The following is a 72,089-nucleotide window of genomic DNA, read 5'->3' on the forward strand; positions in this document are numbered from 1 at the left end:
CGAACCCCGTACAAATGGCGCCAGATCTTGAGGGCGAACACCACCGCCCCCAACTCTAGATCGTGGGTGGGATACCTCATCTCATGAGGCTTCAACTGCCTCGATGCGTACACTATCACGTGCCCTCTCTGCATCAGTACCGCACCCATGCCCGTAATAGATGCATCGCAATAAATCATAAAATCCTCCATTCCCTCCGGAAGGGCCAACACGGGAGCCTCGCACAATCTCTGGCGAAGGGTTTCAAATGACGTCTGTTGCTCGGGACCCCAAGTAAACGCAACGCCCTTCCGGGTCAACCTTGTGAGAGGGACGAAAATCTTGGATAAATCTCTGATAAATCTCCGATAGTATCCGGCCAGTCCCAGAAAACTCCTGATCTTGGTGGGGGATCTCGGAACCTCCCATCTCATAACTGCCTCAATCTTGGCCGGATCGACCAAAATACCATTCTGGTTAACGAGGTGTCCCAGAAACTTGGCATAGAGCCTCTCTAATCTCAGTATACCCAGAATCTCTCTCAGATATTTCTCATGCTGCTCTCTGGACCTCGAATACACCAAAATATCGTCGATGAACACAATCACCGAATGATCCAACATGGGCCTACACACCCGGTCGTTGCCGTTGCGTTGGTGAGTCCGAAAGGCATCACCACGAAATCGTAGTGCCCATAACGAGTCCTAAAATCCGTCTTCTGGATATCCTCCTCGCGGACTCTCATCTGATGATATCCAGACCTCAAATCGATCTTGGAAAACCAAGATGCACCCTGCAACTGATCGAACAGATCTTCGATCCTCGGAAGTGGATAACGGTTCTTGACCGTGAGCTTGTTCAACTCCCGGTAATCAATGCACATCCGGTGTGAACCATCCTTTTTCTTGACAAAAAGGATCGGTGCTCCCCATGGCGAGCTACTTGTTTGGATGAATCCCTTCCCCAACAGCTCCTGAAGCTATGAGGATAACTCCTGCATCTCCGGTGGCGTAAGACGATAAGGGGCCTTGGCAATAGGCGCCGCTCCTAGAACCAAATCGATCCTAAACTCCACCTGCCTCTCGGGAGGCACACCAGGTAACTCCTCAGGAAAAACATCCGGAAACTCACTCACTATCGGAACCTCAGCAATAGAACTCAGTCTCTCAGCAGCAACTCGTGCATCCATCACATACGCTACAAAACCCCTACAACCCTGCTGTAGACGCTGTCTCGCCCTGGCGGCCGAACAAAATGCCGACCAAGATCGGGTACCCTCACCATATACTGTAAGCACTCCCCCACTAGGGTCTCTTATGGTCACCAACTGACGATCACCGCTCCAAATCGACTCAACCAGTCCATGCCCACAATAACACAGACATCCCCCATCGCAATCGGTACTAGATCTATCGGGAACTCAACACCGAAAATCTCAAGTATACATCCCTGAATCACATCAGTAGCAAAAACCGCGCGCTCGTCGGCTATGGAAACTCACAGAGGTCTACTCAACGCCTCCCGTCGGATGCTGATGTGACGGCTAAATGCTAACGACACGAAAGATCGACTCGCACCCAAGTCAAATAACACTAAAGCAGGTACATTACTCACAAGAAAAGTACCTACGCATATCACAATATAAGTACAACGTATCTCAACAATAGAATAAGTAAAAGAATACATACCAGCCACAACATCAGGTGCTGCGCGGACCTCCTCCGCTGTCAGCTGGAAGGCTCTCCCGCTAGCCCTCGGTACCTCAGCCTTTGCTGGCCGACTCTTAGTAGCTTGTGCAGTAGCAGGGGCAGGTCCATGTGCTGATCCCTGTAACAACTGCGGGCACTCGGCCTTTCGGTGGCCAGTATGGTTGCAGTGAAAACAGACCATGAACCCCTTGGGGCAATCCTTGGCTATATGCCCCTCCTTGCTACATTTGTAGCAAGCGCCTGCTTGACAGATCCCCTCATGTCCCTTGCCGCACTTCCCACAAGTGCGGCCCTTCTGGCCTCCAGATCACAAATCAGCGGGCTTTGCCCGCTTGGCTGCCGGCTGAGACTATGCTGGTCGCCTATCCCTCCTCTGAGACTCCACCTCTTCCCTGGCCTGAGTCTCTAGCTCAATCTCCCTCTTCCGGGAATTTGCCTGGAGCTCAGCAAATGTCCGGTATGACGAGTTTGCCACAAAATCACGAATATCCCTCCTCAATATGCTCAAGTACCGACTCATATGTGCCTGCTCGGTAGACACGTGCCCAGGGCAAAACAACGCCCTCTCATGAAACATCCTCATAATCACCGTCACAGACTCAGTCCCCTGCTTAAGGGACAAGAACTCCTGGGCCAACCGTTCCCTCTCCATCGGGGGAACATACTCGTCTCGAAACATCATGGTGAACCTCTCCCAAGTCACCGCGGTAAGCTCTGCAGGAGTGAAATCAGCTGTCACAAACTTCCACCAGTCCTTCGCTCCCAAGCGAAGTTGGTTCAGCGCGAACCGTACCCTCAAATGCTCCGGACAGGAACAAGTGTAGAAACATCCCTCGATATCAGAGATCCATCTCATCGCAGCAATCGGATCCTGAGTCTCATCAAACTCTGGTGGCTTCGTGTTGCTGAACTCCCGGTACAGCAACGAGTCACCTCCCTGTGGCCTGGCAGTCGCGACAGCTGCAGTGGTTACAGAGGTAGCCGCCTCGGTAAGAGCAGCATATCTCTCATCAAACGTCTCAATCAGGGTGGTCTTAATAGACCCAAACATCTCTGGTATCTCTGCTCGAATGGTTGCGGCCACCTCCTCGTGGATCATCTTGCGAATCTCCTCGTCACTAGTACCACTGGTACCACTGCCTCCTTGGTTGTGGCGCGTACCCACCATTATGTCTCTGAAACACAACATAAAATCATCAGAGACTCGCTCAAGTATACTCACACTCGATCACTCGCCCCTACTTTCTCCTTAGCATCCTAAGGATTCTTACTTGGACTGCTCACCGACCCGGTGTTTTCAGTAGTACGGGCCCAATACTACCTTCCACACCGCATCTGTGTTCACCCCAAGTTTTCCTCCTGGGATTCCAGTTTGCAAGTACTTTATACATCGACAACGTCAACTACTCTCGTAGTAAATCTATCGTAAGCTCTCTTCTGCTACATACTTGCACTCAAGCAAACCACAAATAGCAGAACCCCTAGGCTAAGGCATCACAAATCAGGCCACTCTAGTCCTAAATCATAAAATACCTATCCTATCTCTAGCATGCATACCATATCTCATATCATCTCATAATACATAAAATAAGGGTATTTTGGGAAATCACCGTTCGGGCGCTGGCTGATTGTACACACTGCTCGTCTCCGCTTTTTCTTAAAATCTCTTACTCATTTTAGAAAAATCATTTCCTTTTGAAAACTTTTTCTCAAATCCCCAGTTTGAGTCTAGGCATACCCGAAGGTGTATCCGAATCCCTCAAACCAAGGCTCTGATACCAACTTGTAACGACATGAAATTTCAAACAAAACTTTTCATTTTCAATTTCATGAAACACACATTATATTTTTTAAAACACCAAGTATCAGTTAACAAAGTTTTCAAAACAATATGTCAAATCCAGGATCCATATGATAACTCTATCTCAAATGTGTGCGTGTGTACAATCATGTCGGTGCCTTCCCGCGGTCCTCTGAAGTACCTGAAACACATATCACATAAAACAGTAAGCACGCATGCTTAGTGAGTCCCCCAAAATATACACAAAAAGGAGCCCTAATCTCCCCTCACACTCAATTACACTATTTGTTGATCTCTCTTACACTCTTAGCCCCTTAAATTGGTAAAAGACCATTTTACCCCTCCCTGACTTTTACTACTTATTTGACCAGATCTTACATTCAACCGAAGTCACACTCTAGTCAACAGTCCAAAATTGACCAGACTCGTCGAGTCCCATCGTTTCTCAGTAACCTCAGGAAGGTCCAGCTCGTCGAGTTAACCCCTAACTCATCGAGTTAGAGCGCAATTCAACGTATTGGGACAAACCCTAAGCTACTCACCGAGTCGGCTCATCAACTCGGCGAGTCTATTAAGACTCATCTTGCATTCAGACGATTTTAAGGCAGAACATTTCCTCAAACTCCATATCCTCAAGGCTCAAATATCACGTAAAGTCATAGACTTTACGTCCATGCATGGCATTTTGGGCAAGAAATGCCAAGATCATGCCTTAACAAAGGTTTTTCTCACAAGGACTTCACCAAATCAGAATAAAGCTTGAACCTTTAGATGTTAAGGGTCTCCTACAGTCCAGATCTGGAGTTCAAGCTTCCTCATGAACCCCAAACCTTTCAAGTCCCAAAATATACACAAAAAGGAGCCATAATCTCCCAAAAATGTCATCTACTTAATCAGAAGGAAATGTTCGAACTTGATACCTTTAACAGAAGCTCCTGGACGAGTAATAGCAGATCCAATGCCCCTCCTTTACTCCTTGCTTGAAAACTCTATTCTCCCTTCCACAAATGCACCAAAGATCTCAAAGTTACCTCTCTCTCTCTCTCTCTCTCACTCTATGAGCTCCAAGGTCGTTTAGGGTTTCTCAGGGAAGTGTGGCCGCCAAAGGGAGGCTATAAGTGCCTTTATATAGGCCACATGCCCGCTAAATTAGGGTTTCCCTCAACAGTGCTGACTCGGCGAGTCGGCTCACAGACTCGTCCAGTCCATTCATTAATACACGTCACAAGTCACGACCCTACTCGACGAGTTGAGGCGTCAACTCGTCGAGTCTCTCCAAGATTCTCAAATTAAATAATGAAAATAATATACCTGGAAAACCGGATGTTACATTTACAGGTCTGAACCTTTTTCTTCAAATCTAGGTTGTAGATGTACTTTGTTTACATATATGAACCTTTTTCTTCAGATGTAGGCTGCAGATGTACTTTGTTTATAGATCTGAGCCTTTTTTGTAGATCTAGGCTGTAGATGTGCTTTGTTTACAAATCTGAACCTTTTTCTTCAGATCTGGACAGCAGATGTATTTTTGTTTTCCGATCTGAACTTTTTTCTTCAAATCTAAAGCTATAGATGTATTTTATATCTATAAGAATGTTGGGTAGAACATGGGTAGATAAATGATGAGGTTTGAAAGATGATATAAATGAATATTGGTAGCTGCACCACAACCTGTAGATGATTTTGAAACGCGATATACTCTAAACATCCTAGTAGATGCGCCTATAGGAAAATATCGGCAGTTGCGCCTAATAGAGAACATCATAATCCTGGGAGCTACGCCTAATAGATGATATTGGCAGTTGCGTCTAGTTGAGAACAACGCAATCCTGGCAGCTATGCCTAATAGATGACATTATCAGTAATGGACTTCGCGCGTATTCCGTAGGATAAATCTTAGGAATGAATGAATGAAGGATAGCTGATTCTTAGGGTAGATCCTTAAGAATAAAGAAGATAATGGGGATGGGTAATCGGGTTAATTGTTTGATGTTTAATCATAATAACTATATTATTGTGGGGTGAAAACCCTATGTACTCACTAGGTTTTCCAACCTGACCCACTCAGTTTATTTGTATCACAGATGTCGATATAAAGTTGCACTACACTGAGAGATTAAAGTGATGTAGATCACTAGTTGTAACGCCCGCAGATCCGGGCTAGTCAATTTAGAGACGATGAGCATCAAAAATGAGTTTTTGATGGAAGATTATTTAGAAGGATTAATCTTAACCAAGTTTTAGTATATGTTACAAGGGTTCCGTACGTATAAAGAACGCCAAAATCCGAGTTATAACGAAGAAATTATGGCCCGTCGAAGTTTTACGGCAAAACCGACACGGCACCGGGAGACGTAAATAGTGAATTTACGGTAGAAGACTTTTTAGCCTTAGTGATCTAAACAAAATTTGTATTATACGTTAAACCGAGAACATACAAAAAACGAACGCCCAAATCTGACTTCGTATGAGGAAGTTATGAATTTTCTAAGATTTGGCATAGCAGTGCACGACCCGAAACTCGAATTTTAGTTCGAGCGGCTTTTGGCCTACGCGACCTAAATTAGAGTTGAAGATCTCATTAATAGGAACTCAACGGTAAAAAGACAGACGAAAACGGAGTCCGTATGTAGAAGTTATGAATTTTACGCGGACATTTAACAATATAATCTCCTCCTACTGTTAAATTTAAGCTCGGTCAAGAATTAGCCGGCGGAGTCTAAATGAAAGTTTTAGATCTTGTTTTTACCTACACATGGATATAAAGAATGTCGAGAGTAGAGCTCGTATTTTAAATATATGGACGAAACTTGGTCCCTACTCTTCGAGCGTGATAAATTCGATACAGTTTTGTAAATGTGAGATAGAATGAGAATTAGCTGACGGCGTCTAAATGAAAGTTGTATTACTCGTAAATACCAATGCGTGGATATAAATAACGTCAAAAATGGAGTTCGTATGAACGAGTTACAAATTATAATAGCATATTTACGTATTAAAATAAAGTATAAATCATATATACGTACACATATATATACAAATGTATATATCATTAGAAAGGTATCGACGATGCGGTTATTATAAGACTAGTATTGAGTACTTTCGACATTAGTTTAGTACAAATATCATTAAATATATTTAAAATAGTATTATGAAGGAGTGTTTAGTCGTTTATATAACTATAAGGTCATTAAGAAATTATGGAGGGTAGTTTTTGTAAATTCAATTACTATAAATCAGAGGCTTGAGTTCTCAGATTTCTTGCACCATTATCTTGATTCAAGAGTCTTTCTCTTCTTATCCCCCGAGCATTTCGGTCCCTCGTGATTCGACTTCTCTTTCTGTAGTTTTAGTATAGTAAGGTGAGCACTGAAGCGCTGCACGAATCTTTCTTAGAAAGATTCAGCGACGAAGTTCTGCCCCTGCAGAGCCCGACTCCTAGCTAAAACCCTCCTGTAAGTAAGTTATGATTACCCTATTTTAAATATAGTTTATATTTAAAATTAGTATTGTTATTATGAACTTATAATAAATATTTAAGCTATTATTATGACTTATATAAGTGTCGTTATAATATCTTTTTAACTACTCATAATATCTTTTTAACTACTCGCGGTACGGGGAATCTGGTTTAAAGGGCCGCATAGGGTTGTTGGATTTCAGAAGTGCTATATGCCAAAATGGTCCTGCCCTCCGGTGTTTTATGTCTGGCCGCTGTCTGTACATAGTGGTTGGAAAGTATTGTTTAAACGCTTATATAATAATAATAATAATAATAATAATAATAATAATAATAATAATAATAATTAGTCACGGTAAATATTAGACTAAAATCTAGTGGTAATAATACTAGGTTTCGTCGAAGGAAATTATTTTAAAGTAAACGAAACGCTGTCCGAGTACCGAGTCACCACCTTATCAAGTGAGTGCATAGTTACTTTCATCTTACACATAGATATGAAGTATTTTATATAAAGTACGTGCTATGTGTACATATTATCTGTATACTTGCTATCTATGCAGGATGAACGATTTTATACAAGTTTTATATGATTTAAACTGTATATGTATTTATATCTATATAATATGTTGGGTAAAACATGGGTAGATGAAATATGAGTTGGATGATGAGTTGAGAGGTGATATAGACCATGAGGTAAGGGTGAGAGGTGGACGATGTGAGAAGCCTTGTTCCCAAATGTTGGCCCCGTCATCTAGCAGAGTATGGATGGCAACCGCAGACTATTCTAGACAGTCCAGTGGTACACTAGCAGGCTCGCAACCTGTAGGTGTTGTGAACGATGTGTTCACCCGGTGTACTCTAAACCCTGGCAATCATGCAGACTTGGTGCCTAAACCTTGGCGATCATGCAGACTTGGTGCCAAAACCCTGGCGACTATGCGGACTTAGTGCCTGTTGTATAAACCCTGGTGACTATGCAGACTTAGTGCCTAAACCCTGGCGACTATGCGGACTTAGTGCCTGTTGTATAAATCCTGGTGAGTATGCAGACTTAGTTCCTAAACCCCGATGACGATGGACTTCATGCTGATTCCTTAGAATGATCCTTAGGAATGAATGAACGAGGAATAGTTGATTCTTAGGGTAGATCATTAAGAGTAAAGAAGATAATGGGGATGGGTAATTGGATTGATTGTTTGATGTTTAAACATAATAATTATATTATTGTGGGTTGAAAACCCTATGTACTCACCAGGTTTCCCAACCTGACCCACTCCAGCTTATTTCTATCACAGGTGTTGATATGAAGCTACTTTACAATGAGAGATTTAAAAGAGATGTAGATCACTAGTGTAAATGAATGTAAGTTCTGTTTATGCTTATGCTTCTATATTGACGATGACATTCAAATGTTTTGAAAATGAATAAAAATACATTTCTTTGGAAATGCTTTGATAACGTATTTATCATGTTTTTCTGGGAACAAATTCCGCAACATTTTTTTATTAAAAGAGGTACTCTGATTTTTATAAAGCATAAACAAAATCGGTCTTTTCTGGCCGTGAAAATGGGGATGTCACAGTTGGTATCAGAGCATTAGTTTAAGCGAACTAGGAATAAGGATTTATTTCTAGACTTAAACTTAGATTGCTAAGCGATGGTCGTGAGGAGTGTGTCTAATAAATTTAGGTAATACACTTGAATAAACACAAGCACTAGCTTATTTGGGGGAAAATGCCTAACATGCTTTTATGTGCTAAATGATTTGTGATGTTTTATGCTATTGTTTGATCGGATCTATGGTCTGTTGCCGACCGGATCTAGAAATTTTATGTGTTCAGATTTCTAAACGTTTAATTACGGTGTTAGAACTGGGATGTAACTTTTCAGAGTAATAAGGAGGAATACGCGTCTAAATCTTCCTCTATCTATATTCTCGTCTCGATACACCGAACGCCCGCTTTGGTGTATAGAATGTCATGATAAGGACTCATAGCAGACTGAGCAAATGGAGGAAATGAGAAGGCTTACGATAGTGAATGATACCTATCAGAAGATATTTTAATAGTGATATCTTGCCTTTAAAATGCATCTAATAAATAATATGTCTATTACCGGAGAAGTGCACTTTCGATTAGCAGAAAGAAAGATTTTTGGTATAATAATGAAGTTATCCCATCGTCTGACGTTTCCATCACCAACCGAGTGAAGCAGAATTGATGATTGAAGTTACGCATGGAAGAAGTCCTAGTAGTGTCTAGGGAAAATGTTATGATTGATTGGACACATTTTTATGTGTTAAAATTGTTTTTGTGATAGCAACTTGGAAAGATGCGAGACAATACTTGGGACGAGTATGAGTAGGTGTGAATGGTAGTAGAGGCCTATACTACCGGAAGCACAGGACTCACACTTGGATCAGGGAAAGTCACAAGGTTACTAAGGAGCTAGTAATTGATCTCATTTTATTCAAGTATGTCGTTACCATTGTTTCGGTAATGACTAAGAAGATGATTGTTATTCCGACCCTAGTGGTCATATCAAATTGAGTCCGACTACGCTGAGTATGTTATGTGGTTTAGAGAATCAAGTTCGATGTAGCATCTGACTTAAGACAGAAGATTGAAATAAAAAGCGATCAGTAGAGGTATCGCGAAAAGTTGCTTTTAGCTAGAAATGCTACCTTTTAAGATGAGATTGGAACATGAACGAAAGTATAGTCTGTTCTGGAAGACTCTAAGAGACCTGAGTCTAAGCGTTGCAACATACGATGATAGGTCATTAGAATATGACACATCGTTCCATTGTAGTAATAATAAAAAAAAACTTATCTTAAGTTCGTATCCAGTGAGGATCGATATTGTGACTTGAAGGTCATAATTTGGAGTCTAACGTGAGATAGGGAGCAAGTGCAAGATCGAGCACCGCCTGCAGTCGAGAAGTCCAAGAATTAGATACTCATTCGAAGGAACATAGAAGTTACGATTATTACCTAGGATAAAGAGATAACGCACGGAGTCATTATACAGCCTTGTTTCGTTTATGATTCCGGGACGTAATCATCCTAAGGGGGAGATAACTGTAACGCCCGCAGATCCGGGCTAGTCAATTTAGAGACGATGAGCATCAAAAATGAGTTTTTGATGGAAGATTATTTAGAAGGATTAATCTTAACCAAGTTTTAGTATATGTTACAAGGGTTCCGTACGTATAAAGAACGCCGAAATCCGAGTTATAACGAAGAAATTATGGCCCGTCGAAGTTTTACGGCAAAACCGACACGGCACCGGGAGACATAAATAGTGAATTTACGGTAGAAGACTTTTTAGCCTTAGTGATCTAAACAAAATTTGTATTATACGTTAAACCGAGAACATACAAAAAAAGAACGCCCAAATCTGACTTCGTATGAGGAAGTTATGAATTTTCTAAGATTTGGCATAGCAGTGCACGAGCCGAAACTCGAATTTTAGTTCGAGCGGTTTTTGGCCTACGCGACCTAAATTAGAGTTGAAGATCTCATTAATAGGAACTCAACGGTAAAAAGACAGACGAAAACGGAGTCCGTATGTAGAAGTTATGAATTTTACGCGGACATTTAACAATATAATCTCCTCCTACTGTTAAATTTAAGCTCGGTCAAGAATTAGCCGGCGGAGTCTAAATGAAAGTTTTAGATCTTGTTTTTACCTACACATGGATATAAAGAATGTCGAGAGTAGAGCTCGTATTTTAAATATATGGACGAAACTTGGTCCTTACTCTTCGAGCGTGATAAATTCGATACAGTTTTGTAAATCTGAGATAGAATGAGAATTAGCTGACGGCGTCTAAATGAAAGTTGTATTACTCGTAAATACCAATGCGTGGATATAAATAACGTCAAAAATGGAGTTCGTATGAACGAGTTACAAATTATAATAGCATATTTACGTATTAAAATAAAGTATAAATCATATATACGTACACATATATATACAAATGTATATATCATTAGAAAGGTATCGACGATGCGGTTATTATAAGACTAGTATTGAGTACTTCTGACATTAGTTTAGTACAAATATCATTAAATATATTTAAAATAGTATTATGAAGGAGTGTTTAGTCGTTTATATAACTATAAGGTCATTAAGAAATTATGGAGGGTAGTTTTTGTAAATTCAATTACTATAAATCAGAGGCTTGAGTTCTCAGATTTCTTGCACCATTATCTTGATTCAAGAGTCTTTCTCTTCTTATCCCCCGAGCATTTCGGTCCCTCGTGATTCGACTTCTCTTTCTGTAGTTTTAGTATAGTAAGGTGAGCGCTGAAGCGCTGCACGAATCTTTCTTAGAAAGATTCAGCGACGAAGTTCTGCCCCTGCAGAGCCGGACTCCTAGCTAAAACCCTCTTGTAAGTAAGTTATGCTTACCCTATTTTAAATATAGTTTATATTTAAAATTAGTATTGTTATTATGAACTTATAATAAATATTTGAGCTATTATTATGACTTATATAAGTGTCGTTATAATATATTTTAAACTACTCGCGGTACAGGGAATCTGGTTTAAAGGGCCGCATAGGGTTGTTGGATTTCAGAAGTGTTATATGCCAAAATGGTCGTACCCTCCGGTGTTTTATGTCTGGCCCCTGTCTGTACATAGTGATTGGAAAGTATTGTTTAAACGCTTATATAATAATAATAATAATAATAATAATAAGACTAATAATTAGTCACCGTAAATATTAGACTAAAATCTAGTGGTGAGTATGCAGACTTAGTTCCTAAACCCCGGTGACGATGGACTTCGTGCCGATTCCTTAGGATGATCCTTAGGAATGAATGAACGAGGAATAGTTGATTCTTAGGGTAAATCCTTAGGAGTAAAGAAAATAATGGGGATGGGTAATTGGATTGATTGTTTGATGTTTAAACATAATAATTATATTATTGCGGGTTGAAAACCCTATGTACTCACCAGGTTTCCCAACCTGACCCACTCCAGCTTATTTCTATCACAGGTGTCGATATGAAACTACTTTACACTGAGAGATTTAAAAGAGATGTAGATCACTAGTGTAAATGAATGTAAGTTCTGTTTATAGAACCAAGACTTAGTTTGAGTTCTCTACCAATTCCTTAGTTTGAGTTTTTGAAAGAGATGTAGATCACTAGTGTAAATGAATGTAAGTTCTGTTTATAGAATTTTTCTTTTTGAAAATTCTCTACCAATTCCTTAGTTTGAGTTCAGACACACTTAAAAGTGTGCCTGAATCCCTCAAACCAAGGCTCTGATACCAACTTGAAACATCCCAAAAACATAGTCTGAAAATTTCTTTTGAATACATTGCTAAAACCATCAGATTCAAATATTATATAAGAATCCATAAACCGTACGTCTCAAAATGTCATAAAACATGTCTCACAACAACTGAAGTCAAGATCATATCAAATATCAGAGTCTAACTCCCAGGCTAGAACTGTGGTGTGTGCCATGCCATCATCCCGAGATCTTCCCTTTGCTAGCTGAAGTACCTGAAACCAAAACTGAAACTGTAAGCACAAAGCTTAGTGAGCTCCCCCAAACTACCACATACCATACAATAACATATAAAGCACATACTGGGCCTCGCCCACTGCATCGGACCGAAGTCCGGAACTGACTAGGGCCTTGCCCTCTGCATCGGACCGAAGTCCGGAACTGACTAGGTCCTTGTCCTCTGCATCGGAGCGAAGTCCGGAAACTGCATTGAACCGAAGTCCGGAACTAACCAGGGCCTTGCCCTCTGCATCAGACCGAAGTCCGGAACTAACCACGGCCTTGCCCTCTGCATCGGACCGAAGTCCGGAAACTGACTGAACATAGCATAGCATAATCATAACTACTAGCATAAACACATATACTGCATACTGCATCAGACCGAAGTCTGGAACACATAACACAAGACATGCTTGAATCACAAAGACCTCAAGCACACTGAACTACTGCATCGTACCGAAGTCCGAAACTATTACTATCTAAACGGGCCGACATTGTGGCCGTAGACCCGTTCCTACTGGAAAGGAAACTCACCTCGTAAGGCTGGCTACTGAAGTGCTGCTCGGGAACTGTCTGACTGCTGCTCCGGTAACTCTCCGGCTAAAATTCCCAAAAGACACTTAATTAGACACTGGTAACTAATCTTAGGGTGAAATGACTATTTTACCCTCTGATCAAAATCAACAATCCGTTGACCTGACTCGCCGAGTTAGGCCGTCAACTCGTCGAGTCCCTATCTTTCCTTCTACTCCCTTTCCCGGCTCTACTCGTCGAGTTTAGCGAAAACTCGACGAGTTCACCTTCTATAATAGCCTCGAGTCAACCTTTATCTGACTCACCGAGTTGTATGAACAACTCGTCGAGTTCTCCTTCATCATATGAACACGTCCAGTCTATGACTCGCTGAGTTGTACGAACAACTCGTCGAGTCTGTTCTTGTGGGAAGAAGATTGTCTTGGACTCGCCGAGTCAGGGCGTAGACTCGTCGAGTCCCTCTACACTCAGACTCATGCCATAACTCACTGAGTCTTTACCCACTTGCTAAACAGACTCGATTCTACTGAACAAGGCATCTAAGACTCGCGTCCTAATTCGCCGAGTCCCTTACATGAAGATTCTATTCAGTCGATTCTAAACAATTTCAGTGCATCCAATTCATAGATCTAGGCTTCTGGGACAATCTGGACACGTAAAGTTGCCAACTTTACGTGTATTTATGATGCAATGAAGCAATAACACTCGAACTTGGCTATAATGGAGGTTACTTGTCTAGAACAAGGCCATGGCTGCCAAAAGGTGGCCTTCTTGAGCTCCTGGAACCCAAGAGAGGCCAGATCTGAGATATGGCTTGATTACAAAGCTTCATCACTAGGGATTTGGGGTTTTTGAGCTCAAAACCATCAATTTGGGGACAAACTAGGTCTAGCAATATAATAACCAAGATGAAAGGTTTATTACCAGAAGGGATGGCCAAAGAGAAGTATAATTTGGATCTACTTCTTCTTCCTCGAGTTCTTCTACCTTCTCATTCTCCTTCTTGCCCAACAATGCACCAAAATTCCTTCACAAAGTCAAAAATAACTCACACACACTTCAAGGAGGCTAGGGTTTCGGGAATGAGTCTCTGAGAGGTGAAGTAGGCTGGTTAGGGGCTATAATGGGGTTTAAATGGGGTACACTCCCTAAAATTAGGGCTTCGTCCAGACTGGCGGACTCACCGAGTCCGGAATTGACTCGTCGAGTCGTCACGCCAACTCCACGTGCAAACCCGCTGCTACTCGATGAGTTAGGGCCACTGACTCGTCGAGTAGCTTCTAAAATAAGAAGAAAATAATGATTTAAATGCATACCAGGAACGGGGCGTTACAACTCTCCCCCACTTATCTCAGACTTCGTCCTCGAAGTTTGCTACTGCTGAATCTGAAAATAACTCCGGATAATGATCCTTCATCTCCTCCTCGGTCTCCCATGTCCACTCCGAACCCTTCCGGTGCTGCCACTGCACCTTCACTAGCTGAACCACCTTGTTCCTCAAGGTCTTTGTCTTCCGATCCAAGATCGTAACTGGTCTCTCAATGTAATTCAGGCTACTGTTAACCTGAATGTCCTCCAATGGTACGACTGCTGACTCATCCACCAAACACTTCCGCAACTGAGACACATGGAAAGTGTTGTGGATCTGGCTAAGCTCTGCCGGAAGAGCTAACCGATAAGCGACCCGACCCACCCGGGCCAAAACCCTAAAGGGACCAATGAACCTAGGGCCTAGCTTGCCCCTCTTCCGGAAACTGATAACACCCTTCCAGGGTGACACTTTCAGGAGGACCATATCACCCATCTGAAACTCCAGGTCCGAACGCCTCTTGTCGGCGTAACTTTTCTGCCGACTCTGCGCAGTCTGCAGTCTGCTACGAACCTGCTGGATCAACTCTATGGTCTTGAGCACCACATCAGTACTCCCGATAACTCTCTGACCGACCTCGCCCCAACAAATCGGGGTCCTACACTTCCTCCCGTAGAGCATATCGAAGGGAGGACGGTCAATGCTGGAGTGGTAACTGTTGTTATACGAAAATTCCGCTAACGGAAGATACGTATCCCAACTGCCACCGAAGTCTAGGACGCATGCTCGAAGCATGTCCTCGAGAGTCTGAATCGTCCTCTCGCTCTGCCCGTCCGTCTGAGGGTGGAAAGCAGTGTTGAAGTGAAGACGAGTCCCCATCTCGTCATGAAACCGCTTCCAAAACCTGGAAGTGAACCGGACGTCTCGATCTGATACTACTGATATAGGCACTCCATGTCGTGCCACCACCTCGCGCACGTAAATATCGGCTAGCTTCTCAGCCGATATGCTCTACTGAATCGGTATGAAATGCGCGCTCTTGGTCAGTCGATCCACTATGAACCAAATCGAATCAACTCCACGTGCGGTCCTGGGAAGCTTAGTGATGAAATCCATCGTGATATCCTCCCATTTCCACATGGGAATGTCTAACGGCTGCATCTTGCCGTGGGGTCTCTGATGCTCCGCCTTGACCTTCCTGCAGGCGAGGCATCTCTCCACGTACCAAGCTACGTCCCGCTTCATGCAGGGCCACCAATAATCGGGTCGAAGATCTCTATACATCTTCGTCGCTCCTGGGTGGATGGAGAACAGAGACTTATGGGCCTCATCCATCAGCACCTGCGCACTCCTCCCCAGTACGGTACCCAAACTCTCCCATGAAGGGTCAACAATCCTCGACTGTCATAGTCAAAGGAAACTACTCGACCCACAATCCTCTCACACTTTTGCCTCTCCTCCTTCAGGCCCTCAACCTGTGCCTCCCTAATCTGCTCCAACAATGGAGTAGCCACTGTCATCCTCGGACATATATCCCTGATCGGGGCTGCTACCGCCTTGCGGCTCAGGGCGTCGGCCACAACGTTGGCCTTTCCCGGATGATAAAGGATCTCACAGTCATAATCCTTTACCACGTCTAACCATCGACACTGCCTCATGTTCAGATTCGGCTGATCCATGAGGTACCTCAAACTTTTGTGATCCGTGTAAATGGTACAACGGACCCCATAAAGGTAATGTCTCCAAATCTTGAGGGCGAACACCACTGCCCCCAACTCTAAATCGTATGTCGGATAGTTAGCCTCGTGAGGCTTCAACTGTTTAGAGGCGTAAGCTATCACATGGCCTCGCTGCATCAAAACCGCCCCCATACCTGTGATCGAAGCGTCACAGTAGACTACAAAATCCTCTACTCCCTCTGGCAGGGTAAGAATCGGCGCCTCGCACAATCTCTGTCTGAGGGTCTCAAATGTTGCTTGCTGCTCAGGCCCCCAGCGAAACACTACCGACTTCTTGGTCAGTTGGGTGAGCGGAACTGCTATCTTGGAGAAATCCTAGATGAATCTCCTGTAGTACCCTGCCAGTCCTAGGAAGCTCCGAATCTCAGATGGAGACCTCGGGACCTCCTACTGCATCACGGCCTCTATCTTGGCTAGATCTACTAGTATACCCTTCTGGTTGACGAGGTGTTCAAGGAACTGCACCTCGCGCAACCAGAACTCACACTTGGAGAACTTTGCGAAAAGTCTCTCCCTCCTCAAGGTCTCAAGCACCTCCCTCAAGTGCTCCTCATGCTGCTCCTGAGTCTTGGAATAAACCAAGATGTCATCAATGAACACTATCACTGACCGATCCAGCATCGGTCTGCATACGCGGTTCATGAGATCCATGAACGCGGCTGGAGCGTTGGTGAGCCCGAACGGCATCACCACGAACTCGTAATGACCATAGCGGGTCCTAAAAGCGGTCTTCTGCACATCCTCATCCCTGATCCGCATCTGGTGATATCCTGACCGTAGATCAATCTTGGAGAACCAAGATGCTCCCTGAAGCTGGTCAAACAAATCGTCTATCCTCGGGAGTGGGTAACGGTTCTTCACCGTTACCTTGTTCAGCTCCCGGTAATCTATGCACATACGGTGCGACCCATCCTTCTTCCTCACGAACAGGATCGGGGATCCCCATGGTGAACTACTTGGCCTGATGAAACCCTTGTCTAGCAGCTCCTGCAGCTGTGTAGACAACTCCTGCATCTTTGGAGGAGCCAGCCGATATGGTGCCTTGGCTATCAGAGCCGCACCCGGAACCAGGTCAATCCGAAACTCGACCTGTCTTTCCGGAGGTATCCCAGGAAAGTCCTCTAGGAATACGTCCGGGTACTCTCGCACTACTGGTACGTCGTCAACTGTCGCCTTACCCTTCTCTCGGGCATCTATAACATAGGCGATGTACCCTGTGCAACCCTGCTGAACGTAGTGCCTCGCTCTCGCTGCTGAACAAAGAACTGGTCCGCGTTGTGGCCTCTCGCCCTGAATCACTAACTCTCTCCCACTGGGAGTGCGAACCCTCACTAACTGCAGCTCACAATCAATCACTGCCCCATTGGGGCTCAGCCAATCCATACCCACTATAACCTTATTCCCTCTCAGGGGAATAGGAACCAAGTCCACTGAAAACTGCTCATCAAATAACTGCAGCGAACACCCCCTATGCACTCTCGCGACCCTGACGGTCCTGTCATCAGCTATCTCAACCTCGAGTGGACAATTCAGCTCCCCCGGAGCTCTACTAAACCTCTTGCTAGGCGCAAGTGAAACAAATGATCGGGTGGCCCCCGAATCAAACAATATTGTAGCTGAAATGCCGTTCACTAAGAACGACCCTATACGAAAACATATACCTATGAGAAACAATCAATATCAAATAAAGGACAAGAGGGAAAATACATACCCGTCACCACATCAGGAGTCGATCGCGCCTCCTCTGCTGTCATCTGGAAAACTCTACTCTTCGCCACTGGCGCCTCACCCCGGCCCTGACGGCCATCTGTAATCCTCAATGTAGCAGGGGCAGGTGCCGCCACCTTCCCTGCTGCCGCCAAACTCGGACACTGGGACTTTTTATTTTCCCTCTGATTGCAATGGAAGCAAATCAGATCAGATGTTGCGGTAACGGTGGGAGTAGCTGTACAATCTCTACTCATATGCCCAGTCCGGCCGCACTTGTAGCAACCGGGACTCCCTGCCTTGCACGCCCCATCGTGCAATCTCCCACACTTGCCACACCAACTGTGGCTCTACTGTCCTCTAGATCTGTGATCCGATACCTTGGGCATTTTGCCCGAACTCCCTGTGCCAGACGCCGCCTCTGGCTTCCTCTTCTTCTCCATCTCCAAATCTATCTCTCTCTCTCGAGCCCCCACAATCATGTCATCCAGCGTTTTACAGCTAGACCGGCTCACAAACTGGCGGATATCACTCCGCAACATCTCATGATAACGGGCCTTCTTCATTTCCTCATCAGCTGCGTACTGAGGAACGAGAAGAGCCCTCTCTCTGAACTTGGCGGTAATCTCCGCCACTGTCTCTATAGTCTGGGTGAGATCCTGAAACTCCCTAGCTAACTGTTGCACCTCAATGACTGGTGCAAACTCGGCTCTGAACCTGGTAGTAAAATCAGGCCAAGTCATCTCATCAAGTGTTGCGTCATCCCCGATGACATGCCCGATCTCCTCCCACCAATCTCGTGCCCTGTCCTTCAGGAGACAGGATGCTAGTCCGACCTTGTCCCCCTTGGGACATCTGCTGGTGCGGAATGTGTTGGCGACATCTGCCAACCACCTAGTACTAGCTATGGGGTCCCGCACCCCATGATAGTCTGGAGCTCCACAAGCTCTGAACTCCCTGAACGTCAATGTGCGCGATCCCATCATGGCCGCTATCTCAGAACGAAACGCGCCCAGCTTCTCATCCAGAAGCTCTAGGATACCCTCCTTGACCGATCCGAAAATCACAGGAGTATGGTCTAGTATGCTGCGTGTGACCTCTGAAGAGATGAACTCTCTGGTCTGCTCATCCAAATGCTCGGCTCCCGATCCTGAACCTGATCCCTCTCCGGCACCTGAACTGCCGACTGCTGGTCTAGGGCATAAAACCACCATTCTGAAACGCACAATGATAATCATCATAAACACTGATATATCTCGAGGGATCGCTACCACTACAAGTTTCCTGGTCTCATCTCAGCCTTCCTTGACTCGAGTACGGATCCTCTCCTTTCAGTAGTACGGGCCCATACTACCTTCCACATCTATCCGTACTTTCCTCAAGTACTACCTCGACTCCACCAAGTCCCTTCTACTACTACTGCTGATCTCATGCTACTCTCATCCTAGGCTTGCCCTAGGGTAATCACCAACCCACTCCCCGCCATCAGCTGCATAAGAAGTTCCTTCTTTCTTCCCCTAACTAGCTCGCGAATACTACTACATATTACTCAGACTAGATAATTCTTCGAATGAGAGATCCTACCCTACAACGGTTGGAATCAAACAAGAGCTGCGAAATAGGGCTAGACCTAACCTTCTGAAATTATTTAGTCCTTGCAATATGTAACTTAACATATTCATTTACTAGTTAGTAAAAAACAACTAGAACTCCTAAAAGCACAAAGCAAGCAGCATTCGGGCGTTGAGTACACATACTCAAGCATATACTACTCTGGCTATCATACTGACTAATCTGTACTAGCATGCATCTCTCAATAAGCTGGTACACATATAATAGGCACATAAGGCATCCTTCCTAGATCCTTAGTCCTAAACTAGCATGCAATTCTCATAAGCTGATAAACATAACATAAACTTGTATGGGTAATTTGGGAGTACTTACTTGAGCTCGGCTGATTGCATGCACACACCTTTTTTTCTCTTTTCAAAGTTCTTTTCTAAAACGGATTCCTTTTATAAAAATAATTTTTCTTTTTGAAAATTCTCTACCAATTCCTTAGTTTGAGTTCAGACACACTCAAAAGTGTGCCCGAATCCCTCAAATCAAGGCTCTGATACCAACTTGAAACATCCCAAAAACACAGTCTGAAAATTTCTTTTGAATACATTGCTAAAACCATCAGATTCAAATATTATATAAGAATCCATAAAGCGTACGTCTCAAAATGTCATAAAACATGTCTCATAACAACTGAAGTCAAGATCATATCAAATATCAGAGTCTAACTCCCATGCTAGAACTGTGGTGTGTGCCATGCTAGAACTGTGGGGAGCTCTTCCCTTTGCTAGCTGAAGTACCTGAAACCAAAACTGAAACTGTAAGCACAAAGCTTAGTGAGCTCCCCCAAACTACCACATACCATACAATAACATATAAAGCACATACTAGGCCTCGCCCACTGCATCGAACCGAAGTCCGGAACTAACTAGGGCCTTGCCCTCTGCATCGGACCGAAGTCCGGAACTGACTAGGGCCTTGCCCTCTGCATCGGACCGATGTCCAGAAACTGCATCGGACCGAAGTCCAGAACTAACCAGGGCCTTGCCCTCTGCATCGGACCGAAGTCCGGAAACTGCATCGGACCGAAGTTCGGAACTAACCAGGGCCTTGCCCTCTGCATCGGACCGAAGTCCGGAAACTGACTGAACATAGTATAGCATAATCATAACTACTAGCATAAACACATATACTGCATACTGCATCGGACCGAAGTCTGGAACACATAACACAAGACATGCTTGAATCACAAAGACCTCAAGCACACTGAACTACTGCATCGGACCGAAGTCCGGAACACATAACACAAGACATGCTTGAATCACAAAGACCTCAAGTACACTGAACTACTGCATCGTACCGAAGTCCAGAACTACTGCTAACTAAACGGGTCGGCATTGTGGTCGTAGACCCATTCCTACTGGAAAGGAAACTCACCTCGTAAGGCTGGCTACTGAAGTGCTGCTCGGGAACTGTCTGACTGCTGCTCCGGTAACTCTCCGGCTAAAATTCCCAAAAGACACTTAATCAGACACTGGTAACTAATCTTAGGGTGAAATGACTATTTTACCCTCTGATCAAAATCAACAATTTGTTGACCTGACTCGCCGAGTTGGGCCGTCAACTCGTCGAGTCCCTATCTTTCCTTCTACTCCCTTTCCCGGCTCTACTCGTCGAGTTTAGCGAAGACTCGACGAGTTCACCTTCTATAATAGCCTCGAGTCAACCTTTATCTGACTCGCCGAGTTGTATGAACAACTCGCCGAGTTGTATGAACAACTCATCGAGTTCTCCTTCATCATATGAACACGTCCAGTCTATGACTCGCCGAGTTGTATGAACAACTTGTCGAGTCTGTTCTTGTCGGAAGAAGATTGTCTGGGACTCGCTGAGTCAGGGCGTAGACTCGTCGAGTCCCTCTACACTCAGACTCATGACATAACTCACTGAGTCTTTACCCACTCGCTAAACAGACTCGCTTCTACTGAACAGGGCATCTAAGACTCGCGTCCTGACTCGCCGAGTCCGAAGAACGACTCGCCGAGTCCCTTACATGCAGATTCTATTCAGTCGATTCTAAACAATTTCAGTGCATCCAATTCATAGATCTAGGCTTCTGGGACAATCTGGACACGTAAAGTTGCCAACTTTACGTGTATTTATGATGCAATGAAGCATTAACACTCTAACTTGGCTATAATGGAGGTTACTTGTCTAGAACAAGGCCATGGCTGCCAAAAGGTGGCCTTCTTGAGCTCCTGGAACCCAAGAGAGGCCAGATCTGAGATATGGCTTGATTACAAAGCTTCATCACTAGGGATTTGGGGTTTTTGAGCTCAAAACCATCAATTTGGGGACAAACTAGGTCTAGCAATATAATAACCAAGATGAAAGCTTTATTACCAGAAGGGATGGCCAAAGAGAAGTATAATCTGGATCTACTTCTTCTTCCTCGAGTTCTTCTACCTTCTCATTCTTCTTCTTGCCCAACAATGCACCAAAATTCCTTCACAAAGGCAAAAATCACTCACACACACTTCAAGGAGGCTAGGGTTTCGGGAATGAGTCTCTGAGAGGTGAAGGAGGCTGGTTAGGGGCTATAATGGGGTTTAAATAGGGTACACTCCCTAAAATTAGGGCTTCGTCCAGACTGGCGGACTCGCCGAGTCCGGAATTGACTCGTCGAGTCGCCACGCCAACTCCATGTGCAAACCCACTGCTACTCGACGAGTTAGGGCCACTGACTCGTCGAGTAGCTTCTAAAATAAGAAGAAAATAATGATTTAAATGCATACCAGGAACGGGGCGTTACAGCTTTGATAACATATTTATCTTGTTTTTCTGGGAACAAAAATTCCGCAACACTTTTCTTTAAAAGTATACCCTGATTTTGAAAATGAATCATAAACAAATCGGTCTTTTCTGGCCGTGAAGAATGGGGATGTCACAGTTAGTATATTCCGGACTAAGGTCCGATGTCGGGCAGTGCCCGATGTAGGTTTATATGTTTCCGGACTTCGGTCCGATGTCGGGGAAAGCCCGAGGAATGTTTGTATGCTTGATGTCTTCGTGATTCTTGCATGTGCTTGTTTTATGTGTTTCCGAACTTTGATCTGATGTCGGGGTAAGCCCGAGGAATGCTTATATGTTTATGTTATATGTTTCTGGATTTCGGTCCGATGTCGGGCGGGGCCCGAGGAATGTTTATATGTTTATGTTATGTGATTATGTTATATGTATTTGTTGATATGTTTATATGTATACCGGATTTCGGTCCGATGCCGGGCGGGGCCCGATGTAGCGGGCAAGGCCCATGTTATGTTATTATGTGATTATGTGATTACGTGATTATGTATATGGTATGTGGTAGTTTTGGGAGACTCACTAAGCTTCGTGCTTACACTTTTCAGTTTTGGTTTTAGGTACTTGTGGTAAAAAGGGGAAGAGCTTGGGATTATTGCAGTGTACACACCATTTGTTTAGCCTGTGATATTTATACTCTGATATATTTGACAGATGTTTATGATATTTTGAGATACACGACTTATGATTTTTATGTGATATTTGATAACTATGGTTTCTTAGCGATTTAAAATGAAATTTTTGGCCCGTATTTTTGGGATGTTTCATAGTCACTTAACTTCTAGATTTGTGCTCATTTAATCGCCTAACTTTTAAAATTGTGCTCCTTTAGTCATTAAACTTTTGAAAAAATTTAAAATTTTAGTGACTAAATGAACACAATTTTAAAAGTTAGGTGACTAAATGTGACCAAACCAAAAGTTAAGTGACCAAATGAGCACAAAGCCAAAGGTTTGGTGATCTTTTAAAACTTAAAAAGATTTAAGTGACCAAATGAGTATAAAACCAAAAGTTAAGTGACCAAAAATGACCTAAATCCTATTATATAACTGTCAATAGAAGTTGAATTTACTTCCTCCTGTCGATATGGGATGAAACCCTTATAATCTATTTGGAAAAATAAAACTAGAAAATGTAAATGGCAGGTTTCAAACCTTGATCTTGAGGTTTAATGGCAAGCGTGTTAGCCACCTGAACGCTTTTTATGTTCTAAACATGTGAAACTTGTTTATAATATATACGTAAAATATATACATTTATAAAAAATTATAAAATCGGTTCGGTTCGGTTTCTTTCGGTTTTAACACGAAAACCGACCTAAACTGAAATTTTCGGTTTTTGAAAAATCCAAATCCAAACCATCGGTTTTTGTTACGGTTTCGGTTTTTCGGTTTCGATTTTGTCGGTTTTAGGGTTTCCGGGTTCGGTTTTGCTCACCCCTAATCAAATCTAGAAAATTACTAAACTAAAAATCTTCTTTAGTAAGCAAGCTTCGCTACGTGATTGTGTTTCACTTACGATAACCTTATTATATATATATATATATATATATATATATATATATATATATATATATATATATATATATATATATATATATATATATATATATATATATATATATATATTTGAAGAATGTTCAATAGAGAATCATTATTGAACCATAATTAACAAGGAACCAATGAACCAATCGTGAGCGTCAGAAATCATAATAATCAACAGCCAAGGAAATAAATGTACACTTGTACATTAGACGCACACACACCGGATTATAACAAAAAAACTCACCTCTTTTTTGCGTTTAAATTTTTTTTAGGCCACATTTTTTATCGAAAAAAACCCGAATATACCCTTGTTCACGATTTTTTGTCCTTTTTCTATAGAGATCTATGTTGATATATAAAAAACGATTTTTTTTTCGAAAAAAACCCATTTCATTTTGTTTATTTTTTCAATATTTAAGTTTATTTTTATCAAAAAAAAAACTAATTGTACCAAAAATATTAATTTTTTGTACTCTATTAATAAACACCAACACCGATTAAAAAAAACTCAATCAGTGCAGATTTACACTGTGAATCTACATTGTAAATATTTCAATTCGTAACATTCACACTGTGAAAAAACTCGATCAGTTCAGATTCACACTATGAATCTAAACTGTAAATATTTCAATTTGTAACATTCACAATGTGAATTTGATTTACCATTTCAACTCTTTGATCATTCGCAAATTAACTTAGTGAAATTTACATATGAATCAAAATGTATTCCATAAGTTACTATTATTGACACTGTGAATCTAAGTTACTATTATTCACACTGTGAATCTGAGCAGGTTAATAATGTGAATCTGAACTGAAATTTCGATTTGTTTTTTTTTTTTAACATCAATATGAATCTATGTTTAAAGAGTACCAAAAAATATGAATTTTGATATATTTATTAATTTTTTTCTACAAAAAAAATAGACCTTAACTTTTCAACAAACAGAAAATGAAGTGGGTTTTTTGAAAAAAAAAAATTCATTTTTATATATCAATATGGATCTCTATGGAAAGAGGACGGAAAATCATGAACAATGGTATATTCGGGTTTTTTTATTTTATATAAAAATAAAAAAACATGGCTTAAAAAAATTAAACTAAAAAAAGGAAGTGAGTTTTGTTATAATATGGTACATTTGCGTCGATTGTAAAAAGTCTACAACCCTTCATTTTGCCGTTGATCACTTTAAATTTCGACGTTTTGCATTGGTTCCTTGGTTCCTTGATTAATAATGGTTTCTATTGAACTATATATATATATATATATATATATATATATATATATATATATATATATATATATATATATATATATATATATATATATATATATATATATAGAGAGAGAGAGAGAGAGAGAGAGAAAGAGAGAGAGAGAGAGAGATAGGTTCAGGTTTCTATTGAACTTTTCCATATATATATATATATATATATATATATATATATATATATATATATATATATATATATATAGAGAGAGAGAGAGAGAGAGAGATAGGTTCAGGTATTTTAACTAAGTATTGTGTTATTGTATGCATAAATGTGGGCCAATCAAAATTAAATAAAAAATTAAGTAATTAAATAAATAAATAAGGGTAATTTAGTCATTTGTTTAATAACTTCCAAAAGTAATCCCTATAATCATGGTATCTCTCCAGTTTAAATCTCGTTCCCCTCTTTATCTAAAAACCGATTCTGAAAACCCTAAATTGAACAAATCGACACCAGCGACCCTTTGTGGGGCTGCCCTTCATCGTCTTCTTCATAGAGCGGTACCATGCCCAAGCGCGATTTCTGCGTTTTTTTTAATAAGAACCGATTTCTGCAAAGGGCATTTCCGGGACATTTCGATCGATCGCAAGGGGGGATGAGAAAGCGACTTCGGTCATCGTCTTGTCATCATCAGGTCAAAAGAACATCGATTAAAGGAGGTCATGTGGTGGTGAAAACTGAGCAACGATTAGGGAAAAGGATTTCGGCCCTCCGACGACATATTCTGGAATACGACCAAGCATAACCTTTTCCCTCTCATCAAATTCACAAGTTGTTGCTGTCGGGGTATTCATAATGTATGCCCAAACACTTCCAATTTCAAATTATAATCTCAATCCCACAAAAACCTCATCTTCGTTTCGCTGCTTAAACCCTAACCCACCTTCAACCCAATTTGTTAAATTTCAATCCTTTTCGAATTATAGATTTGGGTTATGTAATTCAACCACAAGGATATCTGATTCATCAAACAATATGAGGAGGCTCGTTGGATTAGGTGGGATTACATGTGAAGAAGCGTCACTTGGGAAAGATGATAAGAAAGATAATGACGATGGATTTTATATAAGGAGGTGTCTGGAGCTTGCTAGAAAAGCTATTGGGCATACCAGCCCTAATCCCATGGTTGGTTGTGTTACTGTTAAAGATGTGAAAATCATTGGTGAAGGATTTCATCCCAAAGCTGGGCAACCTCATGCTGAGGTACTTACTTCAATATTGCCTTTTCTGCTTCGAACTTTCATATATATGATATATGTATGACTCTATTTTTTTTTATTCCATTTCACAGGTTTTTGCTTTAAGGGATGCTGGGGAATTGGCAGAGAACTCAACTGTATATGTGAGTTTAGAACCATGTAATCACTTTGGAAGAACTCCTCCATGTTCTGAAGCACTAATCAAAGCAAAAGTGAAAAAAATAGTGGTGGGAATGGTTGATCCGAATCCAATTGTAACCTCAAGGGGCGTTGCTAAATTACAAGATGCGGGAATTGATGTAACAGTTGGTGTTGAAGAAGAACTCTGCAAAAAGTTTAATGAGGCATGGATACATCAAATGAAAATTAGGTACCATTTTGTTACCTTAAGGTAAGTTTTATTTTGATGTCATTAAGTGTTGTATGGATAAGTGATGAATACCCCGACAACAACTGTTAACAATTTGGTAAATTCGAATTCTATACAGATTGATACTGTGAAGGGTAATTTAGGTATTAACAAATCAGATGTTGATCCTAGGAATAAAAAGGAGAAAGAGATTGATGGTAATGTAGTGTTGTCTGGTGGTGAAAATAAGAAAAACAATAAAAATAGATTTGATGTTTTAGGATCGATTGAAGAGGATCTTTTTGAAAAAATGGATGAGGATTTTGTGACTGCTGGGCAGGGTATTTCAGGCATTCCCGGTGATACTGTAATGGATCCTTGTATTTCAGATCAGATGCTTGCTATTTCTAATCTGAATAGTGAGAAGTATGGGGCTGGTAACAGTACAGTGGGTGTTATGCCTCAAGCTTTTGAGAAGTGTGGGGCTAAAATGCTTCAACTGAATGGTGAGAAGTGTGGTGCTAAAATGCTTCAACTGAATGGTATTTCTTCGTTTATAGTATTCTATCAGAAAATAATGTTTTTTATGATAATCATGAACATATTCTGTTAGAATTCCCCAAATTAATATAATTATTGGTAAATGAATTCCAATTCTATCGGAATGGAATCACGAATTCCAATCATGTTGGAAAGGAATATAGATATTTTTTCACTAATTTATTCATTGGATTTGTTTCTACAGAAGATGATGCTTGAAGAACGGACCACGAAATTTGAACGACGCCTCTTAGCAACATTATTCTTTTAGAATGTATTAGTGTCTTTGTTAGATTTTGATGTTTTTTTTCCAGATTTGAAAGTTTTTTAAGTTTTATTCTTTAACAATAAATGTAATTCTTAGCAATTGTTACATGTATTCTATAAGAATTTATGTAATTGTTGTTTTAATTCTTCAGTTGATGGTTCGAGAATTTTGTTATTCTACAAGAAATTTTTAAAGTCATGATCAAGAAATATGTTCAAGAATATTTTTATTATTTTATGGTTCAAGAATATTTTTATTTTTGAACATACTCAAACATATTCTGTCAGAATGTCCGAATTAAAAACCTTATAATTCGTAAAATCGGATTTTTAAAATTAATAGAGTCTATGATCCCTTAAAATATGCAAATTTCCTTTATAAAATCTATATTAATTGACTAAAATGTCATTCTAGTTAAATTAGATGATATTTTTCAATTATATTTAATTAAATAATATGTATTAGTCACTTTCTTAAGATAAGTAAAATGATTGGCCCACATTTATGTATACAATAACACAATAATTACTTTGAATAGAATAACCTAAGCCCCTCTCTCTCTCTCTCTCTCTATATATATATATATATATATATATATATATATATATATATATATATATATAACTTAATAAGCATTTAGCCACAAATGCTGAATTTTAAGAGGTACAAGGCTTTATGCAATATTTACAATCACTTTATGCATTCCAGGAAAAATAGATCTTATCGTCAATTGAAAAAAGTCAAAGTTGAACCACCATTTCCTCAATTTCAGCAAATTGAATTGGTCAAAACCAATTAAATCAGTAAGATCCACCATATATAGCATCTTCGTCTTCTTCAATAGTTGGTACACTAATTTCCAGCCACCATCACTACCATATTCCTCATAAACCCCACCTAAACACCACCACCATCGTTGTTGTCTGCTTGTACACACTTTACCAAATAATGGACGATGTCAACACATATCTATATAATCTCGCTTCCTTCCCTTAGAGGGGCGGGTGTGGGCAACGCCCGTATGGCGTTATCCGATGTGGCAGCGCCATAACGACGCCGTAACGGGGGAACACCTCCCCCTCCCATTATTACACGTTATGTTATCTCGCGCGATGGTGGTAACGTATGTTAACGCGTAGAAAATCGAACGTTTACAAAATCAAACCGTTTAAAAACGGTAACTTTAATAAAAAAAATTTACTAATTACATTTTCATTATTATATATACCTCATTCTTTTTACTACACATATTTCTCTATATCTATCTCTATTTCTATATCACTCAAAACACAAGCACAAAAATCAACCAACTATGGATGAATTTGATCCGGCCCATCCGTACAACGATGATAACGACAAAGACGATTTGTTCGTGAGTATGATGTACCGGTATTACACAGACAACCTACTACAGCCAGATCCAGCTCCACTACTCACGCGACGTGCGGCGTTAAATAGAGATCGTGAGGAAGGGCATAGACGGCTAGTTAACGATTACTTTGCGGAAAATTGTGTCTACCAGCCAAGCGATTTCAAAAGAAGATTTCGTTTGCAAAAAAATGTCTTTGAAAGGATAGCCAACGCTATGGAAGCAAGGTATCGTTTGATTCAACTTTTATAATTTACAAAATGTCACTTTTAGTTAAAATAAATACAATTTTTACATGTTTAATATTTATTTAGGTATGAATTTTTCCAAATGAGATATGATGCTAGAGGCAAACGAGGCTTCACAGGGTTGCAAAAATGTGTTGCTGCAATTAAACTTATGGCAATGGGGGAGTCGCCCGATTCTGTTGACGATTATACGAGAATGTCTGAGAGGACCGCACGAGAAAGTTTGTATTTATTGGCAAGAGGTGTTGTCGAAACCTTTGGTGACCAATACTTGCGCAAACCTTCGTTGCATGATATGCAACAACTATATGCGGCGCATGAAGAAAGACATGGTTTTCCGGGTATGCTTGGGAGCATTGATTGCACACACTGGAAATGGAGAAATTGCCCCGTGGCGTGGAAAGGCCAGTATTCGAGCGGTCATCATGGAGCACCTTCGTTGGTATTAGAGGCTGTTGCTTCACAAGATTTATGGATTTGACATGCTTTTTCGGGGTTGCGGGGTCTAACAACGACATCAACGTTCTCGATCAATCACCAATATTTGATGATCTTTTGTCAGGAAAAGCCCCGGATGCTCCTTTCACAGTGAATGGAAATGAATATAAGTTTGGGTATTACCTTACAGACGGAATATATCCACCATATTCCACGTTTGTGAAGGCGTTTCGACACCCAATAGATCCAAGGGACACATATTTCAAGAGACGACAAGAAGGAGCTCGTAAGGACGTTGAACGTGCTTTTGGGGTTTTGAAATCAAAATGGCACATAGTTGAACATGCGGCGAGACCTTATGAGTTAGATACTCTACGATATATCATGTATGCATGTATCATAATGCATAACATGGTTGTCGAAGATAAAGGACACAATATTGCAACGTATTCGCATACGGAGCCAAGACATGTGCAATTTCAACCAGGGACATCGGAATATTTACATAGAGTGGTTGATATTCAAGATCAGCGAAAACACAAGCAACTCCGTGAAGACTTGGCGGATAACATCTATGTTGGTCACGAAGATGAAGATGAATAGTTTTAGGCCAAAAAATGTAGGGTTTTTTTTGGCTTTTTAGATTTTTAAATGTTTTTGTGTTTTGTTGTAATTTTTTTAAAGTTGTTTTTAATTTAAGTTTTATTAAAATTTTATTTTTACTTTTCAAATATAAATAAATAAAAAAACAAATTCGAAATATAGAAAAAAAACATCAAAAAAAATAAAATAAAAAATAAAATAGAAAATAATTGGTGTTATCACATGTTATTAGATGTTACCTATTTCCACATTGGGTGTTATAACACCAAATTATGACTAGGATGATGAGGTGGACAATTTGGGTGTGATAACATGTAATAATATGTTGCCCGCACCTAGTGTTTAACCAACCTTATGACTCCATCATTCTCTACAAAACATAATCACCCTCCACTGCCATGACCACTCAGTGTCGTCGTCATCATAGATATCAACCTTCGTTCTCTGCACCACCTTCCTTGGTTGCTTCACTTTTGGTCCCTGATGGACTGCATTTCATTATCCAACCCTGTAAATCTACATCTAATTCTTCACACTATTTCTTTAGTAACCTCAATCCCCCATTTCAAACACCGCCACAAGCCCTAAAATGAGTCTCGCAAGATTCCAAAACCCAACAAGCTTTCTTTATGGCACCGACTCGAGGTATTAAGTGAACCAAAAACGAATTTATGTTGCTAATTTACTAGCTACTAATAGTAGATGTTTACATCTAAAAATATCGCTCAAGACAAGGTTTTGGTCAAAAACTTCTCTTTTATTACTTAGAATGATTTTAGTCTCAAAATAAACAATTATGGGATTTTCTTTATTGATGATCATCCCAGGTCCTTTTATCACAAGGAGACTACATTATTAGTAGTTATGATAATATCAGTTTGTTCCAGAATATATTTTTGTTTTTGGGGTTTGAAAAAGGATGGTGGTGGAGCTTCATGTGTGGCCTAATAACTATCGATTTAATTATGTGTTTGTGTGTGTTTTTTGTGTTTACAAGTCCCAATCTCTGCACCTATATTTGGAATCTCGCCTTCCTTCCCCCACTACAAGGCCAAGCGATAAACACATCAAGGTTGCTCTGATTTGATGAAGATGGAAAAAATGGTCCATTCTCACAATCAACCCTAAATCTATATGTATTCAAGCTCATGTTTTTATTTTTTTCATTTGTAGTTCTATCTCTCTTTCAATCTCACATAACGTTGTCGATCATTAGGGTTTATATCGCCTCCCTCCTAGATTACATCAAGGTATGTTATCCTTACAAATTTCATCGATGAGTCTTTTATATGTTTTTAATGGAAGATCTCAGAGGCGTTTCAATTTTGAATTGAGCGCCTTCTCAAGTTGATTTTGTTTATGGGTAAATACAAGTTTATTTGTGCATTTCAAGGGCAATACAGATCCAAGTGTGTGGTTTCAACAGGAAGCAAGTCAGAATCTCCCTTTAGAATGTGTAACAAGAATGTGAGAAGTTACAGGCTATAGATGGAACCAAATTTTTTATGTTGAGCTCTAGTAAGAAAGAAATGGAAATTTGATTTTTTTTTGAAAAAACCATGCTTGATTTATGTTGAACAGGTGAGTGTCAACATTCAAACTTGAGTGTACATTTCCTCATCACACTACCAACATCAGAAACCACACCAACCTTGTCGACCACTCACTTCCGTCTCCACTGTGTATGTGTTTAAATATCGATGGAGCTATATTCTCCCCCTTTCTCATGTTGTTCGTTTAATTTAGATCTCCTATTTCTAGAACCCTAACTATATTGTTGGCGAGTTCGGTGAAGAAGATCACACAATCTGAGTTTTCAAATTCCAAGGAAACCATGCAGTTCATCTAAAAGGGTTTAGTTTTTTCTTTACTTCTCTCCTTCTATATATTGTCACAACAAATAAAACAGGAAAAAGACGAACCTCACATAGTCCCTTGGATTTGAAGATGACGCCTAAAGGTTTTGGTTACTGGAAGCATCAATAAAGGTGAAAATTCATTCGATGTTTATTTATTAGAAGCTACGTTTTGGTTAGATTCATTTTTCATCAACACTAGAATAACTCCCACCACCGCCTTCATCAACCTACGTTCTGCAACCCCACCGATGCTCTGTTTTGTCTGTCTCTCTATCTCATCTTTCTCATTATGTTTGAATCCAAAGTTTAAAAATTTGTAACCATTTGTTTTTTGATTTTGCAATTTTGAACAGGTTGGTTATACTCTTCTATCTCTAGAAAGACCACCACAACACCACCGCTCACTATCTTCGTCTCTCACTGTCATTGAACGCCAACTCGATTCAGATGATTCAAGTATGTATCTAGATATTGTGTTCGATTTTTTGTTTTGTGTGAGTATTTGTTTATTTGTGTGTATTTGTATGTATTTTTGGGTGTATTTGTGCATTTGCGTGAATGTATATCTACTTGTAAATCATCCTATTTTTGTATGTCTACAAATAGTTCTTAAATAAGGTGAACAAATACATTTAAGGTTTGGTTTGAGGTTCTAAAAATTTTGAGATTTTCATATATGTATTCTATCTGAGTGTTTTACCAGCCACATGGGAAGGGCATGGGAGTGTTTTACCAACCACATGGGAAGGACATGGGATGCATGGTGTGATGAACTACAAAGTAAAAGCTAGCATACACATGTGTGATTCAAATATGTCAGATTGATTTGAGTTCAATAGAATTATATATTTTGGTGAGTATGTTTTTAATCACTGTACTTTTTTCATCAATTATATAAATACATTATTCTGTTCAAAGTAATGGTTCTTGATTATAGTATAATGTCATGTTTGGTTTTCGTTTATTATAGATTGCTGATTTTTTTATTATTATTATAGATTGCTACTCCTAGGTTATGTTATGCGAAGATGAAAAAGAGTGAAACCGGGCAGTTTTGTGTAATACTATCCACAACAATGAGTTGAAATAATTGTAATATTTTCAAAGCATCGTACTTTCAAATACCAAAAGAAATTGAAACTAGAACAATTTGGTGCTATTTATAACTTTTATCCCCTTTTGGGTCAAATGCAAGAACTAGCAATGTACTTTGCAATGTTCAGTTGTTTATAAAAAAGTTTTAAAAACATTTTTTTTTATTATTTTCCTATTAAAGCATCCCACTTCAAAAGTACAATGCTATAGTTGGGTATTCTTAGAATAAAACCACCCAATTATAGCATTGCAACTTCAATGTATAATGCTTTAATAATTTTTTTTAAATAAAAAAACCCTTGATTCTTTTAATAACATGACACTTAATGGAACCCATAAATTCTTACAGTCTCATTGCCTTAATGAGATAGTAGTGCATATTGTTTTTTTATTATTATTTTCTTTCCTTTTTATCCGGTTAGAAATTATATTATTTTATTTGCTTTTACATCCAGTTGCAATGAGTTTTGGTTCTCATGAAAGGAGTTTTTTCCTGTACCCAAGAAACATGGTGCAACAATGAGATACATATGTTATTCTTAGAACCCAAGGGATGTCATTATGATGTACAGTGTTGTACACTAATTGGGCATTTTTTATATTTTATGATAAAAGCAGTGGCCATTTTTTATGTTTTATGATAAAACGATAGATATTAATTATCTTCTACATGTTAATATGATAATTGTAATTCTTTGTTCGTTTAGTATGCATTTATTGGGAATGGAAAGTCTTTTTTATAGAATAATTTTGTAAAAAATCAAGTTATATCTATTTGTCTGTCAATTGTATTTTTTATCAATATTTCCAGATAATCGTGTATTTCAAATGATGATATCTAAGATAATTGTTGGCAATATTACTTAAAAAAATTTAAACATCACCATTTTTAGAACTTCTAACTATTAATTTTCTAATTCGTTGCATATTATACAATGTGTTAAAAACAATCTTAATAGTATTTATATAATTTTTTGTGATTTACAAGCAAACTTTTTAATACATAAAAGAGAAATTAAATATTTTCTTTTTTATTTTTTCCTACCCATTCTTCTACCACTATGATCACAAGTGTAATATAAGTTTATTAATTTTTTTAAATATGACAAGTGTCACAATTAAAGAAACCTACATAGATTCGTTGATTCCTACCTCCATACACTCTTTGGAATATATGTTTCCGAAATGAAAATAATCATCGAAAAAAAACTTATAGTCGAAATGAAACCAATCACAATTAAAAAAAACACTGCTCGTTGTATTGTATTGTGCGGGTTACAACTATTTGTTGCCGCAAAACCGACCGATAGCAATATGTATTTGCCTTTCATTTCTTCAAATATAACATGTTTTCGAATGGTCCTTGTATAATTAAGTATACGTTGTTTTGAGTTTATATTTTTTTAGTTACTATGATCCGATGATTTAAAGTTCACAAAGATGTTATTGAAAATTTTAACACATAAATGGTACCAGTGGCTTCCTAGATTCTTAGTTTTCCACCCGAAAAGAAACTAATTGTTGAAGCAAAGTATTCGCCGTCCGCCGCATTGAAATTAATCATTGTCTGCTGAAAATATAGTTATGTAAATTCAATCCATATCACCTGGTTTCATTGTGGTTTGGTATACATTAAAGAAATCGTTGAGCTCACACTAATATTTGGTCCTGTGGTCCAAAAAAATGTTAAAGAAACTAAAGTTTGGTGATACTTGCCAATACATTAAAGTAATTATTGTCCGCCGAAAAGAAATTAATTGCCGAAACATACATGATTCTGAATAGATATATTTGTCAAAAATAATTTATTCTCACTTGTCGCTTGGCACAGGTAAACGACTAGTATATATATATATATATATATATATATATATATATATATATATATATATATATATATATATATATATATATATATATATATATATATATATATATATAGAAAAGTTCAATAGAGAACCATTATTAATCAAGGAACCAATGAACCAATCCAAAGTGTCGGAATTTAAAGCGATCAACGGCAAAAGGAATGATTGTAAAATTTTATAATTGACGCACATGTACCGGATTATAACAAAACTCACTTCCTTTTTTTCATTTAAAATTTTTTTTAGGCCAAGTTTTTTATCGAAAAAAAACCGAATATACCGTTGCTCACGATTTTTCATCCTCTTTCCATAGAGATCCATGATAATATATAAAAAGCGAACTTTTTTTTAGAAAAAAATCCACTTAATTTTCTTAGTTTTTTCAATATTTAAGTTTATTTTTATAAAAAAAAAAACTAATTATACCAAAAATATTAATTTCTGTACTCTATTAATAAACATCAACACCGATTAAAAAAAAAACCTGGAACAGTGTAGATTCACACTGTGAATCTAAACTGTAAATATTTCAATTTTTAACATTCATAATATGAAAAATCTCGAACAGTTCAGATTCACATTGTGAATCTGAATTACTATTATGCACACTGTGAATCTGAGAAGGTTCACAAAAAAAAGCCTCGATCAGTGTAGATTCATACTGTGAATCTAAACTGTAAATATTTCAAATTTTAACATTCACAATGTGAAAAAACTCCAATCAGTTCAGATTCACACTGTGAAACTGACTTATTATTATGCACACTGTGAATCTGAGGAAGTTCATAATGTAAATCTGAACAGGTTTACAATATGAATCTGAACTGGTTCACAATGTGAATCTGAACTGAAATATCGTGTTTTTTTTAAACATAAATATGAATCTATGTTTAAAAAGTACAAAAAATATGAATTTTGATATATTTATAAAATTTTTTCTATAAAAAATAGACCTTAACTTTTTTCATCAAAGAAAATGAAGTGAGTTTTTTTTTCGAAAAAAAAAGTTCGTTTTTTATATATCATCATGGATCTCTATGGAAAGAGGACGAAAAATTGTAAACAACGGTATATTCGGTTTTTTTTCTGATAAAAAACATGGCCTAAAAAAAATTTTAAACGAAAAAAAGTGGTGAGTTTTTTTTTGTAAAGGGTGAATTTTTTGGTATAATCCGGTTTGTGTGCGTTCAATTTAAAAGTGTACATCTATTTTCTTGGCCGTTGATCGTTATGATTTCCGACGCTCACGATTGTCGATTGGTTCTTTGGTTCCTTGGTTAATGATGGTTCTATATTGAACCTCACCCTATATATATACATATACACACACACACACATATATATATATATATATATATATATATATATATATATATATATATATATAGAGAGAGAGAGAGAGAGAGAGAGAGAGGTAGGTTCAAATGTGGATTGACATCTATTGTGTGGACGTGTGTACAATGCTATTCTGCGAGAATGACAAAGAAAATATGTTGTTTGGTAATGTGAATGCGTTCAATCTTACATAACTATTGTCATTATTACGCATTTTCACTAATTAAATCGTCTATAAGGTTATTATAGACTTTTTTTTATTATTATTCTCATTCTGTCAGAATGTTGTCAGAATATTTATTGAGTCGTATTCTGTAAGAATGAAAATAAGTAAAAAACGATGCGTGAGAACAAAAATAAATAATAATTAGTGAGAATTCAATATACCATTTTCTATTATTTTTGTTGTTTTGTTTTTTATTAATTTGTATAATAGATGTGGGTCCATCACCCTCACCCTTACCCCGACCTCCCTCCACTCTCACCTTCTCTTGAAGGACTATCGACATTCCCATACAACCTATCGATCTTCATCATCTCATAGAAATCCAATACATTAAACCACCAAAAAAATCTGGAACGGATACAAATTATCCAATCGATCAAAATCAGAAAAAAATCAATATTTTAAACATGTATTGAAATCAAACCTAAATTCAAATCCTTTAATAAAAATATAAGGCTAAGAACAAGAGGAATCCCTGAACCAAAAGTTCCGATGAAACCTTCTATCAATAAACTTTTGAATCATTTGAATCGACATTACAAATAAATAAAAAACCTAATGAACTAAAACATAAAGAATGTGAGTCTGAGCGTTAACTGTAAAAAAGAAGGTGAACATACAAAATTCGTCACACACTATATCGTGTACGATTCAACTTTCCTCGAATTCGGTTTTTGGATTCTAGCCTTTATACAAGTGCCACCTTTCCTCTGAATACAATCGTCGGACAACATCTTCAGAATGTTTGAAAGGGTTTCTGCGCCATCTGGCGGTGGGTTTCTGGAGAATGGGGAAGGGGTAAGCGATATCGTGCAGGTTTTGATCAGAAGAGGTTGTCAACGACGATTTGAAGGCTTTGGTTGGCAGCTACGACGATTTTAGTTGAATAGGGGAGGTGGCACCGGAGAGAGATGAGAAAAGGGAGGGGGAACTGAGAAGGATGTTCACCTGAGGAGGATGTTCGTCTGGTGACGGCATAGCAGGCGACATATGTCGGTGGCGGTAAAAGGGGACACAAATGTCGGTGGAATTTCAGGGAAGACGTTTGGCTCTTAACTGAGAGAACGTCGGGTGAGTTAGGTGCTGTTTGTTTTTCCAAAGTGAAACTGTCTGAAGTCTGCGGACCACCTCTGCAGCAGAAGAGGTGGACCAAAGTGCTGCAGACTGTAATGAGAAGCATGTTTGTTTTTTTAACGGCTGCAGATATTAAAAAATTTAAAATAAAATAATTTAATAAACCGAAAATAGTTTTTTAATACCAAAAATTTAATAATTGTAGTCTTAAAACATTGAAATAAAATTCAAACAACCAAATTAGTCTTACAATAACATTTTTAAATAAAATTCATACAACCAAACTTTAATAATTTTCATTCCATATTTTGCATCAATTGTTCGGCAATTTCATCTCTTAACTGGGTCATATATTCACGGTCCGCTGCAGTACCATGTGTTGGAATCTCATCTTCATCATTATCAACGACTGCATTGTTATTCCGAACCGAGACATTTGGTTCATCATATCGTGCAAAAAACTCATCACGTAGTCCCTCTCTTCTTATAAAATTATGAAGCGCAAAGCATGCTAGGGTAATGTTTCGTTGTGTAACCAATGAGAATGGTGCCATCCTCTTCAATATAGGGAATCGTGCTTTCAAGACACCAAAAGCACGCTCAATGACATTCCGAAGTTTTGCGTGTGCATGGTTAAATTTTTCTTTATTCGTTAATGCACGTCTTCGACGGAAATCTCCAAGCCAATACCTCACATTACGGTACGGTGCCATAAAACCTCAAATGTTTGCATAAGCGGCATCACAAAGATAATATTTATCTGTAAAAAAATAAAAAAAAAAGTCATTTATTTTTTCAAGCTAAGATAAAACTATTTAAATAACCATAAATTTACCTGGTGGTGGAAGCGGGAATGGTGCATGTGGATTTGCTAATGCTTCTGATAAAATTCTAGAATTGTGTGCTATCCCTTCCCAACCGGCCACAACAAACGTAAACATCATGTTGAAGTCACATGTATCAAAGTGCCATCAATCGCCTTTTCCCCTACTTCTATATAAATCCCGTTTGTTTGCAGGGACAACCAGGTAAACATCATGTTGAAGTCACATGTATCAAAGTGCCATCAAAGTGCCATCAATCGCCTTTTCCCCTACTTCTATATCAAAGTGCCATCAATCGCCAATACGTTTTGGTAACAATCGCCTTTTCCCCTACTTCTATATAAATCCCGTTTGGTAACAATCGCCTTTTCCCCTACTTCTATATAAATCCCGTTTGTTTGGCACTATAATGTCATGTGCGAAAAGCAACATTTTGTCCAACACTTCATGAAAAAACTTATGAATTGTTTGCTTTGAGTGTTGAAATCTCCGCTTGATAATCACATAACGTTGTTTATGACCGATCATCATAAAAAACATAGCCATCTTCTCCTCAACCGACACATGTTTGCTATCCTTTAACGCGTAGTTTACTCTAAAATGAGCACATAGCCGGACAAATGATTCACGGGACATGCGTAGCACTTCAACACATTGTAGAGGATTACGGTGAAGTAACTCTAACGTAAATTCATGTCCCGTCATTTCCGAATCGTTGTCCCGCACTCGTTTTACACCCCTTTTCCAAAAGTAGCGGACGTACAAGTACATTAGAATTATGAGTAGTATCTTTTTGTCGTGATCCATTAGGAACCTATTAATCAACACAAGTACCAAATAAAAAAACATAAAACTCAAGTACCAAATAAAAAAATATAAAACTCAAGTACCAAATAACATAACCAAATAACCAAAATATATAATCACATAGTTCAAGTTCCAAATAAAAAAATATAAAACTCAAGTACCAAATAACATAACCAAATAACCAAAATACATAATCACATAGTTCAAGTTCCAAATACTGCAAATAACATTCAAGTACCAAATAACCACATACTGTAAATAACATCCAAGTACCAAATAACCAAAAAACATAACCGCATAGTTCTAACACATGCAATTAAAACCTAAACAATTCAAATATGTAAACTTAATGGACAATCTTTCCATCCTTCAATACTCCTAAACTTGTAGCTGTCATCTCGATCCATCCTCTTAATATTTGTGGATCATTAGGCAAATTTACCCACATCTCTCTCATATTCATGGTCCCTCCAAAAATATGATAAGCAGCAAATCGTAGAGGGTCTACCGGGCCTAACTCGAGTAACTCTAGCTTCTCTAAACATTGGGGAATTGTTGGCCCTTGAGTCAAATGCCGTAGAGCTTTCTGCATCTCCAATGCTAAATCATCAGCAGTAATAGAAGCTTTAAGGGAGGCACTAGAAGGTGGCTCAGGTGAGGCACTAGCAGCTCGAGGTCTAGGAGTTAAGGGTTTAGCTCTTTTGTTGGGGTTACCAGAAGGTGAAGCAGCAGAAGGTGAAGCAGCAGAAGGTGGTGGCTGAGTAGTATGATTGGAAAAGATATCATCCTCATCTATGTTAACAGAAGAGGTGTCCATAAGTTGTAGTGGTGCGACATGGAAAGAAGATGATCCATGTCCCGATGGTGTTTGGGATGTGGCATAGCTGAGATTACCAGAGGCACTATTTCCATCAAAGAGTTCTGCACAAAGCTCTGGAAACAACAATGGGACAGTTTTCAAAGAAGCGGCTTTCGGATGTCCCTAAACCCAATCAATGTAACAAAAGTAGTATAAGAATAAATGGCAACTATATAAACAAAATACATATTAATATGTGTATATATATATATATATATATACCTTTTTAAACTCCTCCCACTCCTCATTTGTTAAGTTAAAAGTGTTTGTTTGAGGATTGTAAAGGTTGCCAGTTTTGTTTTTCAAGTATAACCATCCCGTGTATTTGGCTTTAAGGTTGTCATAGGCGTTTTTCAATTGTCTTTGACTCAATTCCACACCAAACTTTTCCTTAATGGCTGTTCCTAATTTGTTCCATGAATGTTTGTGCAAACTCAAACCTTTTCTACCCACATTTTGTACTTCTTCAATGCAAGTGTTCAATAAGAATTTTGTTTGCTCATTGGTCCATGTATGTTTATCTGCCATTGCTAATAAAAAAAACATATGGAATACATACTTTAACACACATAACCTTATACCAACAACTTTCAGCATAATTACAACTTGTAATGATGAAAATAACCAATTTCAACAAAGATTATTCATATTTCAGCAACAATTATGACACTTCAGCAACATTTTATGACATTTGAACAATATTTCATGACGTTTCAGCAACAATTTGTGACATTTCAGCAACATTTTGTGACAATTCAGCAACAATTTGTGACATTTCAGCAATAATTAGTGACAATTCAACAATAATTCAGCAATATTTCATTACAATTAAGCAACAACATATGACATTTTAAGCACAAATTGAAGAAATTGGGGCAAGAACAAAGATTCAAGAACAACTATTTGATATAAGGCATAAACTATTTGATAAGATTAGCATCAACAAGCAAAAGCAAAGATTCAACAACAAAAATCAAACAATTAGTATGAAGCATGAACAATGAAGTAAAACCACCAACAAAATCGAAATGTTGAAATACCCAAGCACAATCGCTGCCTTCAGCAGCCAAAAACGAAAAAAAAGAAGAAGAAGAAAACAAACCTGGAAGGACGACTGACGGAAGGGGAGACGCCGGTGGGGGCTGCGCCGGTGGTGGCTGCGCCGGTGGTCGCTGGTCTGAGAGGAGTATCGGTCGAGAGAAGGTTGGAGATGGAGCCTCACTATCGACTTGCCTGGAATGAATGGAGGTGGCCGCTTTTTTTTAGGGTTTAGTTTTGAAGAGGTTAGAAGAAATTTTCAAGTGCTGTCCCAAGCAGAGGACGGGAAGAGGTTTTTAATTTCGAAGTCTGCGAAAAAACAAACAGCTGCGGGAAAGAAAGTGCTGCGCGTGTGCTGCGCCGCGCAGCACGAAGAGGTTTGAAGAGGTTTTTAATAAAAAACAAACAACACCTTAGTGGAGAGCAAAGCAAATGGGAGAAAGTTAGGGGAATGAATATGAGGAGGTGGGCCTACATATTTATTTATCAATTCTTTTTAATAAACATAACATAAATGATAATTAAAAGATAAAATAATAGTAAGAAGGGTAAAATAGTCTTTTAAGAATAACAGAGACCAAACGTCCAACAAAATCAAATTATAGTTATTAAAAAATAAGTTAAGGACCAAATGCGTAAATTACACTAAACCACAAAGACCATTCGTGTAATTTACTCTAAAATAATGTTTGAGAAACTTACTTTTATATATTACTAGATTATGACCCGCGTAAAACGCAGGGAACATATAAAAATACATATAAAGTTATAAAAAGCCGACAAAAAAAAAGATAAAGTAACATAAAGAGACTTTGTGTTATTGAATATATTGAAATGTCTAAAATAAATAAAACCAAATGTCTGATTATCTATAATCGTTGGATGATCTCTTTGTAGACAATATTTTTTGTTTTATTGGTTGGATGATCTTCCTCGTCATATATGAGTACCTTCAAACATTTTTTACTTGTCATGCGAGAAATAGCTACATATAACTGACCATTAGTGAAGACGAGTCTACGCAAATACAATCTAACAGTTGATAATGATTGTCATTGACTCTTGTTAAACACATGTGACTCAACCAAGTAATATGGATGTTTAAAGGGATAAACTAATAGTTTCAAAAAAATACAATAGTACACAAATTTAAAATTAAAATTACTACCATCAAATAGTCGGTTTAAATAAAATAAAAAAAATAAAAAAATGAAATCTGACTTAAATCTAAATGATCATCTTGCCCCTTTACTCATTGCAATACAAAAAAAAATCCATGTTTTATATAATATATTCATCAACTACACTTTTAGATGACAATTCCATTAGCTTCCTATTTTTTTTCTTTTATTCATCAGGTACTATTAAAATACAAAAAATTATATTTCATCTTATTACATCATTTTATTCCATGAAATCAAATAAATTATAAAAATATGAGAAAACAATATTATTTGCCACAATAAATGGTCAAATGTGAGGTGCTGATTAGAAACAAAAAAAAGTAGTAATCACTAAATGGAAACGAACATATGCACATATTTAACAAAACCAAAAAAATAAAAAATAAAAAAACAGAAAAAATAAGTTGAAGTAAGTAAATATCAAATATGTCAAATTGACAGCAGTCAGTAATTTAAAAGAGCAATACAAAAAAAATAGAATAACATTGTATTTATGATTCAAAAATACATTGTTATTCTTTGGTAGTGACAAAATGGTCAACTGGACAATTTTCTTTCATGAAAATGGTAAACTTTATAGTTGAAAGGGGCAAATATGTTAAATTGATAGCAGTCAATAATTTAGAACAACAATACAAATATAAGAACAGAATAACAATGCATTTATGGTTCAGAAGTACATTGGTATTATGCTTATTTGTAGAAAATGAAAGTATCCTACTATGAAGGGATAAAAAATTGTTTTCCAGATTTGCCTTTTGTATGAATAGTACCGAATGCTGCATTATCGATTTTCCATAAAGGCAAAAGTGTATGAAATTGAAACTCTTTTTAATTCAGAATGTTTAATTTAAATAAAAACAATAACAACATTGACAGAGCCATTAAATAGTTGGAGGAAAATGAATAAAATCAAAATAAATGGTTTTATTGGAAACATATGTATTGAAATAACTAATTAGATTAATGTGAAGATTGGGTTTGAGTTAATGAAAGTATGCAGTGATTTGATAACATGAATTGAAAGTGCGAAACAGAAAACGATAAGGCATAGAAGTACATACAGTTGATCGTCGATGATAAGGTTGGAGAAGTTTTCGCTTTATTTTTCTGCAGAGGAAGTATGTCAACTGTTCCTGCGTAAATCGAATAATAAGAATGTTAGAATTTTGTATTATGTATAGAAGATATATAATGATGAAAAATAGGAAGTAAATAAACTGAAATGTATTTTAAATTTAAATTTGAAATAGAAAATAACATACCTTATAAGTTCCTTTTTACAAAGATATCATTTGACTTATGAAAAGTCGTAACTATGTATAATATCAATTAGAATTAATTGGAATGATTAATATGGTAAGCAATTAAATATTCCAAAACGTGAATAAAGATTCTATAATTATATACTATTTGAATTCTATTTAGGGAAGATGATGTCAGCAATTTGATATAAGGGTAGAAAACATAAGACTGAAATACAATCAAGGGTCCTGATTGCTTCATTGGTGAATTAATGGTTCTTTTTTAATAATATTTAGAGATATATTAGGGATAAAAATAATTAGTTCTAATGAATAAATATATACCATTTAGAACAATTTTAATTATCTCTAAATATTATTAAAAGAGAACCCTTAATTCTAAACTAAAGAAGTATGGACCCTTGATTAAATTTCATTCCTATCTTTTCCACCATCCTGATCTTTTTAATGACATCATCCTTAACCAAATTAAACCAAATTAAGTAGAAACCTAAATCCCGCCTTTTCTTTATTCTTCATTGTCTTCCTATTTTTTCTGCAATTTAAAATTTTAAATCGACAATTCCCTCAATCTCGCAGGCTGATTTCTTGATTTTTCCATAAATTATTACCTTCTCTCTTTCGCTTCTGCAACACTCCTTTAACATCCGACTCCCACCTTCTACCAGTTACCAATTTAACTTCTATCTCACTACGTAACTCCTCCTGTTTGGCACTCATCCTCCCATTATTTATATTCATAATCAATTAGGATTCTTTGTTTCTCCTCATATCTCCTCTAATACCCAAGCCGTCGAAACCCTAGCTTCTTCATCATATGCTAAACCCACCATCTTTGCTTCACCGCCGCTACACCTCATCTTAGACTTCCATCTGACATCCAACGGCAAATTGAAGTTATGAAGGTGGATCGGTCGAGTCCAAGTACGGTTGTGGGTTTGATTTTAAGGTTTTTTCCCTATACATCATATTTTAAATCGTCTATGTTTTTTTTCTTCTTCTGTACCTTTCAATTTTGATGAAGAAATTTCTAATACAACTCAAAAAGAGGTTTACGATTAAAGCTTCAATAATTATTATTCCCCCTTTTGTAGAGGTTATTCTGTTTTGGATCTTTTTTTTAATAGTTAAACCTTTTTTGATTGTTTTTTGTTCTACCATTAAACCATGAAAATCCATTTCCACTGATGTTTGTGGTTTTTTAATTGAAAATCTGGTTATATTTGGGTTTGATTTTTTATATTAGTTTCTACGTTCACGAGAAATATCTCGATTTTTTTATTTTTCTTCCTATGTTTTTTACTGATCCATTGATTTTTTGGTTCTTATATGGATTTCAATTTACCATGCAACACAAGATTTATGGTCGTGTTTCAATCATGCATTTCTTCTGGTATGTAAACCACAACATCAATTTTTCTATTATTTAAAAAAAGAATGGTCAGGTTGATTAAACAGAGTCCTTATTATTTGGTTTACTATATTTCTAAATTTATCATATATTCACATCCTGTTATTGTATGTTTTTTCTAGCTTCGAACTGCATATGAATTATATGAAAAAGCAAAAGTAGGGGCAAGGAGCTTGAAGGTTTCATAACCTAAAAGTTAAAAATGATGATTTTGTAGGTCATGTGGAGAATATCAATGTCGATTGGCTAACCATTGTTAAGGATGATGCAATGAATGATAAATGGTTGCTTGAGGTACAACCATATTTTCTATCTTTCTTTTGTTGCATTCTTGAATACCAATAATATATATATATGCACTAACTGTTCGATGAAATGTCATTGGTTTTATGCACCTTCTCTACTATGATTCGGTGGTTATTTTGATGTTGATTGGAACAAAAAATAAAATAATGTGGTTTCACTTATAGTGTGGTAAGTTCTTCATGTCATTAACTATTTAGTAAGTTACTAAATATAAGGATGCATATTAATATACACTACGTAAGATTGTTATTCATGTGCATTTGATATAGTTGAATTGCTTTATTGAAAACTCGAAGTGGATTTTGATGTTAGAAAAATGAATTTGTGTACTACTGTATTTTGTGGAGATTTAACTGAAGAACCTCTATATGATTGGTTCATGATGTCAATGAATTATGTTTTAATCGTGAATAGTATAACTATGTAGATGAAGTAAACAGGTGTGCACTTAGCCTTTCGTGGTTATTGTGAAATTTGGTATTGGAGGGCTGTATGTTCGATTAGGGAAACAATGTATGTGGAGTTCTTTCTATTCTTTTTGCTTTCAATATTTTGAATATTTTATTTTCGTTAAGTGCTCCATTCCGTTGGAACGATAAGTTTATTGTTAATATTTTGTAATAGATGTTATAAGTTCAATGATTAGTATTAGGAGTTGTCAAAATAGTTAAAAATTTGAAAACTTTACAACTATTAAACTGTGGTGAGGACATTTTTCAAAAAATTGTTGTCAAAATATGTTAAAATTGGTCAAAAGTTGGTTGATAATGACCGATATGCAATCAATATGGTATTTTTACAAAAGATTCATGTTCATTGTTATTTCCGATTTGCAACCTTTTTTAAATTCTAGATTTTTTTGTCTTTTTTCTTATTAAATCATCATACTTTGAAAGTACATTGTTATATTAGATAGCTTTTAAAAGTAATGTGTGTATGGCTTTATGTATGTTTGTGTCTGTGTATGTAATGTTTTGATAAGACAAATATTTGAAAGTATGTTGCTATTTTTAGCATTTATCCTAATAAAAATAATGACACACTTACATTGGTTTGTTTATCAAACCAAATACCGAAAGATGTAATTAGTGTATTTATTGGAATCTTCATAAAACTAATGGATCAATATTTTGAGTTTTTAATAATATAAAAATATATTCTTCTTTACCATACATGGTGGAAAGATAAAACATTTATATAACTAAAACTCGTAACTATATAAATGTTTTTTATTTTTTAACTATTTCATAATACTTTAAAGTCATACTAACAAAATTATATGTTTTACAGACACCTCATCAGGCCCTGTTCTTTTCTGGTCAATTTTTTTGGAATAAAGATTGATATAGGTGGTTGAAATAGATTTTTATTAAGTTATCTATTATAAAGTGTAAACAGTTATGGAGTGTATCCTGGGTGTTTTTTTTGAAGAAGCATCCTTCTAAACTTTGACAAGTTGGGTTCCCCACTATATTAGTACCATGCTTGTGGTTTTATAGGTAGTATTGCCTCGTGTGTATTGAGTAACAACAAACATTTCATTGTCAAACTGTAACCATTTTTCTTATGTTTAATATCATATATGATTTTGTTTATATTTTGGTTTTGTTTAATAATAATAATCATTAGTCTTATTTCTTATTTAACAAAGAAGTGTCCATAAAACAACACAGTACTTATCATAATAAAAAAAAAAGGTTATAAAAATGATGTCATATTAGCCATTAAATTCCCATTAAAAAAAGGTTGTAAAAATGATGTCATATTAGCCATTAGTTTCCATTTTTACTTACATTATTAACATAACTCTTTGAAAAATACGTAACTTCTTAACATATAAAAAAGAAAGGACTTGTACTGATTTAAACTTGCTCAAAAGGGTAAATTCAGTGTTTATAAAAATATTTTGTATTTGCAAATCATATTATGTCCCCATAATTTCATGTGTTTAATTTAATTTAAAGTTATCAATTGTTGACCTTTTGCCCCAACCCGTCTAACAAAAGTATAATTAGAATCGTAAAACAAAGTTTTGACTGGAATTAAAACCATCTATGTTCAATATTAAAAACTATCTATGTTCTATATTAAAAATTGATAGTATAATTCTAAGCTTTATTTTATGATTTGATGTTATGCTAACTCTAATAGTTATATACCTATATCCAGACTTTACCTCATCACACAAATCATTTTCCTTTGTAATAGGTAATTTCCTACTCGAATATCGACATGATACATCGATTGGCTAATTAGACTTGGTGATTGTTTTGATTTAAATTCCCTTTTGACACAACATGTGGTTTTGGAGATTGAAATATGCTTCATCTGAATCCACATAAAAAGAAATAAATACTCATTTATATGTGACCGTTAAGCACTCTATTATCATTTTTGCCAAATTCTTCATTGATCGATGTCCTTTTTATGCATTAGGTTATAAAATCAACAAACTTCAATGACCTTCTAAAGAAAGAACCATGGTTATCTTCGCATGAATTTGGGGAGATGCCAGGAAAGGTTGGAAGGAAAAAGAAGAAACATGATGAAAATAGATAAAAAGGCATGATGTTTCAAATGAACATGTTGATGATAATGAGATGTATTATGATTCGAAATCTATACATATACCATGTTCGGTAAAGTTCCATAATTTTCTTCATTTTCCTCAAGAAAACTTTTTTTTGGTCATTAATAAGTTGATTCTTTATATTTCATTTTTCCAAACTCATCATAAATAATGATCTTTGTTTTTTCGTAGTTATCTATTTAAGTAGATGAAAATTCTTCTATAATGTTAAACAGAGGAATTGTCAATTCAGAGACATATCACAAAATTCAAAGTTTTATCTATGGTGTTGATGTATCAATACGGGGTTTAATCAAATTAATTTATATTTCATTTATTTCTTATTAGTTTTTTTATAATTCAGTCACGCATTAGAAAGATTGTCACTAAAAATCCAGTTTTTCCATTCATTATATGTTTGTACATTTTTACTAGATCCAACAAACGGAATATGTTCCGTCAATAGGGATTTGTTACTTGAAATAAAGTTAGTTCATAAAGCTACTGCACAACATGTTTTAAACAATGAGTCACATCAAGTTGTGATAAAACAAAAAACAAAGATCATGTGGATCATTTGTGTTAAATATTATTGTTCTAAAAAAACAAATTTCTCTAATATAAAAATTAAATATTTTTATTTAATAAGTTTGGTTCAAAAACTCTAAAAATGAATCTAATTAAGTTTTTTTATTAAAATTCCACCAAATACAATGCCGCCTATTAATACGATATGTATTTTTTTTATATTCTCTCGCGTTTAACGCGGGTCATAATCTAGTTACGTAATAGAATAAGATTATTCTTATTTTTGTTTATTATTTTATAATTGTATTTATTGTATACATCGTAAAAATAATTACCAGAAATTTAAATAATAAAGTCACGTCCAATATATCATTTACTGTGTCACATTATTTTATATAATTAATCATTAATTAATATATATATATATATATATATATATATATATATATATATATATTTTTTTTTTTTGATATAAGGTACTCTAAAAAAATTATTGTTAAAAAGTCTATCTAGGCATAAACTTTTGTAAAATGTTGCTTGCGAGTCTCACAAGTCACAAAATAGCGAAATACACCCACCATCAGTCGTAAAATCGAACCGAATGAAATCCCTTTGGCTTTTAGTCGTCTCTTCCTATTTTAAAGTTAAACATCACAACACTTCTTTCTTGCTTTGGTGGGTTCTCTCTCTCTCTCTCTCTCTCTCTCTCTCTCTCCCTGTAAAACATTTTACCTTCTGTCTTTGCAAAGTCCTCAAGAACGCTCTCACCCTGCGATAACTACTTCACTTGGGTTATATACCCATTTTCAAAGGTGAATTCTTTCTTACCATCATATCTTGATCATCAACCATACTTTTTATGTGTTTGTTTCTTGCATTTTTCATTTTTATCGTGTTGTGTTTGTGCGTTCATAATCCATCTGTGTTTATCTAAGGATTTTTTTAAACTATATATAATAAACTAGTTTGAATTTGATACAAAGCAATCAAGACCCATTTGTTAAACTTTGTGCGGGTTTCGTTACGTTCAAGTTTGTATGCAAGTTTAGCAAGCTTTTTTCCCCATTTTTTTCGTCTTTTGCTTCGTTGTAGTAGTCATAATGATCTTGATTAGTGGAGTATGTACATAAATCGGGGTTATCAGCAAGATATAGGTTTAATCTAATAATCTCTTTCTACATCACAAATGCTTTCAATTTTGTTTGTTTCACGCCATGTTTTATGTGTTTAACGTGTTTTCTTTTTAAGTTCATAGCATTCATTGTTTTTATTGACGCAATTTCTAAGATGGTTTATTTTTTTTCAGTAGCTAACATTTTGATATGATTTTTGGGTTCCAAAACGGATCTGAGCATTGTTTTCATGTGGGTGTTGATAATTTCAATTCATTTGTTTGTTTTATAGTTATTTATAGAAGAATGTAATATCACCATTGATGTAATAACTGAGCATTAACATTGTGTTATAGTTTCTGTTTTTGGTACCATAAAGATAGAATAGTTGATAATTTTAATTAATTTTAAGGAAAAAGATTGCTTCCTATTAGGTTTGTTGTTCTTGTTAGTTGTTTGATGAACAATTCTGATGATATTTTGAGTATCATCAATGTATTGATGCCCATATTCCTTGCTCATTATCACACAATCACTTATTTACGAATTTGGTCTCAGTCTGATGATAATAGTTTGCATTACACTTCCTCTTTGTTTCAGTAAGTCCCCTAATTTATTGAAAAATCATGTCAAAAAAGATTTGCTGAAGGAAAAAGAAAACCATAAATAATCAACATATTTGGACCTTTGCCATGATCACAACACAGAAATTCACCATGATGGTGTTGGAGTTTCATGCCTTAAAAAAACTAAGAAGAAATATAATACCTTTTAGAGGTCACATGAGCTGCCTATCAAGGGAAGTGATGCAATTGAGAACTCTGAGAATAAAAATATCTTCTTTTTGCATGTATGTATGGATACTGCATACCTTACATTCTTTATCATTTTTATGTAACTTGTAGCATTTACAACTGGGTGTTGATATGGCAACAAGATGAAGAAAAGAATGGTGTTTTAGGTGGTTTGTTGTTTAAATAAGGCATACCTCGATTCAGTCAGACTTTACACTTTCATACACAGTTAATGACATTGAAGCTCACATCATACTTTTTTTTTTTTTTTTTTTTTTTTTTTTTTTTTTTGTATTGATTTGATATAATTAGATGGATAAAGATATGGAAGATGTTGATAAACGCTATGAGTGGCTCCACTCAGAACATTCTTCTTCTTCTGTTGCTGCTGGTGACATTTATGGAGAGCCACAAAGGGCTGCCCGGATTGGAGATGAATACCAGGCACAAATCCCACTTTTGATGACAGAAAAAGAGCAACTCCCAACTTGTCAAGATGTTCAAAACAAATTTAGATTCGGTCTGTCAATTCCAGTCATTTGGATTCACAATCAACATAAGAACAAGAAAGCTACAAAGGGGGGTAAGGGTAAATCTGGAACAGACAGAGACAGTCTGGTTCCTGGTTCATCAAGTGAGTCATGGAGTGTGATTGAACATGATAGTTTTCTTCTTGGTTTATATATATTTGGCAAGAATCTTGGTCTTGTGAACAAATTTGTGGGGAATAAAGGAATGCGAAATGTATTATCTTACTACTATGGAAAGTTCTATACAAGTGGTGAACACCAAAAATGGTCAAAGTTTCGGAAGAAGAGAAGCAGAAAGTCTGTACCTGGAAAAAAGATTTTTAAAGGGTGGAGGCGACATGAGCTTTTGTCCCGCTTGCTTCCTAATGTCACAGATGAATGCAAAACTAGTTTGACACAGGTACGTATTATACTAAATATATATTTCATTCTTCCTACAGTCTTAAATCATCTTTCATTAACCAGAGTGTTTGAAGAAAGTCTCATCTACAATTTCTTCCAGGTGACTAGAACGTATGAGGAGGAAAAAATTTCATTTGACAAGTATGTACTGAGTGTAAGGGATGCAGTGGGCATCAATCTTCTTGTAGAAGCCATAGCCATTGGGAAAGGAAAACGAGACCTTACTGGTAGGCCCAAGAAGCTTAACAGCAGCTCTGCAATTGCATGCTCCTCACTTGAACCAGAGGAAATTGTCAACCTTTTGAAGGATGGAATCGGATTAAGCAAAGAAAGATTAAATGAAATCTTCTGGGAAGTTGTCTGGCCTCGCCTTTTAGCAAGAGGATGGCACTCTGAACAGCATAAAAATTATGCCTTCCAAAACTCTAATAACCACAACCACAACCACAACCACTCTTTGATGTTTCTTGCACCTGGAGTCACAAAGTTTTCAAGACGAAGCCTCGAGAAAGGAAGTCAATATTTTGACTCCTTCAATGAACTCCTGAACAAAGTTGCATCAGAACCATGGATTCTCGACAAGGACCACGAGCACTCGAATGAGGATTTGATGAAATGCACGATTGTGGATACCAGTTTGGCTGGGGTTGTTAAAGTGAGTGAGGTTACAAATTTGCATGTCCCCCAACAATCATCATCTAGTGTTTCTGGAGAATCTGAACAAGAAACAACAGAAGAATCTCAAGAAGAAAATGCGAATCATGGTGTTGTTGATTCGCAAGATTGTGAGACTAGTGGTGTGAACCATCTTAATCCATTGGTGTCGAGACTTGAGGAAGGAAAACCTGTAAGAAAACTTAAGTTGATATGCGAAGTACCAAAACCAAGAAAACATAATACGACCAATGACAACTTGTTGAGTTGTGAAGATGAAGCTATGGAAGAGGATCCACGTTGTAAGAAGAAGAAGAAGAAGCGTGGAGGTATAGTGATAGACTTGAACAACCCTCGAGTGGGTCCGGATTCAGATGGTGATCACTCAGTTTTACATGAATGTGAAACAACCACCAACCAATCTAAGTTGAATGGTGGTCAAAGGCAGAGTAGAAGAAACCGGCCATTGTCCATGAAAGCCTTAGAAGCTCTTGCTAATGGATTCCTGAACCCAAAGAAGAAGAGGACAGGGACAGGGACAGAGGAGACAAGGGGTAGGCGTGTTCATGCTAAAACTGATCTTGTCTCAAGTTGTGGTGCACGCTACATTGAAAATCGCAACAGGGTGGAAGGAATCTTCAGTGTGGTCAGTGAGTCTCCAAAATGAAAAATACTTGTCGGTTGTTGGTCCTTACTATAACTTGATGACATTGTGATCGAGTTTTATATGAACCTGTTGAGCTCTTCTACCAAATCCCATTTTTACGACACATAAGCATACTATGAATACCTTAAAAATGCTTGACTTGTAATGAACAAAGATTACTCCCATTGCAATCAAATCCAACCCAACTATCTATTAAAAAATTAATTTATATCTCTTCCACCTACACAACCAACAAAACTTATTTTTTTCACACCCATTAGCTACCAATCCAAATCAAATATTTTATTAAATGAATATGAGTTATGATTATTTCCTTTTCTACTAAAAGGAATTATAAATATTAAAGATAATTATTTCATTTCGAAAACAAATAAAATAAAAGTATAGTTACAAAATACAAAATTACTCATCTATGTAAATTTTTTTCCATATATGTTCAATCACATCGTTTTTTAAAGCGTTTTGAGCTTCTCTATTATGAAGTTTTGTTCTATCGTGTATATAACTAATATAGTTCGATGAGTTGGATATTGAAAATGTTGTTCATCATCTTCGATAGAGGTTTTTTGTTGCCAGTTTGTAGGCATGTCATTTAAAAATTCGGATGGATCATAATAGTGAAGGTATGTGTGTCATTTATCCTCCATAATTACATTATGAATGATGATATACATAATCATAATTTTACCTATCATATCCTTGTCCTACACAAGACATGGGTGTCGAAGAAACGTACAAAAAGCTTGTAGAACTTCAAATGCTCGTTCAACATCTTTTCTAGCGACCTCTTGGTGTGCAACGAACAACTTGTGTTTCTGAACTCGTGGAGAAGTTATTGTCTTGTCAAAGGTAACTCATGAAGGATATATGTCATCGGTGAGATAATCTGCCTTATTATTTTCCCAATTGTTCACGACATAACTCACATTTGGTGCTTAACTCGATTTGGAAATTTGGAGATCAGTGGAGGGTGTTAATATCATTGCACAGACCTGATGTTTCGAAGAATGCATGTCATATCCATAGGTCATACGATGCAACAATTTCCATTGGCATGCAGTCAATATTGCCTATTATACCTGGAAATCCACGTTCTTCATCAACTGGAAGTAGTCATGCCAAATTGTCTTCATTGGGCCTTGTGAGGTGCCCGACTGAAGCATGAAATGACACCTTCTACACACTTTATGAGAGCATCCCTTGTTACAGTTTCACTCGTTCTCAAATATTCATCTTTGCATCTGTTGATGTCCCATAAGCCAATACTCGCACAACTCCGATACACTTCTGAAATGATGTAAGACCTTTTCTACATGTGACATCACGTCATTGTTGAAAATATACATTTTCTACATGTGACCTTTTCTATGACATTGACTGATACAACAACCAATATACAAATGAATAGTGGTTTGTGCTTTCGAAATGTATGTCAAAAGGTTGTTTGATCATAAATGTGACTTGAATATTTGGAGCATTCTCATGGAACAATTTCATTCGGTGTACAGTTCGATACGATGGCATAATTGGATTTGTTGGGGGAATATTGATGAATGGAGGTAAAGATGGTGAGTACCGGATTAGTTCGAACAAATCGTGTGATCACTTTCTTTGCTAATTAATTTCCAACCTATGCCTTGGTAACACAAATTTTCAACAAGGATAATCTGTCCGACACAACACAATATTGAGGCACCAAATTTGTGTTAACAACTTCTAGATGATTCGTTTGTTTAAGTGAAAGTGCCAATAAATCAAGTTTTCATGCTTTGCAAAATGAACACCTCTTCTCCTTTTATACTAAGTAGAAGATATAACTTACAAGGTGAAATTATGGAGCTCATTAACTCCAAAATTGTAACCTACATCATTAAAGGAGCTCATGAATATCAAAGGTGTAATCTACACCATCAGGGAGATCATTAATACCAAAGTTGTAACCTACACCATTAAGGAGTTCATTAACACCAAAGTTCTAATCCCAAAGTGTTAATTACATTCCATTAATAAGTGTAACCGACAACATATTAATTTATCTTGAGTTATACATGATTTCATAATGTCTAAGAGATTTAAGGAAGCCTTAATAACTTGATTTATACATGATTTCATCAATTTCAAGTATTTAACTTAATTGATTTCATATTTCCCAAGTTTAGTCATGCTTAATTTTCCTTAAACCTTTCATATACATATTCTAGTATAGGTTTATGCAAGTGTGTACTCCCCACCTCCTTGCTTGCATTATAACCACGATTTGGAATATCATCGATACAATATAATCTCCTTAACTCAAAATGAAACATGTGAATCCATTAGAGCCACCCGACCATGACAACTCTAAAATCACCAACAATCCTCCCCCATTTTAGAGTTACTATGAGTTTATATTTTAACTTCTTAAATAAACCAAAAACATGCACATAATGAAAATATTGAAACGATTGAATTCTCATTTAGTAATTTATGGATAAAATAACCGAGAATCGGGGTGTTCTTAAGAATTGAACCCTTCAACCCATTTTGACTACCTAACTATAAACTACATACATGTTTTCCTACTCTAGAAGTAAAACTTTGACACCATTGTAAAGCCGTATGTCCTAATCAAAGGTCAAGTCTACAACCTTTTTGAAGCACAACTACACTTCACAATCACATAGGTAGCCCCATTATATCATGTACCTACACATACATTTTCTCAAAGGAGTTACTAAGAAGCAAAACTTCAACCTGGTCACTTGTAGAATTGAACACATACCTTGGGTTGATTTCATACAATATGTTCCAATCTAATAACAATGAGCAAACTACATTGAATTCAGCCCCGAATGACTCATTCTCACATCTCTATACATTTTGTAGCCCTGGATGTATAGAGAACTTGGACTTGTGCGCCTCCTCGAATATCTTCTGCCTCACTCCTCCAGTCACTGGTACCCATACCCGGCCACACTGTGTCAAAAGGCCACGACTATCCTTAATAAACAAAGGATACTGCCCCCGGATCTGCTCTATCTTCCAATTTTCCTTCTTCACCCCCTCGACCTGAGCATCCTTGATCATATCCAACAATGGAGAGATCACGGTCATCCTTAAACAAATGTTCCCAATCAGGGAACCTGCCGCCTTGCGGCTCAAAGCATCGGCCACCACGTTGGCCGTCCAGGGATGGTATAGGATCTCACAATCATAGTCCTTCAGCACGTCCAACCACCTCCTCTGTCGCATGTTGAGGTTCTGCTGATCCATAAAATACTTCAAACTCTTGTGATCAGTATAGATGGTACACCGCACTCCATACAAGTAGTGCCTCCAAATCTTGAGGGCAAACGGCACTGCCCCCAATTCCAGGTCGCGAGTGGGGTAATTTGCCTCGTGAGGCTTCAACAGCCTCAAGGCGTACGCTATCACATGCCCCCTCTGCATCTGTACCGCGCCTAACCCTGAAATCGATGTGTCACAGTACACCACTAAATCATCTAACCCCTCGGGTAGTACTAGAATCGGAGCCTCGCATAACCTTCATCTCAGGGTCTCAAAAGCCAACTGCTGGTCCTTACCCCATCGAAATGTCACATTCTTCTTGGTCAAACGGGTCAAGGGCATAACAATCTTGGAGAAATCCTGGATGAATCTCTGATAATAGCCCGCTAGACCCAAGAAGCTACGGATCTCGGAAGCATTCTTCGGCACCTCCCACCGCATCACTGCCTCAACCTTGGCTGGATCAACCGAAATACCCTCCTGGTTGATGATATGCCCCAAAAATTGTACCTCCCGCAGCCATAAATCACACTTGGAGAACTTGGCATATAGCCTCTCCGCCCTCAATGTATCCAATACCTCTCTTAGATGCTGCTCGTGCTGCTTCTTGGTCTTAGAATAGACCATGATATCATCAATAAAAACGATCACTGACCGATCCAGCATCGGTCTACACACCCTGTTCATGAGATCCATGAACGCTGTTGGGGCATTGATGAGCCCAAATGGCATCACTACAAACTCATAATGCCCATACCGGGTCCTGAAAGCTGTCTTCGGTATGTCCTCATCCCGAATCCTCATCTGATGGTATCCTGACCAAAGATCAATCTTGGAAAACCAAGACGCACCCTGCAACTGATCGAACAAATCATCTATCCTCGGTAACGGATAACGGTTCTTCACCGTTAGTTTGTTCAGCTCTCGATAATCAATGCACATCTGTGTGATACATCATTCTTTTTCACGAACAAGATCGGAGCTCCCCACGGGGAACTGCTCGGACTGATGAACCCTCGGCCTAGCAGCTCTTGAAGCTGCGTAGATAACTCCTGCATCTCAGGCGGTTCTAACCGGTATGGTGCCTTCGCTATCGGGGCGGCACCCGGCAACAAATCAATGTGAAACTCCACCTGCCTCTCCGGAGGCACTCCTGGTAACTCTTCGGGAAAGACATCCCGAAATTCCTGTACAACCGACACACTACCCACATCAGTCGTTGTCTCAACCCTCGTATCTGAGATATAAGCCAGAAATCTCGTACATCCCTGTTCCACAAATATCCTCGCCCTCGCAGCTGAACAGAGGGTTGGCCCCTATGAGGCGCTCTCACCATGTATAACCAATTCTCCCCCACTTGGGGTTCGAACCCTCACCAACTGGCGCTCGCAATCAATCATGGCCCCATTGGCCCCCAACCAGTCCATCCCGACAATCACATTCAAACCCTCACAACGGTATCAGAACTAGATCAACGCGAAACCTCTCCCCAAGCACATTCATGAAACAGTCCTGATACACCCTCGCAACACTCACAATGCGGTCGTCTGCAATCTCTACCTTGATCGGGGAATCCAAAGTTCTCTGCGCATCCCAGAACTTCTTGCTAAGCACAAGAGACACGAATGATCGGGTAGCTCCCGAATCGAACAAAACATGAGCCGACATACCATTGACCAAAAAGGTCCCTATACAAGCACAATGTACACATAAGCAATACAAATAAATATAGAGTAGAGAAGAATAAACACGTACCAGCCACAACGTCTGGCGCTGCCCGAGCCTCCTCGGTAGTCAACTGAAATGCACGGCTCTTCACCGCTGGAGCATCCGCCTTAGCAGGGCGGCCATCAGCAATCCTCATCGTGGCGGGCGCGGGCGCCGCCACTGCTCCCCCCTCCCTGCAACCTGGGACAATCGGCCTTTTTATGGCCAGTCTGTTTGCAGTGGAAACATATCAAGCTCTTCTTGGGGCAGTCCCTGCTCACGTAAACCGGCTGACCACACGTATAACATACCGGGATCGTCCCCCTGCAAACTCCCCCACGAGATCTCCCACACTTGGCACACCGTCCACGGCCCTGCTGGCCCCTACTGGATGAATCTGAGGTCTTAGGCTTTTTAGCCTGACCTACTGCTGCCCGTGCCTGCTCAGGCTTCCGCTTGGTGCGGAAGTCCAACTCCATCTCCCGCTCATGGGCCTTCTCCACCATCTCATTCAAGGTTTTGCACCCTGTAAAGCTCACAAACTCCCAGATATCATCCCTCAGCATGGAGTGATATCTCGTCCTCCACATGTCCTGATCAGTAGCATACTGCGGGATCAACAATGCTTGCTCCCGAAACTTGGCGGTGATCTCCGCCACAGTCTCGGTGGTCTGTTGGAGCTCCTGGAACTCCTTCACCATCCTTTTCACCTCAATAGCTGGTGCAAACTCCAAGTCAAATCGCCGAACAAACTCAGCCCATGTCATCTCAGCCACACCGGCTGCTCCCACCTGACTAGTCACCTCGCCCCATCAGTCTCGGGCTCTGTCTCTCAGCATACATGAAACAAATCCCACCTTTGTCGCGTCCGGGAAAGAACTCGTGCGCTGGGAGTTCTCGATGTCCGCCACCCAGCGTCGGCTCACAATAGGGTCCCTGACCCCAAAGAACTTCGGCGCTCCACACGCCTTGAACTCCCGAAACACGGGAGTTCGGGCCCGGATCTGGCCCGCATCAATCTCGGCTCTGAACGACATGAGCCTCTCCTCCCAGATCTCCATCATGCCCTCCTTGACCATCCCAAAGATCACTAGGGTCGCGTCAAGGATGCCCTTCGTAACCTCGGCTGCAATGATCTCGTGCAGCCTCTCATCAATGGGCTCTGCACCGCTACCTGATCCGGATCCAGATCCTGATCCCCCCGTCCCAAATCGTGTCATCACCATGCTGAACTAAAAAGTCATAAACCATAATAATCAGGATATCTATATAGGGGATCTTCCCACACCGGTCCTCCTTAGAGTTGTCAGATCTAACATTGGTTCGGGTATAGGTCATGTGCTTTCAGTAGTACGGGCCCAATACTACCTTCCACACCTACCTGTACCTTTCCCAAGGCTCTTCCTGATAACTCCAATTTATCCCAAACAAATCACATCCCACAGACTACTGCATATTTCAAATCCCATGATGTCCTAAGATTTTCTCTACTCACATCAATCGGACCAATCATAACAGGTTGCCTTTATGCATGAAAATTATACACGGAAAAGGATCAAATAGACTTTCGAATAAAAGATTCTACCCTAGGACCACAACCAGACAAGGAATAGGAAATAAGGCCAAATCAATCATTCTAAGGCTACAAGCTCCTAACCGTATATAATTTTAAAAGCATACACATAGCAAGTTCCATACGATTATCAAAGCTCAAATATCAGTATAACATGGCTAACATATTGGCAGTGGCGGATCCTTTATATGGCCAGGGGGCCATGACCCCCCTAGTTTTTTACTTGCTAATATTTATATATACTATATGAACATGAAACTATCTCCAAATAAACAAAAAAATCAATCTTATGGCCCCTCCGGTTATTGATATATGTAATTAACTCAAAAAAAAAATATTTACAGAAAGTGAATCTTATTAGGAAACTAAATATCATACTTAACAAAAAAAATTGAAAACACCGGAAAAATCAAAACTGATCCTATTTATTAGGATATTAACTAACCACTATAAAACTCTATAAATAAACCAAATTACTATACGCCAATATACGACATAATTATGTTAATCTTCGAGAGAAATACAAAACCCTACACATTCCCCAAAAAGTATAGCTACCGCCAGAAAAGAATTGTCAAGGGTGACCGGAAAAATAAGGACGCCTGAATGAACACCTCCGCCTTTTCTTGTCACCTCCGAGCGCTCTTTCTATCTACTTTTGTACAAACCTGTTTTTTGAACCGCTAACCACCACCTCCGGCAGGTAACATATGTGCACAACTGCAGATCTGGCGTTCTCTTGTCCACCGAACATATAAGGCCCCGTTTGATAGTTGCTGACTGAGAAAGTGCTGACTGAGAAATGTCTGTCTCAGTAAAAAATTCTGACTGGGTAAGAAATCATGTTGTTTGATTGTACATCTGACTGAACGTGCTCACTGATGCAAAATGACTATTTTACCCTGATGCGCTATTCGTTTTTATGCAATATAATAATAATAATAATAAAGATAATAATAATAATAATAATAATAATAATAATAATAATAAAGATGATGATGATGATAATAATAATAATAATAATAATAATAATAATAATAATAATAATAATAATAATAATAATAACCAGCGTTACACATTATATAAAATATTTGAGCAAATATAACAAAAAAGCCTTCTAGCATAGTGGAAAAGATGTGACTTTGTAAATATAAGGTCATGGGTTCGATTCCCACTGTCCTCTTTTAATTTGCCGTGCATCGAATTTTTAAGGGTAGAAGTGGAAAGTCTTTATTCCTTTCTCAGTCAGTCATCCCCCCATCTCTTTCTCACTCAGACCTTGCTGACCGAGTCAGACACCCAAATTTTGTTAATCAAACACTCTCAGTTGACCGAGTCAGCCAAAAATGTCTGACTTGACTCGGTAGATGCATATCAAACAGGCCTAAGTTTTCTATAAATAACAGGGATGGATGGGTCTATAAATAATAGGGATGGATGGGGCAAGTAAAAAAGTAGATGTAGAGGTAAATGATGTTCTGAGTTTGATCCTATATTCCTCTCCTTTCAATATTTTTAAAGTACTATTTTATATTATAAAATAAAAAAATGAGTTGTTTAGTAAATATGCATATCGATTGATTCCTAAGGTTTTCTTATTTATTTAAATAATTTAAAACTTTGATAACAATTTATATAATGATTATTTATATATTAATACGAATTATCTCTTATAGTACTAATCATTTTAGGACGCAATATATCTTTTCACTTTTATACAAATAAATTAATGTATATTAAAATTTCATTTTATTCTCTAATATTATATAAAATCTAATTTTTTTATTATAAATTTTAAACTGTATATTTAAAAGAAAACTTCAATTAGATTTTTTAAATAAACATGTAAGTTCTTAAAATCGTGAAGAGCAAATGGATTTTTTGAAATATAGTTGGCATTTTAGTTATGAAATTTGGTTGGCCCCCTAGTTATGAAATTTGGTTGCCCCCTAGTTATAAGGCTTGTGTTCCGCCCCTGCATATTGGGGAACTACTTACTTGGCTTGGCCGATCACGCGCGTTGCACTCTTATCTTTTCCATTCATTAAAAGTTTTTAACTTTTATTTTTTAAAACAATTTTACCATTTCCTTAGTTTGAGTCCTGACACACCCGAGAGTGTGCCCGAATCCCTCAAACCAAGGCTCTGATACCAACCTGTAACGACCCAATTTTCAAAAGGAATTTTTCATTTTGATTAGTCAAAAACACATTTCCATAAACCACGAAATCCAAATACAATTGTTTTAAAAAACTCGTATTAATGATAATTTTATTTCAAAACATCATAATGTCCCATAAAAATGCCTGAGAGAGTGCACGCCGCACCATCAAGCCTTGCCCTTGCCCTTGGGCTCAGAAGTACCTTAAACAAATCCACAAACTGTAAGCTAATGCTTAGTGAGTCCCTCAGACCATACCCCACACACAATCCACATAACACATAACATATTAGCTTTAAAGCTCCACATATCACATAATCCATGCATACAACATATAAGGAAGCCATGGAAACCCTCCAGGGTCTTACACCTAGTGCCACTGGAACCCTCATGTGGTCTTAACTGTCTGCTAGGGGAACCCCCACATGGTCTTCCTGCCTTGGGAACCCCTACAAGGTCTTCACTACCAAACAAGACATAATGCAACTATACATGCAGATATACTAGGATGCCATGGAAACCCTCCAAGGTCTTATACCGAATGTCACAGGAACCCCCCGGGGTCTTTCATGCAAATGTCATACTAATGTAATGCATAATCAATCAACAATCCACATAACAAAGAATGGGCCGGCCTTGGTGCCTTAGACCCATTGGTATGGTGAGAAGACTCACCTTTCACAAATGTTGTGCTGACAAGATAAGATCCAAATAAGTTCCAACGTGTCACACCCCCAAACCGGAACGACAGAAACGTTCGGGGATGGAGGACGTCATGTTTAGTATCACAAGACATGCATCATAGTAATCAAAGTAATAACACAACCATTTCTTTAGAAAGAAAGTATTTACAAAGTATGTAATTCACATAATATAGAATACATAGCAAATAACAGAAAGACATGAAGCTATACTGCTCCATCTTCTGAATCCCAATGCGCGAACCTGTCTACTGGTCTCCTGAGAATACAAGTTATTTTGAAAGCGTAGATCAGCATTTAAGCTGGTGAGTTCATAAGATTTTAGTGATGTAGTAAGTAGTAAGAAAGTTTGTAGAAAGTTGTAGTAAGTTGTAGTAAGTTCTTGTTTAGAAAAGTTTGCCTGTTCCTCTAGAAAATCCTATATTTCCTGCTTTTAATGAAAGATAAGTAAAAATGACACTACAGTCCTTTCTATGAGTATTAAATGAATATAAATTATATAGAATACAGATCAAACAAACAATCGATTGTGTGAATCTGCCCTAAGCCCACAACCAAACAAGGAACAGGAAATGAGGCGGAAGTCACACATCCCATTGTTTGTTAGATCTTAATTGTATATAACTCTGGTGCATTCATTTGATACTCACGGAGTTAACTATAATAGTTCTTTTAGTAAAAATAGTAACCACACTAGTTCCTTCAATAATCACTTAGTTTACACTAGTTATATATGATCTAATATCGAACAGATAGTTAACTGTGTGAATCTGCCCTAAGCCCACAACCAAACAAGGAACAGGAAGTAAGGCGGAAAACACACATCTAACTATCTGTCGGATATTACATATAGATAACCCTGATATGTAAACTAAAGTATCATAAAATTAACCACTTAAGGTCCTTTAAGTTGTACTGGTTTAATAAAATGGATTAAACCTTTCACTGTTAAGTTTCTAGTTTAGTTTACTCAATGTTCTATCTGAAAAATATGTTTTTGTACTAGAAAACGATGTATTGAATTTGTATACTATGACCTGACCTATACCTGATACTCCTTATGATTACTTGGTGTATACAAAATATATATATAGTCAAGATCGAATAGATAGTAGACTGAATGTATCTGCTCTCAACCCACAACCAAACAAGGAATAGGGAATGAAGCGGAAAGCACACATTCTACTATATGTTGGACTTAATTAATATATATATCTTATATGTATCTACCGAGAAATTATAAAGTTAGCATTATAAGTCACCTTCTAATTGAATGTTTATGTTATACATTTTACTTATGTTTAATGTTTTTCCTGTATCATACCTCCTATTTGCTAACCCTGGTACGTTGTATTTGTACCTTTGTTATTGAAACGCGGTATGACATAAGTGTCATTCTTCAAGTTTGCTAACCTTGGTACGTTGTATTTGTACCTTTGTAATTGAAACTCGGTATGACGTTGTACCTCGTGTTTGCTAACCCTGGTACGTTGTATTTGTACCGTTGTTTGTGCAAACCCGGAAAGATATGTTATTACTTCATGTTTGTTAACCTGAGTTTTACATATGTTTATGTGTTTCTTGTATCATACTCCATGTTTGCTAATCCTGATACGTTGTAGTTGTTCCTTTATTATTGAAATGCGGTATGACGTAAGTGTCATTCTTCAAGTTTGCTAACCCTGGTATGTGGTGTTCGTACCGTTGTTATTGAAACTAAGTATGACGTATGTGTCATTCTTCAAGATTACTAACTTTGGTACGTGGTGTTCGTACCGTTGTCATTGAAACTCGGTATGACGTATTACTCTGTTTCATGATCTGTTCTTCCGTTATAGTTATAGAATGTTTCTACTGTTATGATTATAGTATATTCTTCTCTGCACTAGTTATATAATGAACTCTCTGTACTAGTTATAGAATCTAGTTATAGAATGAACTTCCTGTATTAGTTATAGAATAGACTCTCTGAACTTGTTATAGAATGACCCTCTGTACTTGTTATAGTATGACCCTTTGTACTTGTTATAGAATGGAATCTCTGTACTTGTTATAGAATGACCCTCTGTACTTGTTATAGAATGACCCTCTGTACTTGTTATAGAATGGAATATCTGTACTTTTTATAGAATGACCCTCTGTACTTGTTATAGAATGACCCTCTGTACTTGTTATAGAATGGAATCTCTGTACTTGTTATAGAATGACCCTCTGTACTTGTTATAGAATGGAATATCTGTACTATTTATAGAATGACCCTCTGTAGTTGTTATAGAATGACCCTCTGTACTTGTTATAGAATGGAATCTATGTACTTGTTATAGAATGATCCTCTATACTTGTTATAGAATGACCCTCTGTACTTGTTATTACCTTGAAATAAGACTTGTTTATCTACCAAGTTATGATTGTTCTTTAAAATCAGAGTTTTATAAACCAATAAGTAACATAACTTTAATAGAGTTTTTGAATTGGTTTGATTACTTATAAAAGACATAAGCAATCTTTTGAAAGTTATTTATAACAAATAATTTCACAATTATCATTGTGTTCTGATATGGACATATTTAGTCATATAATTCATACATTATCTTAATACTTTATGTTGTTTTTTGTCTCATTTATTGAACAAAAGGTGCTTAATTAGTTTAGAATTTCATTTTTCAGCAACAATGACATGGTCGAATGGAAAAGGAAGAGGAATTGGCGATTGGAAGCTTGGATCTTGGATTTTGAAGAAAGAAGGATGTTGCTGGACAGCTTGACCCCTCGTCAGTGTTTTGGCCATATCTCATGAACCGTAACTCCGATTGACGAGATTCAAAATGTTCTGAATACTAGACACAATTTCGGACGACTTTCATGTTTTGAGAAAATTTTGATTCCAAATGGACTCGACGAGTAGGCCATCAACTCGACGAGTTGGTCAGAAGTTTCGCGATTCTTGACTTTGCCTTGCCGTACACGGGATTTTAAGTGATGGACTCGTCGAGTAGGTCACTGGTCTCGCCGAGTATCCCCTGTTTTCAGAATATATATATAGAAACGCTTCTCATTCGAACCCTAACGAATGGGGGAACCCTTGGGGGTTAATTTGCGACTGGAGGTGCAGCTAGAAGCCCTGGAACTCGTGGAACAACCCTAGCTTTCAACTTTGAGAAGATAAAAGGCAATTTAGGTTTACTCTTTAGTTAATCTTTTGTTTGAACTATGTGTAAACTATTAGATTTCGTTTTTGATAAACTTTCTGTTGTAATCATGAGCTAAAACTCATATCTTCTGTTTAGGGTAGATGAATTTATGACTATGTGTTGATTTTTGTGGTTGGATTAATTGAAATTGGTGAGTTTGTTTTGTTAAGCTTGTTAAAGATTCTCATGTGTTAACAACAACTATTTTCTGTTAATTAGCTAAGTAATTAAGCTGCATGAACATCTCTTAACTGCTTATCTCATGTGATTTATGTGAACACATTGTTATGTGCCTAGGAATAATGAATGTGAAACTAGGGTTAACTAGAAAATAGGTAAATTAATGTGTGAGCCTTGTGTGACGAACCATCAACAAGAGGTTAATTGAATTAGTAATTTTATTAGCTAATTACATGTCTTACTTAAACCGAATCAGTAGTCTAGGAAACTCATTAGTTTAACCAATTGGCCAATGTTTGAATTAATTTGTTTTCTAAGGATTAGTAATAGCGAACGTGAACCTAATCACACTAATCGGTAGCCAATAACGAATAATCCATTGCACTTACCATAAAATCAACCATAGGAGTAAATGAGTCGAACCTAAACAGAAGTCTTCTCCATTATTGAATTTAGTGATTGTTTATTTGCTTTAGCTGTTAGTTGTTTAGTTTGAGTTTTACTTCATTGTTAAGTTTCTAGTCTTGAAAAACTAGAGAAACCCCCTTTCTATTACTTGTTTTATTTAGATAATATTAGCATTTACTTTAATTGTTTACCGTTCCTTGTGTTCGATACCCTACTTGCTTGAACTATATTACTAATCGATAGGTACACTGCCTTTCGTGTGTTTATTTTGTGTCTAAGTTAGTAGGATTAAAACTAGTTCGTTTCACACACATCAAGTTTTTGGCGCCGTTGCCGGGGAACAGTTCTAAATAGTTAATTTTATTTGCTAATTGTTATCGTTTTTATTTTATTGATTAATTTTTTTTATATAGTTTAATTTTAATATTAATTTTTATTTATTATGTATTTTCCAAATCTCGATGCTTTTGATGCTTTTCTTGAGGAAGTAGTACAGGAAGTTGAGCAAGAAGATGAGGAGTATGACTCAGATGAAGATTTGAAGAAATTTGGAAGATGGTTAGATAACATCTTGCCCAACACACAAGGGAAATCTGAGTCACAAGAGCTAGAAGATAAGGAATATGACTCAGATTATGATTTGAAGGAATTTGGAAGATGGTTAGATAGCATCTTGCCTAATAAACAAGATCAATTTGAGTTACAAGAGCTACAGTTAAAAGATGAAGAATTTAATCCAGAAAGAGATTTGGAGGAGCTGGAAAGATTGCTAGCAGAGAGGTCAGACGAAGAACAAGAACAAGCTGAATTGTAGGAACCAAGCTGTGGATTGACCATTACCACGACATGCCCCCTGTATTTCCGGTTTGTGTTTCGAAGCATGGGGTGACGATTTTGACTATGGAGAAAGTTCTGAAGCGCGATCCATTTCTGATTAGTACCCTACCGGTTCCAACCCTTGTTAAGATTCTTGGGTTTTATAAATTAAAGCTCGTCTGGCCAATTTTAGAAGCAAAGCACAATATTTCACAAATTGGTTCACCAAAGAAAATATTCAATGCAACGGATGGATTGGCATTGAGTTTATTTGAAGTTTATTAAGTTGGGAGTCCAGCTCAAGACTCGCACAAAAAGAAGCGCTTGCGGGAGGCAACCCGTCATTAGAGTTTGCTTTTTTTTCTTTTTAAACTTCTAGTTTATTAGGGTAATTTAGGAATTTAATTTTGATGTTTGTTTTCCTTTTTCTATTACTTGTGTGTTGTTTTGATCTTTTCAGTTTGAAGCTTAGGATTGCATGTGAGGGTCTAGAGTCAAGGCTAACGAAGCGAGAAATCAAGTCTAGGCGAGAGAGGAAACGAAGTTTTGAGTCAAGCTATGAGTCCAATTGATAGAAGGGTTATAGAGTATTTATTTACTGAAGAAAAATGAGGGAAAGTATTCGTTTATATTACCCCCATACATCAGAAACAGACCTAGGCAGAACACAAAATTTTCCACACAGCGGTCTACTTGCCGAGTGCATCTTATGGACTCGACGAGTCCATGTGAAATTTCGCGACTTTTTTGCCAGTCACGCTACAACTCGGCGAGTTAGCATATCCACTCGACGAGTCACTCTTTAATTATATTTTTAAGATTTGATGACATTTGATATGGGCATTGGTTCTATTCTTTGAATATACACTTATTAGTGATAGGTAGGCTGTATTCGTCCTTAGCCTCTGTGCTTGAACTTGGTCTGCTAGACGAGTGGTATCTCGGAAAGGTCTGTGGAAATATGACGGCAAGGCTTCAGAGGACAAAGTACTCTTCGCACGAGTAATTCGGGGTTTAGAATACGAAAGACAAAACTAAGCTTTAGGGCGGACTGTCGTTACGAATTACGAAGGTTTCGTGAATTTGATGGTTTAGGCGTTGGAAAAATATGAACTTAGTATGGTGAGGACCACGCCAATTCACGACGAACGATGACATCAGAATCTTTACAGAATTAACTGTTAGGCCGATTTAAAAGAAACGCTGATTATACGACGGTGTATTTCGAATGTGTTCGACAATGTACTCTGTGTAAACGTTCTAGTGCTTTCTGTTTTCTCCTTGATATTACCACTGCCACAAATCATACTGCGATGAGCAAGTACTAATAGTGCAAGTGTTTTGATAACTAGTGTCAGTACTTTAGGTTTCGATCCTCTTTGGTACTTCTATGATCGCCTGACATGTACAAGTTATGTATAATTAAGATGAATAAGACGGTCGACTGAGTAACTCTGCCCTAAATCTATAACCAGACAAGGAACAAGAATTAAGGCGGAATCACTCACTCTAAGTCTGCAAAATCTTAGTTATGCACAACTCTAATGTACATACTAAGCTATCACAGCTTCCCTGAACAGATCTTTAGTTCTCTTGTGAATACTGTGACTTGAACAAGTTATTATAATTACTTTTAATTGTTTTCCCCAAATTTTAATCTTATATAAATATAAATTAAATTTTAAAGTAATTTTATTTAGAAAACGTACCAAAATTTCAAAAGAGGGGTCCTCCGATACTCCCTTTATGTCAAGTTGTTAGATTCCTCCTTCTCCTCCGTCACCTCTCTCTGTTGGACAGTCTTTCTTAGCATGTCCCATTTCACCACATGCATGGCATACATGAACTATACTAGCATCGGTGGTTGAAGTGATATGCTGAGTCGGAGTTCTGCAGAAGCGAACTCCTTTGTCATTTCTCTCCATTGGACATTCTTTCCTGAAGTGTCCAAATTCACCGCACGTGAAACATACTTGTTCTACTTGGGGGATTGGCTGTGCCGACGCTCTGCAGAAACGGGCAGTGTGCCCATTTCTGTTACAATTTCTACATTGTAACTCTCGGCAGGCTCCGTTGTGGTGGTAGTTGCATTTGTTGCACTTTGGGAGATTTCCAACATATCGCTTGACGGGGGTTGTAGTGGCAGATGAAGTACCAGATGTTGTGACCACATGGGTAGTCAGAAGATGTCGTCTCTTGTTAGAACCTTGAATCGACTTTTTCTCCTTTTTCTTTTGTTTCTTGTTCTTAGGTTTATGGTCTGGAGTGTCCTTGTCAACATACACTCGTTGGTTCCCGTTATTGTTACTACGATTAGGATAACCGGCACCACTTCCGCTTCCTCTTGCGTTAATAGCATCTAAATGTGCCATGGCGGCTGTCACAGTAGCTGTGACTGCAGCCTGAAAAGTAGCGGAGTCTATCTGCAGAATTGGTGCCTCGCGTGTTGGTGGGTTTCCTTCTTGTGAAGACATGATTCTGTTGCATAGCGAAGAATGATTTCGTGAATAATGATGTTCATCACTAGATGTATTCCATCAACTTAAATGTACTAAACAATTTCACGTTTTACTGGGCTACTCTCAATGTTTCTGCCAACATTTCCGAGATATGTCCATACTAGTAAGTAGAAGTGGGTTTTGTACTAGTGATATTTGAACTAAGTTATCCTTGTTTCCTAGTGTATCTGGTTTTGACTTTCATAGGGTTCTGGAAAATAATTCATAATGGGAGTCTATATATAAAATAAACTTCATGAATCATAATTGGTTATCCTCGAATGAATTTCGGTGAACTAAATATCTGTTACTGGCTGCAAGAAAAATAATAATCTTAACACATAGTGTGAGTAGTGTATTCACTAACTTACTAAGTCAATTAAGGTTATTATTTATTAGTGTGATGCATAGGATGTTTTAGTTTCTCTGGCTGATCCTTCCCTGAAAACTTCTTATAGATCTGTTTCTTGTTCCTCCTTGACTCTTCTGTTAACTGCTATGAGGAAGTGGTTACATTCATCTGGATTTGTCGTGCGAGAATGAGAATGTCTAAAGAACTTATGAGTTTTAAGTGTAACATTATGGGGTGATCCTTTCCAGGTCCTCCTATAATTACGCAATGTATACAAGTTGTATATAATTTAAGATTAAATAGACCTTCGAATAAGTGATCTTACTCCAAAACCATAACCAAACAAGGAACAGGAAGTGGAGCATAGATCACAAATTCTAAGTCTATAAAATTTCAATTATATAAATCTTTGGAAGTATACACTCCGGAATCATAGACCTACCAGAATTGTCTTTTATGTTCTCACACAAGTTGTTTATAGTGCCTAAAATACTCCTATAGTATTTTAGTGTATTGAACTTGATATGTTTTATACTTGTTGTTGTCTTATAGTATCATAAAATACTCCCATAGTATTTTAACTTTATGTTCTGATCTAGAAATTCCTTGAATAAGGTTAGGAAAGTTTTAAGGCTGTTGCAACACCACATCACTCCCAAACACATGTTGGTCACATCTCAAATGAATATAGTTGATCAGGCTATATTGAGTCCAGATGTGATTACATAACTGTCCAGGTTTGACTGCAATGTTCAACCTTTAAATACTTCTGTTCTGTTCTTCTTGTGATACTTGTTCTAGTATGTATAAGCATGTATGTATACTTTTATAAGGTATTGTTATACCTTTAAAATATATTATTATCTAGAGCACTTCGGCCCCATTGTATTTATAGTTGTATATCTTTTATAGGTTGATATACTTAGTTCACTATAAACAATGCTCTGATACCAATCTGTCACACCCCCAAACCGGAACGGCGGAAACGTTCGGGGGTGGAGGACGTCATGTTTAGTATCACAAGACATGCATCATAGTAATCAAAGTAATAACACAACCATTTCTTTAGAAAGAGAGTATTTACAAAGTATGTAATTCACATAATATAGAATATATAGCAAATAACAGAAAGACATGAAGCTATACTGCTCCATCTTCTGAATCCCAGTGCGCGAACCTGTCTACTGGTCTCCTGAGAATACAAGTTATTTTGAAAGGAACATGGAATGAAGCGGAAAGCACACATTCTACTATCTGTTGGACTTAATTAATATATATATATATATATATATATATATATATATATATATATATATATATATATATATATATATATATATATATCTTATATGTATCTACCGAGAAATTATAAAGTTAGCATTATAAGTCACCTTCTAACTGAATGTTTATGTTATACATTTTACTTATGTTTAATGTTCTTCCTGTATCATACCTCCTGTTGCTAACCCTGGTACGTTGTATTTGTACCTTTGTTATTGAAACGCGGTATGACATAAGTGTCATTCTTCAAGTTTGCTAACCCTGGTACGTTGTATTTGTACCTTTGTTACTGAAACTCGGTATGACGTTGTACCTCGTGTTTGCTAACCCTAGTACGTTGTATTTGTACCGTTGTTTGTGCAAACCCGGAAAGATATGTTATTACTTCATGTTTGTTAACCTGAGTTTTACATATGTTTATGTGTTTCTTGTATCATACTCCGTGTTTGCTAATCCTCATATGTTGTATTTGTACCTTTATTATTGAAACGCGGTATGACGTAAGTGTCATTCTTCAAGTTTGCTAACCCTGGTACGTGGTGTTCGTACCGTTGTCATTGAAACTCGGTATGACGTATTACTCTGTTTCATGATCTGTTCTTCCGTTATAGTTATAGAATGTTTCTACTGTTATGATTATAGTATATTCTTCTCTGCACTAGTTATATAATGAACTCTCTGTACTAGTTATAGAATCTAGTTATAGAATGAACTTCCTGTATTAGTTATAGAATAGACTCTCTGAACTTGTTATAGAATGACCCTCTGTACTTGTTATAGTATGACCCTTTGTACTTGTTATAGAATGGAATCTCTGTACTTGTTATAGAATGACCCTCTGTACTTGTTATAGAATGACCCTCTGTACTTGTTATAGAATGGAATATCTGTACTTTTTATAGAATGACCCTCTGTACTTGTTATAGAATGACCCTCTGTACTTGTTATAGAATGGAATCTCTGTACTTGTTATAGAATGACCCTCTGTACTTGTTATAGAATGACCCTCTATACTTGTTATAGAATGGAATATCTGTACTTTTTATAGAATGACCCTCTGTACTTGTTATAGAATGACCCTCTGTACTTGTTATAGAATGGAATCTATGTACTTGTTATAGAATGACCCTATATACTTGTTATAGAATGACCCTCTGTACTTGTTATTACCTTGAAATAAGACTTGTTTATCTACCAAGTTATGATTGTTATTTAAAACAGAGTTTTATAAACCAATAAGTAACATAAATTTAATAGAGTTTTTGAATTGGTTTGATTACTTATAAAGGACATAAGCAATCTTTTGAAAGTTATTTATAACAAATAATTTCACAATTATCATTGTGTTCAACTTGTATTCCCCCCCTTTTAAAAGTATTAAAAATGAATTAAATGATTGATTACAGGGGTATGAACTCACCTTATGTGGGTGATTCAGTCGAATGTGTGCGTAAGGATGAGAAGTTCCGCGAATGAAATCCCGAGACTTAACGAGTCCTAAATGACATATAATAGCATATATTGACA

General features: G+C 37.4%; 4 protein-coding genes across 5 annotated transcripts; 3 read left to right on the forward strand and 1 right to left on the reverse strand.

Annotated features, from left to right (window-relative positions):
* The first annotated feature begins 25,798 nt into the window (after positions 1–25,798).
* LOC145114378 (uncharacterized) lies at positions 25,799–28,096 on the forward strand. The gene is made up of 4 exons (XM_079050369.1): positions 25,799–26,209; positions 26,298–26,585; positions 26,694–27,096; positions 28,071–28,096. Exons 1-4 carry the CDS (start codon positions 25,802–25,804, stop codon positions 28,094–28,096), a joined length of 1,125 nt encoding a protein of 374 aa, XP_078906495.1. The 5' UTR covers positions 25,799–25,801.
* Positions 28,097–28,674: 578 nt separating this feature from the next.
* Positions 28,675–30,020, forward strand: LOC145114380 (uncharacterized). The gene is made up of 3 exons (XM_079050371.1): positions 28,675–28,958; positions 29,046–29,320; positions 29,542–30,020. Exons 1-3 carry the CDS (start codon positions 28,675–28,677, stop codon positions 30,018–30,020), a joined length of 1,038 nt encoding a protein of 345 aa, XP_078906497.1.
* A 7,753-nt stretch (positions 30,021–37,773) lies between these two features.
* On the reverse strand, positions 37,774–38,190 carry LOC145114382 (uncharacterized). The gene has a single exon (XM_079050372.1). It carries the CDS (start codon positions 38,188–38,190, stop codon positions 37,774–37,776), a length of 417 nt encoding a protein of 138 aa, XP_078906498.1.
* Positions 38,191–48,897: 10,707 nt separating this feature from the next.
* LOC145114605 (arginine-glutamic acid dipeptide repeat protein) lies at positions 48,898–52,607 on the forward strand. Of its 2 annotated transcripts, XM_079050651.1 has the most exons (4): positions 48,898–49,080; positions 50,286–50,341; positions 50,487–51,104; positions 51,207–52,607. In XM_079050651.1, the coding sequence occupies exons 3-4, from the start codon at positions 50,487–50,489 to the stop codon at positions 52,425–52,427; spliced, it is 1,839 nt and encodes a 612-aa protein (XP_078906777.1). In that variant the 5' UTR covers positions 48,898–49,080; positions 50,286–50,341; the 3' UTR covers positions 52,428–52,607. The 2 variants fall into 2 exon arrangements, with proteins under 2 accessions (XP_078906777.1, XP_078906776.1); XM_079050650.1 differs by lacking the exon at positions 50,286–50,341.
* Positions 52,608–72,089: the final 19,482 nt, after the last annotated feature.

Source organism: Lactuca virosa, chromosome 5 (genome assembly GCF_052849685.1).
Source record: "Lactuca virosa cultivar CGN04683 chromosome 5, Lactuca_virosa_CGN04683_v6, whole genome shotgun sequence".
Lineage (NCBI taxonomy): Eukaryota > Viridiplantae > Streptophyta > Magnoliopsida > Asterales > Asteraceae > Lactuca > Lactuca virosa.

Excerpts from the sequence above, each read along its gene's own strand:
- LOC145114380 (XM_079050371.1), top strand. The coding sequence starts at position 28,675 with ATGGATGAATTTGATCCGGCCCATCCGTACAACGATGATAACGACAAA. Across the intron at positions 28,959-29,045 it reads GCCAACGCTATGGAAGCAAG|GTATGAATTTTTCCAAATGA; the intron begins GTATCGTTTGAT and ends ATATTTATTTAG. Across the intron at positions 29,321-29,541 it reads AGAAAGACATGGTTTTCCGG|GAAAAGCCCCGGATGCTCCT; the intron begins GTATGCTTGGGA and ends ATCTTTTGTCAG.
- LOC145114605 (XM_079050651.1), top strand. The coding sequence starts at position 50,487 with ATGGATAAAGATATGGAAGATGTTGATAAACGCTATGAGTGGCTCCAC. Across the intron at positions 51,105-51,206 it reads GCAAAACTAGTTTGACACAG|GTGACTAGAACGTATGAGGA; the intron begins GTACGTATTATA and ends AATTTCTTCCAG.
- LOC145114378 (XM_079050369.1), top strand. The coding sequence starts at position 25,802 with ATGTATGCCCAAACACTTCCAATTTCAAATTATAATCTCAATCCCACA. Across the intron at positions 26,210-26,297 it reads CTGGGCAACCTCATGCTGAG|GTTTTTGCTTTAAGGGATGC; the intron begins GTACTTACTTCA and ends TCCATTTCACAG. Across the intron at positions 26,586-26,693 it reads TGAAAATTAGGTACCATTTT|ATTGATACTGTGAAGGGTAA; the intron begins GTTACCTTAAGG and ends AATTCTATACAG.
- LOC145114382 (XM_079050372.1), bottom strand. The coding sequence starts at position 38,190 with ATGGCACCGTACCGTAATGTGAGGTATTGGCTTGGAGATTTCCGTCGA.